This window comes from Vespula vulgaris, chromosome 1, assembly GCF_905475345.1.
Source record: "Vespula vulgaris chromosome 1, iyVesVulg1.1, whole genome shotgun sequence".
Taxonomy (NCBI): Eukaryota; Metazoa; Arthropoda; class Insecta; order Hymenoptera; family Vespidae; genus Vespula; species Vespula vulgaris.
Genome location: NC_066586.1, coordinates 8,751,950 through 8,812,897, shown reverse-complemented (window position 1 = coordinate 8,812,897; position 60,948 = coordinate 8,751,950). Strand labels below are relative to the sequence as shown.

Here is a 60,948-nt window from a genome sequence, read left to right as displayed (position 1 = left end):
TATTATTAATTTGTAACCAGATGCTTTATATAGCTCGATGTCAAATATTTCTTTTTTTATTTCAACTGATGAGAAGGCTTTCAGCGACAATATCAGTTGAGAAGAACTACCAAAAAGGCCTTACTACAGCTTGGTTAGCTGAATGAAGTGATGTTATGAACTGAAAGTGGTGCAAATACTTTTGCAAAGTATTTTGCAAAGACAACGAGTTTTTTAATCAATTTTTGCCTAATTGCCATCATTTTTTCTTATTGGGAAAATTGATTTTGTTGATCTTTTGAATCACTTTGTGCTCTTCCAAATTGTGTGATCATCAGATTAATTGTTAGATCGACAGACTAGTGATATGATGCCTAAAGGATTCATTTCGTGAAATTTGTATAGCTTTATGAAGTTTATGGATTAATTTATTATTTTTGTTTCGGTTTAGATATAACTTTATTAATATAATACTAATAACAAAATAATAACAATTTTAAATCTTTTCTTACAAATATCATGAAACTTGTAATAAAAAAGGATAAGAAAATGAATAACAAGCACATTGTTATTTTCGTACATTTTTTACGGTATTTTATGATTTACGTATATTTTATAGTATTTTATGTTTAGGTAAAAGTCTCTGCTATTTCTGATCTCTTGAATACTTTAAAACATTGTATTTGCACGCCATTATATATCTTGTATAATTCAAAACTGCTTATTTTTCATTATGATGAAGGCATTATTACGTTATACACACGGAAATTCAGTAATATAATATACGATACATTTCTTTTTAATGATAATTCAATTAATTTCAAAAAATATAATTCACAATTTCTTTGGAAACAAACAAAGTTATTCATTTTTTAGATTTTACTTAGTTTTAGATTATCAGTTACGATTAACGCGTGATTTATTTTTATAATATGAAATTAAATTTGAAGAATAACTCCTAAGTTATTATATCGATATCGAAACGAATGAAGTCAAGTATTATCTCAACTATCAATCTCTCCACTAATTTAGGATTAAGTTATCAAGATTCGAATTTGATTATTATTATATTTCAAAATCAAAAGTTCTTCTTTTGATATCGATTTAGACGGGCATGTAGAAACTATTGCTTTCGAGATACAAGTTGATTTTGATCATACACGGAAGTGGTGTCAGCAACTATTCACAATCTAGCATAGATGATATATGATATATCATGTGTATAGCACATGGCAGAAAGGGTTATAGTTCAATGTCTATAGTAGACATGCCAATAGTATGTACATCTGCGATTATTAATTTATTTGTTAAAAAATAAATGTTTTCCAATGTAAAAATTTCCAGAGTAAATGGAAAGATTTAATTTCATTAAAAGAGAGAAATATAAATAGATATTAAATATCTATTATGTGAAATTATTATAATACTTTATAATTGTTTATTACTATAAACAATTTAATTTTGAGGGTATCATTTATCTCTCTCTTTCTCTCTTTCTCTCTCTCTCTCTCTCTCTCTCTCTCTTTCTCTCTCTCTCTCTTTCTCTCTCTCTCTCTCTCTTTCACAGATAAAGTTATTAATTATAAATAATTCATTAATTATAAATAACCATAACAATAAAGAACGATTTATTTTTATTAGATAAGCGTCATTAGATACAGACATTCATTATATACAGACATTAATGACACATTTTTATTTAGTATTGTGGAATAAAATCGAAAAAATAACATAAGATGCAGAAAGAAAAATTTAACTATATGAAGAAAGACCACTTCATCATAATACATTCATGTCTGCAGTATACATACTATTCATATATCACTCGCAATATCGTACGATTGTATATTCCTATAGTATGGAAAAGAAGAAGAAGAGAGAGAGAGGGAGAGAGGGGAGAAAGAGAAAGAGAGAGAGAGAAAGAAAAAGCAAGGGAGAAAGAAAGTAAGAGAGATAGACAAAAAGAAAGAGAGAGAGAGAGAGAGGGAGGGAGGGGAGAAAGAGAAAGAGAGAGAGAGAAAGAAAAAGCAAGGGAGAAAGAAAGTAAGAGAGATAGACAAAAAGAAAGAGAGAGAGAGAAAGAAAAAGTAAGGGAGAAAGAAAGTAAGAGAAATGGACAAAGAGAGAGAGAGAAAGAAGTATTATTGGCAAGAATCTTAAAATACGAGATCGTTGCTTTTGTAGTGATCGAAGAAGCATTATACCCAAGCAGTCAGCTTAGTTGCTATCTAAACGCGAACGGTATTAGTTGCGATTCTTCACGCTTCCCACATTGATTTTCTTTCCGCGGCGATTACTGATCAACGTCATTATCAACAATTCAAAATAAGAAGCCAAATTTAAAATAGGATTTGTTTTTTACAACCGAGTAAGTTTTTAATTTTAAATTTTATTTTTTGTTTATTTTTCTTTTTTAGTTAGTGATCTCGCACGACTAGTAAAATTCATGTAAGTAAAAATACAATAAACACAATTGATCGATAAAGTTTCATGGTATTTACCTACACATAAAATATTTATACAAAAATTATTTTATCGAATTTTTAATTTTTCTCTTTGTATTTTATCTTTTCCTAAAAATCAAATTGTATGTTTTTTATCGATTTATTATCTTAATCATTTTTTTATTTATATAATTCTTTCGCACTATCATATTATATCTATAATGATTTAAAGTCAATATACATGCGTTATAATCTTTTTTACACGAATTTTATTTCTGAATTTAAGCGATCCATTATTCGTGATATTGATAAGATATAAAATAATAATAGATTATTTACTGTCTTAATGTATGGTATCGTATTTGCTATTTTGTCACGTACACGTAATGTTTCATTTTTATTATCTACTGTTGAACCAAAAATGCTGTTAGAACGTGCTATTAGCGTGCTTAATATTACTTATTCTCCTTTTTTAATATTAGTACTCTATCTTTTTGTTAACCTATGGTCTGTCATTATTCGTTCTATATTTCATATATGTCATTGCTATCGGTTATATAAAGAAACAAATGAATGCAAATAAGTATGTTATTTCATATATAATTATTTTTACCTCATGAAGAGAAGAATTATTTTTAATATGTACTTGTAGGAATATTTAACTCAAAGAACTACTTTTACTATAAGAGAAAATTAATCATCTATTAAAAAAAAAAAAAAGATTAGCATTCAATAAATAAGGACATATAAGAAAATATGAAAACTATAATATTCTTGCGGAGATACATAGAAAAGTTATTTTAAATGCTTTTGAATTTTCATCCGTACGATATTTATATTCGTTAATATTTTTATTGCGCCTAAATAAAGAAATAAGTTTTCATAGAAGGAATAATAATTGTATATAATTATATAAATAAACTGGATCTTATTTATTGCTAAAAATTTGAATAATCAAAAATAAGTCAAAACGAATTAGAACACTAAACTGTGAAGAAAATCAATATTGAGAAGAAAAAAAATCTTTTTGCATTTTTTCTTTCTTTCTATTGTTGATAATGTATATTTCGTAAGCTTTCGTATATGTATATACATACGAAGTAAGTGAGTTAACAAGGTATACGTATTTCGGTAATACTGATAGTATTTCGCAACAGTGAAATTGAAAGCCTACTACTCTGTGCACAGTCTTCATCGGAATAATTTTATATAACGTCACCGTTTACTCCACCGATGCTTTCGATGCTAAATCAAATGCTTAAGGATTTATATCTTTTCTTGGACGAAACGAACAAAATCGGAACTTTCACAATTTCATATTCCATATTCTTAAGCAAATACACGATGTAGACATAGTTAAAATCGGAATAGAATGAGAATGAAAAATGTTTATATAACTATTTAATTTAGTCGTAAATCAAGAAAATTGTTTCAATATACTCGAAATAAACGATCCGAACATAACTTCGACAAATCAAAGATCACTCCTTTCCTTTCTTTCTTTTAACTGTTCTTATACATTTTGTAGCTTTCTCCTTTTTTTTTTTTTTTTTTTTTAAATAGTTCTCTTGATTGAATAGTTTCTTCGATCTTGCAAACTAATAATTTTATTACAAATAAAATAATAATTTAAAAGAGATTTAGTTAAAAATTACAATTAATTTAAATTATTTATTAGTTTCATTAATTTTATTCTTCTCTTATATTTTTCACTTATTAGATTGTGAATCGAGAGAAAAATTTAATACAAACTAGGAACTAAATAGAATTTAAGATTCATCAAAATCAATCGCCGGAAACCAGGATTCACCAAAGATTGCAAAAACTAAATTCGCAGCAATTTAAGGATCTAAGCAGTGAGTTGAGAAGAATCTGACGAAAATTACGAACGAAATAGCATCTAAGATTCACTAAGGATCAATTGTATAAGCATCAATCAATGATTGCGATAAATAAATTCGCCCAAACCTAAGATTCACCAAAATCTAAATAATTAATTGTATAATCACAATTGTAAACATTCTTGTTGACAATAGTAAACTGTAGTATTTAGTGCAATAAACTCTAAGTTTAGCGCCTTTGTATTAAAATTTGTCGAAGGATAAAGTACTACTTGCACACGTTACAAAAAAATATATAGTACGCATGAAAACATTAGTCGAAATATACTTTTGATGTACAAACTACATAACAATACAAAGAACATGTTTCTTACATTACGAAATTCATATTTCTTGAATAATTATTTTTTTAGATTACTATTATAGCAGATATGGCTCAAGTGTATACAGGTGCATTGGTCATAGTGGATGTGCTCCTGATGCTCTTGAAAATTCTTTATTGCATCGGTGAAGCTATATATAAATTGTTCGTACCTACGAAAGAGAAAGACGTCACAGGTGAAATTGTTTTGGTAAGTAGCAAAAATTCTTGTATCGATTTATATCGAAAAGATGTTTGTATAAGAAAAATATTTTTATAACAGATTACTGGGACTGGTCATGGAATTGGAAAGGAACTTGCTCTTAAATACGCCTCTTTGGGAGCTACAGTAGTGTGTTGGGATCTGAATCAAGAAATGAATCAAGAGACAGTAGCAGAAATTAAAAAAATGGGTGGAACATCTGCTTATGCTTACAAGTATGCAAATTGTTTCAAATTAAATAAAATTATTTGAAAAATAATCTTTGTATACTCTTATCTTTTTGTATATTATAATCTTGTATAATCTTTGTATATTATTACGATTACAACATCTATTTTCTTTTTTTTCTGCAGGTGCGACGTCACGGATAGAGAAGAAGTATTAAAAGTCGCCGAAAGGGTTAAACAAGAAGTAGGAAATGTTACAATACTAATTAACAATGCCGGTATAATGCCTTGCCATTCATTTTTGGATTATACACCGGAAGAAATTAGAAAAATATTTGACGTCAATGTCTTGGCTCATTTTTGGGTAAATTCTTAATATTTCGATCGATTCGAAATATCAATTGAAATTATACATTTCATTCGTTTTTCAGGTATTGCAAGCCTTTTTACCAAGCATGATTACAAAAAATCATGGTCATATAGTGGCACTTTCCTCGATGGCAGGTATAATTGGACTGACTAACTTGGTACCATATTGTGCATCAAAATTTGCAGTTCGAGGTAACACGAGAGAATCGAATATCTACAAAAATGAGGATTTATTGTGATAATAGATACATTAAATTTTATTTCATATTGTGCAGGTTTTATGGAAGCTCTCAGCGAAGAGCTTCGAGAATACTCTAAAGGAAAGAACTTGAACATAAACTTTACAACTATTTATCCGTACATGGTGGACACTGGTCTCTGTAAGAAACCTAAAATAAAGTAAGAAATTGTAATAAATAATAACTCGAAAAAGATTGACATATAAAAAATAATATCATATAATATTTATATCATATTATAAAATTTATATCTTATTATCTTCACATGCAGATTGGATTGTTGGACTCAGGGCGGTAGGTTATATCAATTTATGGAATAGATTTTATTATTTAAAGTAGACATTAATGAATGAAATTGTTTTCAGGGTACTTAACATTTCTTATGCTTTGCCGATTTTGCAGGTTCTCGAACATCTTGGCGATGCTTCCACCGAAAGAGGTTGCTAATCTAATAGTAAAAGCACAAAGAAAGAACTATTCAAACATATCCATTCCTAGAGTCTTGCTCTCATTAAACACAACGTTTAGGTAAAGAATATTATATATAGCATGTGAAAATGTAAATTCTAACAATTATTTAAATCATATTTATTTTTTATTGCAGAAATTTTCCTGAAAAATCATTACATCATCTAATAGACTTCATTGATAGTGGTGTAGAAGTACCAAATTAATGGAATGTTGATAATTATAATGAATTTTTCCTATGAGAAAATTATTCATTATGTTATTAGATTATATATATTGCGTGCAGTGTTTATTGTACATACAGCTTTTATATAATATATAAATGTATCAATCAAATGATTTTTAAGTCGGCACTATTACGAGAAAAAAATCTACATATTATTAAGTACTAATCTGAAAATTTTATAAAAGCGAGGTCCTAATTATTGTCATATAAGTTAGAAATAAGTATATAAGCTTATAATGTGCCAGGACAAAATAATGTGTACATTATGATTATTTTAATACATGTATTTTCGTGTATATGTACTGTTTGCTATTGTATAAGAAAATATACTGTGCTCTATTCTATTTGCTATAACTAATTATTATGAAACTGTAACAATTATAAAATGTATATTTTGTGTTGAAGTTTGTTGATTAAAAATAAGTCTACAACTTATTCGTGAATATGGATTACATATTATAATAAGATACTTCAAATAAATTAATTAATCTCTACATTTCATATAAAAATGTAAAGATCTGCTGAACATTGCTTGAGAGATACCACTTTCAAAGTTTATCTATAATTGTATTTACAAATGCCATCTGTTTTATCAATGAGAGAAAGTGAGAACTTCCGTCTTAAAAGTGGCTAAAACATTAATTAAAACAAGATAAACACTTATTAAAATAATTAATTTAGATAAAAAACATTAATTTAATATATTTTTAAAAATTTAAATTCTTCTGTTTCACTTTCAATGTTGAACATTCCACTTATGGAGGCTGGCAATATAGTATTACATATATGTGTATACCACAGAAAAGCTATCATTGCTATCACAAACAAACCTACATACTGCAAAATAACAGCAAAAGAAAAACATTGAATTTAATAGATCTTACCATAATTAAAGATCTAAATAGAATCACTTTTTAAATTATCATTTAGTTCTGAGGCGATTATAGTTATAAATTATTTGCAATGTCCAGCTTTAATAGAACACATCACCAGTCTATAACAATATCACAAATCGAGGACAGTTTCAAGCAATAATCAATGAAATACTGAATTACAAAATTCTACTCAAAACTCCAAATCATGTAGAAAACACAATAAATTATCTCATTATACAAATCATTGAGGAAACAGCTTGGACACCTACCAATACAATCGAAAAGAGAAAATCCAATTATTTCTATCCAGACCATATTTTAGAAAAAGTAAAATAAAAAAGAAAATTACAAGCACAGTGGCAAAAACATAAAATAACTTATAATAAATATCAGCTGGATAAAGTCACCAAAGATATTAAATAACATACAGGAACATTGCACTAAAGAAATGAATAAATATCTCTCCTGATGTCAAATGAAAATACACACTTCGTTTGGAAAACATCGGAAAGATGAAACCAATAATGTCAACACTAGCAATAAGAAAACCAAATGGATCCTCAATTAAAACTTAATTGGAAGAAGATACAACATTTGTAAAATATTTCTATCAAATCTTTTACTGACATATTACCACATTGAGATATGCAATAACAGACAAGATCACTCAAAAAATAAACAAAAACAGTAAAATATATAACATTATAAAATACAAACAACAATTTGTCTCAAAAATCAAAACAAACAAAACTTCTAGGTTTGATTTAATCAGTGGAAAAATAAAGAATGTAATATTGATAAAGATATATCAAATGCTATTTAAAGATAATGTAATACTCAGTTATGGAAAAGAAATTGCTGTTTAAATTGTGCCATACAGCTTTATTAATACAGTAATAAATCATTTGCCAAATTTCTGTATATCCCAGCAAGTTAAATGCAGCACAAGTTTGAAGATCTTGTGTTCCATTTCAGAACAGTTTTTATTATTTCATTCAATACTACTATTATTATTATTATTATATACAAAAAATCTCTGCATTAAAACTTTTTTTAGTTTTGTTTTATTTATTCTGCTATCATTGCTTATTGTTAAAGTATTCGATTAATCATCATCAAAAATTAAAAGTCAATAAATTGTACATATTTTTAGAAATAGATCTTTGTTTATTTTTTTAGATAGATAAAACAATAAGCTTACCAGCTTCTTTGAAAGATTGAAAATATTTGTATCAATATGCAATCATTTACCATAGTACATTCCACTATTCTTTACATTCTTTCTTATTTGAGATATTTTTTTCTATTCAATGCTTCCTTTTCTTATGGATAATTACTAAAGATCTCTTCTGATAATCTTCGACAAGAGCAACGATTCTTGTCCTTTGTATACCAAAGAAATATGCTTATAAAATAAAGATTCATGATCTTCATCTTCTGTAGTTTGTACTTACAAATGTAAACAAAATTGCAAAAAAAAAAACTACGAAAAACGAGCTAACATTGTAAAAAAAACTTATTTTATTGTCAATAACGGAATAACTTTAACATACCTCTTTGTAAATTCCTTCTGAATCACTTTCATCAAACAGTACAAAATCATTTTTCATAACAATTTACCAGACTCTCATGATGTTGATAATGTTTTTACAGATTATTTCTTCCATAGCTGCAAATATGAAATATATTTCGTCAGAAAATGTTTCTGTTAAAGAAACCTCCTGCCTGCGGCAAAATGTTAAAATATTTGAAGGCATTTGTTAATTCACCTTTTTTTCGCGAACGTTCAAGCTCGTCGCCTATTTCTAATTGTTCTTTATATTCTACAGATAGAATCAGTAGATTCTCCATCTTAAAAACCGTTAGCACAGATCTTTCGTACAAGTAACAACAAAGTTACTCTATATTTACGTCATTTGCGTTGAAAGACACGAATTATATCTTATAATACATTATGACTTCTTTAATCCTTAGGACCTTTACACACACTTTCTGTAACAACACAGTAATCATAAATATGTAAGATATAAGGAAATCCACAATCGAAGTCGACTATTCCTCCTTATATTTTTCAATGTAAGTTGCAAGACGAACCGTAAAAAAATTCATATGGATGACTATTTACGTCTTATGTCCATATGCTTTCTCTTTATATTTAAAGTCGATATTTGAAATTTTATCAATACAACTCGATGTCAAGGACATTATGTTTTCCATTTTTTAAAATGAACAATCATAACAGATACTACTTGTTTTGCTTATTTGTTTGAAAAAAATGCCGAACAATAATAAAATATATCATATATAGAGATTATAAATGACATTTATTGCTTTGACGATTTTGTAGTAAAAACATACGTTTACTTATAAAAACTAGTTTACATTCTAGATTATGAAATATTAACATATATAATATTGCAAATATATTGTTATCATTGTATACTTTCACTAAAAGATAAATGAATACAAAAACGAAAATGAAGCATTCAATACATAAGAAATATATTTTTGAACAATTTCTTCAACAATGATTGTGATTGGTCGAATATAATAGTTGTACGTGATGGCGCTTACGTATTACGCCTTACCTTACATATTATATCTTACGTCGATACGTATGTAAAGGTTTAACTTGCTAAGACCATAAGCCATCGCAGACAAAATTTTCTAAGAATTTTGCTCGTTAAAATGCAGTTAGAATTTTGCAAGTTAAAATGTAAAACGTGTAATTTATGACATACAATTAGTCTAAAATGTAAAATTCAACCAATAGCAAAAGCGAAAAAATTTCCTCCTATTTATAAAAATTTAATCTAAAAATATTAATGTAATTTACCATATGTAATTTACCAAATAATAAATAAGATTCTCTTTTATAATTTACTAAAAATCTTGTATAGAATTGCGAATTTTACATTGATATAAAATCAACGTAAATTTCAATATATGAATATATGAATTATTTACATTTAACAAAAGGAAATATCTCATGCCATAAAACGAATTATGTTTAATTAGATATTATATTTATATTTCTTTTCTTAATAAAGCTTTATTTTCAAAATTATTAAATATATTACAATATTGATTATGATCATTTATTTTTATAAGATATATACCATAAACATTAACTTTTAACTAAAGCGCGTACTTTGTGATAACTTATAATTGTTTGTTAAGAAGACGTTTATCATAAAAATTTCGTCCTTATGAAATTTGTTGACATTACATTTTAAGTTTTATGGACAAGAGTAAAGGGATTACTCGATTATAATTGGTCGATTTCCTATCCTTATGCTTTACGGAATTTTATAAATATGATCTTAAGCGGCGTTTCATTTGGCGAAATAAAATCGATGATTTAAATTTTGTCCGTGGTAGATTTGAAACTGATATGGAAAAATAAGAAATATATATATATATGTATGTATGTATATATTATTAATATATATATGTTATATAAATAATACATTAATATATATTAACATACAATATTATTAAAAATATATATATATATAAGTTTTGATTCTAACTTGTAAAGTTAAAAGAAGACATATACATTAGTTAATTAGTCGAAAATTGAAATTAAACATAAAAAACAAACTATTAATATATAAAATCGTAATTAAACCTATTTGGACTTATGGCATTCAATTATAGGGTGTAGCAATAAAAAGTCATTACTCCTAACAATAGTTAATGCACCGTGGTGAAGAAATGAAGAGATACGCAAAGATCTACATGCCCACTGTACAAATGGAAATAATATGTCACATACACATGCACGCACGTACATATTATATAATATGATTTTATGAAAGATATAAATCAAAAACATCAAGCCATTCGAATTCGCAGACAAATAGTCTGCTCACTAACAGCATTGATAGAAAACTACGAAAAGAACATTCGCAAATTGCAAATATAAACATGTTCTATAAAACATTTCCTTTAAAATAGCTATTTCAATGGAAATAGGGACTACATTTTAGTCTAAATTAAAACAGAACAATTTATCGAATGTTTCATCCGGACGAATTGCAAGAGATGATACAAGAAAAAAAGCACATATTTATGGTAATGCTTATTTCTAATAATTTTTAATATTCGTATAAGAGAATAAACGAAAATTGACAAGTAAACATAAATTATGTATAAAAATATAAAACTAAGCAGTAAACAAATTGATAATATTGAATATTTTCGTTGCTTTCTGGAATGACTGCGAACAACCAGTCATGTTTAAGCATTCCGAGGTTAAAGAAAATGATTGGATGAGATTGGATATTTTATAAAGCTTGTTTCTTTTATTGTCACATTTGTATGAAAGAAGCTATTTCACGAAATTTTTATGTTTTAAGGTGGCAACACTTATAGCTGATAAATCTTGATTATTTTATTCTATGGTTTTCCGTTAATTCTGCGGTACGGAATCTTTTTTTTTGAAGGTGCGTTTTCCGGTTTTGTTTTCTGTCACGCTACGAACAGTTCGATATTAAAGTAACAATGTGATACTTAACAATATCAAAGATGGCTTTATGAGTATATTTTATATGGTTATATCAAATTATGCTACATTTAATGAAAATTAATTTCTTCTGAAAAATGTAAGTTAATCGTTCTTTTAGACATTCAAATTTATGTTTCTTTCAGTTCAGAATTTCAAGAAATCTTTCTTTAATTATGAACTATTCTTTTAAGATTTTAGTTTTAACAAATTTGTATAACATGTATATAAAAATAATCATAATTTTTAATATTTCTTACAAATATATTTCATTAAGGTATAAGTACATCAGTATGATTTTATGGATTTATGCTTGTGTTACCTGATGTAACTAACAATGGACTTGGCTTTGACTGCAGTAATAATTCATTTCTATAGTCAATATATTAATAATGCAAGCATCATGGAAACGTCAAACATTCACAAGGGATATTTATATTTCTGGAGCACCGTGGAACACAGTGGTAATAAAAAATATAATGTATTTTATAGTTTCTCTTTCTGGTAAAATAAAATTATGAAAGTAAGAAAATAATAGATCTTTTTATCTACAGGGTCTGGAGAATATACCTGATGAATAAAAAGTACAAAACCTATAAGCAAATGCTTATTGAGATTTTAGGATTTTAGACTCGATATATAAAGTAAGATACACCAATATCGCTAATACTATTTAAATGTATTCACAACTGATCACTTATCATCATTTCATACAGTTGCAATATGTACTAATGTACTTTTGAAATGTATCGCTGGTACGAAATATCTTCGAACATTTTGTATCTTTTAGCAAACGTATGATGTGTACCCGGTATTGTTTCCAGAATTCAACTCACCTTATATCAACATGCAATATTGATCAGATATTGTATACATATTCATATATTTATGATTATCAGTATGATAGCATGCATTACCATCTGTTTAATTCATATATATTACCAACATTAAGGTATACAAAATATAATCTTTAAAACGTATTTATCAAATTTACAAAATGACAAAATGATTGAATTCATACTATATAATTCCACATTATGAGTCTTGCTCATCTATAAATAACACATACTTTAATCTTTAGAATATCATCATTAATAAACGATATTAGTGGACTGTATGGAAATATGTAGTAACTTAAATACTCATGTGCAATTTTTTTACTATGTTAGTTACTTTTGTAATACTAATATATTAATAATCTTTACAATATAAAATAATGCTTTTTACTTAAACCCAATACACACGCGTGCAAAAATAGTGCAATTATTTTATTACTTTTTCTTTTGTTACTCTTTCATATATTTTTATTCTAAGCGAGATTGGATCAAATATTGCTTATAAGTTTTTTGTTCTCGCAAAGTAAAGTATATACGATGTTATTTGTGAGATTTAATCGAGCGAGCACTTCATGATAGTAACCAGATATCGTAACGATAGAAGTTTGTCAGCAGCACACGTGTAAGACTATTTTTGAAATTGACGTCATTTGTTGCTATTAAACGAAAAAAGAATGAGCAAAGAAGGAGCGTGTGTTTGCATTTGATCATTTCTCGAGTACTTATAAATTTCTCTTTGAATCTCATATGTATCACGTATAGAATCGAATATAAAATTATCAAATGGGTCACATCGATAATAACTTCATACCATGTTTCGAGTAAAACAGACATAATAATAATAATAGTAATAGTAATAATAATTCTTAAAACAATGCATTACGACATTAATACGAATTAGTTATAGCTAATATACGCGAAATATATTCTTCGCTTATCAAAAGAAATATGTTTCCAAAGATTTCTTTCTATTATTCATTTGTCTTCGAACGAATCTATGTGTATTTACATTAGTGTGTTTCGACATCTTTCGTACTAGTGATTCATAGCCAATGTACCGACTGGGACTAACTGCTTTTATCTGTAAGTATTGTAAATTTTTATTGATAGTTTGATACGATAGTATGAGAATAGAAGAGAAAGAAATGGAAGAACTCGAGCATTTTTGATAGATATTTATCCACGTTCACGATCGCGAATAGGTTATTTAAAAATATTGATCGATTTAATAATCACACGTATAATTTGAAAAATTTATTAACTTATTTCTTGTTATCTTTATTCGATTTTTATACGTGTAGATGAGTTAACAAGGGACTCTACAAATCGCATACGTCAAATTAAAGTTATTAGATCCAACACTTTCATATACGACGAGTTTGCACAAGTCTCGAGTTAATATAGTATCTCGAATAGAACCTCAAAACTTGATATAGGAGTTGAAGTTAATTCTACCGTTGGGAATCGGTTCAAACTGAGTTTCCGGCCATCATTTTCTACTGCGCCATCGCGACCCGACATCGCTAATATCAAATTTGTCCGAATACGTGCCGTATGTGTGTACTGCACGTGTGTGTGTGTTTTTGTCTTATCAAGTTGTACCTATCTTTCCTTATGCGTCACAATCCTGAAAGGATTTATTCGTTGCTTTTGATACGTAGGTAATAACAAAACTAACGTAACGGAATTAATTACGTACTTGTATCGTATAGAAAATAATTTGCAGTTTCTCGGATTGTTTTCTTCCTTTTCTACGTGTAATTTTTGCCTACTATTTCGTTATATTGTTCGCTGCCACGTTCCTCCTCTCCTTCTTCATTTTCTATCAAATAAAGTATGTACTACAGTCGATATATACGAGCAAATGAAAAGTTTTTCTTCTTCTCGATAAAATGATCATCGATGAATCGATGACTTTAACATCTATTTTTGATTATTTTTTATTTCAACGTTCTTCCTTTGTTACGAATTCATTTCGTTTGTTGCTTGCACATATCTACTAACATCTAGAAAGATAGTTTTTTTGATAAGAGAGAGAAAGAAAGAAACAGAAAAAGAGAGAGAACGAGATACAGAGTAGTTTCAAAGGGTAACCGAATATAAAATGATCGAGGTAAAAATTCTCTTTTGCGTATGCGGCGTCTTTTGTTTTCAACATCTCTTATATTTTTGACCCTTAGAACTCTCGGTGATGAATTTAGTCGTGTTTATGCAAATATGCGATGGAACATCTCACGAGTGTGTACCAAATGTATACATACATCCATACATGCATATATACATATCATATATATATATACATACATATATTTCCGACCGTTCTTACACAACACGATTGAATGCAGTCTTCTTTTACATATACACGTATACGTAGTAGATATTTTTTTATTCAAGTTCAATTAACCGCACGTAAATCTTTGCAGAGTTTAAAAATAAAAATTAAATAAAACAGTCGCGTCGAGAACACGCGTATCTACTATGTGACTATGTTTAAAACAATACAAGCGAGATATAAATACATTCGATATACGTACATCGGAATATAATGAAAAATATTACAAAATGTACAGTAATTTTGTAACTTGTTACACAATTACATTAGTAAATCGTATGTGCATTCAGCTTGATACACGTAAGTACATACGTGTATGTACGTATATATGAGAACGATTCTTCGAGTAGAATTTTTGAAATCGTGTAACGCTTAAATTGGAAGTAATAGTTTTGATATGCCTTCTAGTTCCGTTCCAGTTTTTAAGACTTCGTTCTTCTTCTTTTTTTTCCTCGTATCTCTGGCTTGCTTCTGTTTCTTTCAATCTTTTTCATCGAGCATGTACATCGAGCCGGATATATCGCCATTGCCCGACGAAAATTCAAATACAACGCAGGTACGGTGGACCAACGCTTAAAGAAAAAGTTCCAGGTGCCCTCGTCGAGGGAATCTTTTGTTTTCGCGCCATTATGACTCTCAACCCTCGGAAGTATACGATCAGCCCCAAGCAGAGATGCAGATAGCTTACAATGGTGCGAGGAACGGGGCGAAAGGCAGGCCTTTGAACTACGGGTATGAAAAGAGCACTGTGGACTATATTTTCTTATTTTCCTTTTTTTCTCTTGCACTTTTTTCCAACAGAAAACGTTCAACGCCGGTAAAACGTTAATAACAATAGAGGACATATAATCCGGGTAAATCTGGGATAACGAAAGGATTCCGTTTGTTCCCCGACAAATAGTTTTACGAGTAATTTGATTTCAATTTTTCAGTCTGTACACACACACACGCGCACATACTCAATCGATAAATACATACATATATGTATATATATTTGTGTGGTATACTGTTATGCTTTTTTATTTCTCTTCTTTTCATTTCGAACGGATAAATTCAATGTTTGCTTCGAGACCGACGCGAGTATGGAAATTGAATTGATTCGATATTTTATAACGCTATAACGTTAAAGACAAAGCCGACCCAATTTTTTTATTTTCTTCACGCAAATACATCATCGCGTTCTCTTCGCATGTTTGTTAAAACTGTTCTCTTAAACGTCGTCCTCGGTATCGATGGTCGATTCGTGGAATTTCTGCAATATGCGCGGCACTGAACGCGATGGCGATGTAATTAAATAATAATTAAGGCAGCGTGGCGCAGTGAGAATATTTAACCCATTAGGGGAAGAGAGATCCTTTTTTTCGTTGCTTTAATGTACGATCTCTTAGGAAGAGAGAACTATCGATCCATACGTTTGGCCCTCTGCACGTTGTATCTGAGCTCTTTTCCCTTCTCCTTCCTGCGAATCCACAACGTTCTTTACTTTGAAAAATGTGTATCGACCGTGACTGTCATATATATTCCTAACATATTTTGTAATTATTATTTTATTAATCTTACGTGTTTCTATTTCTTACGTTATATTTCTGTTATCTTATGTAAATGATTGATATGATAAAATCAATACGGAAATATTAAGAGTTTTCATTAGAAAATGAAAGTGAATCATTATGCGCTTTGTGCCATTCGATATATGTTTTTAACTAATAAATCGCGAAATGATGTTTTGTTTTTTTTTTACAAATACAAATTTAACATTTTTTAAAACGAATGATAATGTGAAACGTTGAGTGTGTTCTATTTGACGGTCGTTATTTGGGAAAATGGTAGACCTCTCAACAGATGAGAGGACATTTATCCCAAATGAGATAACTTGAGATGTCGCTCGCAATTCGGAAGATCGTTTCAAGTTTCGTTGAGCACCACTGAGAGGAATCTAAGCACGAGAAAGAGCGTTATGCGCTACCCTCGTTTTTTCCCTTCTTCGTCTCTCTATCTCTCTAGCTGTCTCTATCTTTCATTCTTTCTCCCTTTACCTCAAACAACCTCTTCTGTACAGCTGTAATCAGTGCAGCTGACTACGGATGACGGCCAGGTCAGTGAATTCGAATTCTGTGTATTTTTAATCCCCCTGTGTTTTCGGTTTACAATACATTCCGATTTGGCGTTAAACGACTTCGAAAACAATTCCGGCGATCGACTTAGTTTCATGAAAAGTTTATTCTGTTTATCGTTTCGATTCCAAAATTCAGTGTCAGGAGTGTTTGAACTTTTGATGGAATTTATTAACGATACCTAAATATAACGGTGAAATTAATTCATATGTAAAGAGCTTTATAAACATGTTCGATTGTTTTCCAATACAATGGAGTAACAAATAATAAATAAAACTGAATAATGAAAAAAAATGATCGAAAAACTGAGCTCGCTTAAACGAACGGGACGATAATTTTGCGGTAAATTCGGAACGATCGATCCGCGAATTTGAAGTAGAAACCCAAATCCGTCTTCTGCAGACTTTGCCGAACCAAGTCTGCTGCTTCACTATATGTGTACCTGTATTTTCGGCGTTATCTATGTCCTAGTTTTCGCAAGGCATCTAACGCGCTCAACAATGGTACTCGCGCGGTGACGCTTTTAAAGCACGATCTTTTTTTTTCCTTTTTTTCTTTTTCTTTTTTGGAAACAACATCTGCCGTTTGAGAAATGCTGCCTTTTTCGACAAAGCCCATCCTCGTGTAAAGCTTTAACACAGCACGCGTGCACACAATTCGGATGCAAGAAAGCTGCATCATTCTCTGTAAATTTTATAAAACGGTTAAGATCAAGTAATCTCCCTTAATAAAAAAGATATTAATTTATTTATGACAGAACGTCATATATGATTTATTTGATATATTGCATATACCCATATACGTTAGTACTTTCAGCACTTGTTGATTACCAAGAAATATTAATGAATTTATCGAAGTAACGATATTCAATTCGCATCGAATTGATTATGAGCATAACGTGAAGCAGAAGCACCCGGTTGTTATTACATCTGTTTATAAAACGATTATCTCGATTTGAAAATACCGTGGAATTTCCTATGACACATGACCATTCGATAATCATTTTTATTTCGAATTGGCTCTCAAAATGAACAAAAATAAATCGTAATGGAAGAATTTTCTTCCATTAGTTTTGGTAAGAAAGAATTCCCTTTTAAATCTTGCCACATTTATGCAACAAGAAATCTTTCGACCTGGTATGTTTGTACGTGAAGAATAATTTTTCAAGTGATTCCGAATGAGTAAGAGAATCAGTCGAGTTAGCAGGATCTTTTGAGTGTAAGTAAGGAGAGACATGGAAAAAGAGTCGCGACGTACGATGGAGCGTGCGAGTAATCGACTCGTTGCTTCTGCTTGCTGGGCTCCTCTGCTCTGTACTCTGCTAGGTGGTCTTCGGCATTCGGCTTCAGCAAGCCGACCGACCGCAGTCGAGCGCGCGACGTAGTCGAGTGCGGTACACATTGCCGTAGGCAGCTTTTGCTATTCCCATTGCTACCGCACACTGTGTATTTCTTGTGTGTGTATGTGTGTGTTCGTTCGTGACCGTGTTTTCTTCCCTCTCTTTCTATTCCATTCCATTGTATATTATTTCTCTCTCTTTCACTCATTCACGAAACCGTTCGTTTCCAACGAACTTTACCACCCCGTCGGTGGATAGCGTGACCAGCGTGTTTCCTGTACGGTCAGGACTTCAACGATTCTCGATCTTTCAAAGAAGACCGAGAGAAAGGAAGAAAGAAAAAAAATAAAATAAAAGCAGACCTTCGAGTCCCATCGAAAGTCGAGAAGCAGAAGGAAAAGAAGAAGAGGGGAGAGAAACGAACCGTGCAGGGAAGGACATTCGAGCGGGAAAAAAGAGTTCCTCTTCTTCGTGGAAAAGTTACGAGGAAAAGAAATAGAGAGAGAGAGAGAGAGAGAGAGAGAGAGAGATGCGTAGATCAAAGGAAGAGTGAGCGAGAGAGAAGAACGCGTGCGCACCTACATATCTCGCAAGGTGTATTACGTCTTCGTCTCATTATCAACATCTTTATCGGCCGTGAGTGTCGCGCATTCTTCCATCTTTCTTTCTCTCTTTTCCTCTCTCTACTTTCTTTTTGAAGCAGAGGGATCTCTTCTCAAGTTGCTGCGAGCGTTTCTGAGAAGAAACGATGAGCAACGGCGTCGCGACGCTCTCGTTGCGCCGCAGGAGGAACTGGACGACGACGCGTTCGAACTAACGGTTTCCATCGTTCTATTGTAATAACGCTTCTCTACTGTTTCCTTTTCTCCGATTCTCTTTCTTGCTCTCTTTTGAAACGTGTTCTGGTGTATTTCCTTCATAACCAAGAACGCCTTCGAGGGATTTAACGATGAACGAGATAGGTAAGACAGCATTCTTGTTCTCGAATCATTCTTGATTCTTTTGCAATCTGGAAATAGAGTGAGTCGAAAGTGACGCAATTCTTCCGTGAAAGGATGTGATTCGTAATTTACTTCGCGATTTAACATTCGCGATTGGTATCTCAGACAACTTCGCAGGAAAGATTCATTTTTCAATGGAGAAAGATAGAGAGGGAGGGAGGGAGAGATAGAGAGAGAAAGAAAGAGCTTTAAATCTCGTGCGATCGAGAGATAAGCCGATAATGTGTTGTAGGAAAGTATAAACAATCTCTTGTTCCTTTTTGTTTTTTTTTTTCCTTTGTAGTTAATTCGTTTACGAAAGACTCGACGTACCGCAGGCAACGACATAACAATTGAGATTTATAGAGAGTAGTTACGGTTACGTTTCCTTTTGTTTGATTCTTTATTACTTTCGTTGTTGCTGACGCATGTGTCAGGATTGCTAGCCGATACTTCCTCGTGCTCCTCTTACGAAAGTCGTTTCTGTGTTGGAGCTTGATCGCAAGATTCGTATTCCAGCATGTTTCTATGGTTAAAAATAATTTTTATATCATTTTTCCAATGATATCTTTTTTCTCCTACTATAGTACAAATCTACTACAGTATTTGTTTATCGTGTATATACGTATATAGTAAGAAAATACGCGAACAAAGGAGAGAAACTGTGTTTTGAGGATTTTCTAGCGCGTTTCTCGAGAACGAACCTTATCTTTGGTTGGTGATTACATTGTCTTGTCAGTTCCCAAAGGCTTAAGGTTATCGCATAAGAGACAAGTAAGGAGATACGTAAAATGATAGATTCGAAAATGGGAAATGAAGTGGTTCGTCGTCGGTCTTTCAAGAGTAGTTGAATTTCTCTCTCTCTCTCTCTCTTGTAGAAAGGCAAAACCGGTTTTTTCGAATGTCTGTCCAGAGAAGAGACGGACTTTTCGAGTTCCTGTCGAAGAAGTTTCTTCGAAGCGAAGTTTCACACTATGGTGGTAGCTCCTCGCAGTTCGTAATTAACAACGGAACTAACTGCCGTCGTCGTGTCGTCGTAGTCTGAGCAACTTCGTTTCTAAGGATTTCACAAAAAAGTCTGCTGGTTTCGCTCGAAGAAACTCGTCGTCCGTAGAGATAAATTCTTTTTCCGCTGTCAGACCGTTAATCCTGAAGTTGAATGACTTACCTCGACGCGTTTTATCGTTTTGTGAGTTCTCAGTTGCTACCTTTATCAAGGACGAATAAATGTGTATTCTCCTATACAAGCTTTTGTAATATAGTTCTATAGTGCGTGTTTGTGCGTGTGTGTGTGTGTTTGTTTGTACAATGTGACAAGAAGACAAGTTCTGAAATAAATTGTTCTATCTTATTTCCTTCGCGAATTTACGACGACCTTTCGTATTTTCTTTTCTTCAAGGATGAGAATTCGATCGGAATATAGTTTTTAAATACTCGAAAAATCTTACTTTCTCGAACGTCTACCTTCTTTCTAAGAAGACTAAGAACACAATAGTTTCATTTCAAAACATCGTGGTTCGTTCCAACGTGTCATTCTCTTTGCCATTTAAGCGAAACTCAAGGCAAACGATTCTCGAACGTATACGGGTGCTTGCTGTTTTACTTGTTCGAAAGACAAATAAATAAAAACTGCGAATGAAAAGAACTATGAGGGAGATGGGGAGGGGGAGAGAATAGAAGATAAAGAATCCGTTCGAAGCGTATAAACATGGCTATAGTACAAGAATCGCATTGTTATATATGTATGTATATATATATATATATAGATAGATGCGATCTTATCAATTGTATTTATAGGACACTGAAAGAGAATGATATATACTTACGTACATTATAATGTCTGTACTCTTGGAGACAAATCGTTATGTCATAATGAACGATGTTGAAGTACATTCTTCTTTCGTTTCTTTATACTTTTCGTTTATCGGAGATGAAGGACAAAATTAAAAAAAAAAAGAAAAAAAAGGGAAAAGAAAGAATTATACGAATCTTTCTTCGAACGTATTTCCTCTCTTCTGTTGTGAAACGTTAAGTGTCGATCAGACTCTCTCGAGTATTGAAAGTTTTCTTTAAATAAACGCCGGTCGAGTGGCGAACGGGCTCATGCTTTTATTCACTGCTTTCGCGCATCGCGAAGGGAAGAAGAAAAAAAGCGGGTGAATTGATTATTCGAATAACACGAAGGATGACGAACGATCGAGGATATTCGTAAAAACTTGATACACATATGTTGCTTTTTATGTCTTTCTCTATTTGCCTCTCTCTCTTTCACTCATCATTCACGTTTCTGGCCACTTTCGAGGTTTATACGTCGATACAGTTTACGATAATTCCTCCTTCGATGAAAGATGAAACGTTCTACGAATAAACGTATCGTCGATATCGTTCAGAGGAAGAAAGTGTCGATTTTTAGTTTTTCTTTTCTTCTTTATCGAAAGTCACGAGAAGTTCGATTGCAAAACGTAAAAACCGAGCATTCTTGGCATCAAACTTTAAACTAATTCTTTCGTTGGCTCGTAGATGAAAAGGTAACGAACTCAGCGACTCCTTCATGGATCCTCTCATTCTTTTTGCTGACGATAAAACTTCGAAAGGAGATGGTATAAAAGTTCGTGGAAAAGTAAGGATAAATGATATATTTTTCTAGGATTTGATCTTTTACAGACAGAAAAATCACAACGCTCGATTGATTCGATGCAGGTAATCGAAGTGAGGAGCGAGTTAGAGAACGAGCAATAGAGAAGCATGCATAAATATTTACCAGGCGATGCTTTTCCTCTTTGTATCCGTGCAATAACGCGATACCGATTGTCCGTACAAAGCACAGATGTTTCGTCGATACGTTACTTGGAAAGGTCGAACTCGCACCTGCTTTGTGTGTCCGATGTGCGATAATCTATCGCCACTAGGGGCAACTGTGAAACACGAAATGCGGAAGAAAAATAAAAAGAAAATCGATCGTTACATTCGAGGAACACGTTATTCGTTCGTAAAAGATTTATGTTACTCAGGGTAAGTCATATAACTTGTTTTTGATCGGTACAGTAAAGGAAAAATAAAGAATCAATGTTAAACAATTTGAAAAATCATTCCTTGGTATAAATATAAAATCAATGACTCCGACTTTAAACGTATTGTCACAGATATCGATACAGGTTGCTTCTCTTATCGAAAGATATAGATAAAATGTCTTGTAACAGGTTATATGACTCATTCGATATAAATACAAAGATATTTTCTCGCCTCTGACGTTTAAATCGAAGTAGTTTCGAGGTTTGACGTTTCCTAACTTCTTCATAGTTTTGACCGAATCTCAAAAGATTCCAATTAAGATAAATTCTTGGATTACGTAAGAAACATCGTTAATCGGATGGCGTTATTCGTAATTACGTATCACGTACATCGTTTTACATACATTTATTTGCGTCAGAGAATACGGGCCGATCGATACCGAGAAAGAGCTTGTGCGTCCCTTTTATTACTTACGACCTCCGCACACGGTGAATGCAGTTTTGTTCGACGGCCCCTCTCGAAGGGCTGAACAAGAGCGAACGAGTGATCGTGCAGCAAGAGAGAGAGAGAAAGAAGAGTTATGCGGGATAGAAGGGTCGAAAACGTTCTCTGAAAATTCCGGTGGCACGAAACGAACTTTTTTCTTCGTCGCTACCTTGAATGTCGATAAAAATTCATGTTTCAAAGAAAACGATTATAGTTAAGCGCAATGATAAAGTCTCTGATGATTTCGTTGAGATTTACTTTACATATATACATACACACATACGTATGTGATTATGAAAATAATTTAAATAAGATATTTTGTACTTAGAGATAATTAAAAAGAAATGGAATAAAATTGAATTTCTCCATATTTTTCATTGCTATTTCTTCTTATTCTATATGTGTTAGTATCATCATCCAGATTATCGCTTTTAATTCGATATAAACAGTTTGAAAAACTTATGATGAGTATTATAATGATACGAAATGAAATTCGAGTAAGAGATATTAGTCCTTTCAGACACTACTATTATTGTGTAAGAAAATGGTTTGAAATATTCAAAAGTATCGAACAAAGTATGTAATTAAAAGTGGGAAAGGTGAAAGTATGTATGCTTTCGAAGGGAGATGTTTCAAACGATGAAATCGCGTAAAGCAGACATTTGTTGCTTTGATCAAAAGCAGACGTTTCAATCAGAGTGCAAAATCGATTACCTATACGACAGAGTAGAACAAAAGTATGGCACGTTGCGTATTCTTGCTTCTCGATTGGCCGCTAACTTTCACGCGCCCGCTTGCTTATAAAGGGTACGTTCCTGATTGCCTCTTTTGCCTGCTTTCTCGCTTTTCGCTTTTTATAACATTTCAATTTGCCAATGATTCAAAACGCGATGTTTCGCAGAGAGAAAAAATTCACATTTTTTATTTTCTGTTTGTCTCTCTCTCTCTCTCTCTCTCTTATTTTAATCTTTCCCTGTAATTAATCTCGAACGACCTAAATATCTTGAAGGTAATTTCTTTGAACAAAATATTTTTAAGGTAGATTCACGTAGATTCTTCTATTTTTTAATTTTTTTCCTTTGCTAAAAAGCGAATGCAGAGAGAAAAAAATTCTTATAAGAAGAAGAAAAAAGCGGAGTTTAACTTTCAATATTAAAGTAACGTCGAGGAAACAGTACGCTCTTTTATTCGCATCTCTTTACGAGATGGTCGAAGGCTGTTAGATTGCTTGAGAACCACTGTTGCGTGCACCTTGTCTAAGGCTTCGTTCTCACTGTATTTAGCTGCAAAAAGCATCATCGCTAGATGGTAGAACATAGTTGAGAAATAAAATCTCTGAGATGAATCGTTGTGTCGAATTACTTCAAAGGAATTGATTCGTTCTTGCAAAAATTGAAGAAAAAGAAGAATAGGATGAAAGATATCAATTTATAAGTAACAAAAGGATCATTTCTTTACCCAATAATCCGTTACAAGGGATCTGAAATGAACTTTAACGTGTTTGAATGTTGCGAAAGTAAAAGTTTAGCGTACACAGAACACTGCAACTATTTTACTCCATTCTCTTCGGATTCATTGTAAAACAAAACAGTAGAATAGTATACGTGAATGTGAATTTCACGAGCGTTGAAAAGTAATTAAATCGCGAATCGGTATTGTTCGTGTCGTCACGAGTCCTCCAACAAGTGTGACGCTTCAATGGCAATCGTGACCCTGATGACGAAGTACTTGGCACTCGTACTTTCACTAAAATCATCGAAACGCAACTCAATGGAATCACGAAACATCCATGATTTTCAAAGATTATTATTTTCCCTTTGTGAAAGAAATAGATCGACGTATGTCGAACCGCGTATGGATATTTATGAGAAACATTAAAAAAAGAAAAAGGGAAAAGAAAAATTTTCTTTTCTTATTGTCGGCGAGAGTTTATTGTGGTCTACATTTTATTCCGATCGTGTATATCGAACGACGAATATTCGATAGGTCTCTCTACTGCACTAAGCGAGAAAAATCCTTTGATCTTGATTAGAGTTAGAAAAAAAGAAAGATAGAATTCGACCTCGATTTTCGGAGAGATAAAGGTTGTATATTCTGAAACGACGTGCAGTGTATAATATATATATATATACATATATATTATATATATACACACACATATGCACATACACATTTTTGCTATCGTGATATGGGTTTGGGTGTTGCTTTATCTTGCATGGATCTTTCGGAGATGAAAATTTTTTCTCACGTAGTGTTGGCTCGTGGTATGCACGTGAAGCTCGGCCTCGACTTGGCTGCTGTAACAGCGAAATACGACGACGATTACGATGACGACGTCTACTGCGGACTTGCTGCATCGTACTCGCTTGCTCGTTCGCGCGTGCTTGTCGCGTCGGTGCATTATTTTTAAATGCGAAATATGCTTCGGGGACACGGACAAACAGTAACGACATCACTGGCAGAGGCGAACACCTGTTAACCCGACGTCAAAATGTGTTACTAATTAGCGTTTATTAATAAGCTTGACGCGTGAAAAGAAGGGCGGAACTTTCGGTTAGATACTTTTTCTTCCATCTTCTTTTTTCCAGAGAACTCGCAACCTGTTTTTCAACGAAGTTTTAAAAAGTCGACATTAATGGGGTTGGCGAGTAAAACAAATTTTTCTTTCTTCTTTCTTTTTTTTCTTTTTTTTGTTTCTTTTTTTTTTTTTTTTTTTTTTTTTTTTTTTTAAAGAAAATATACCCAGGTAAATGGAATACGTGTATTCGGTCGAGCAGTGATGCGTAAAACCACCAGCAGCACTACTAACACTACTATCCATATTTTTATCTCTTGCATATACACGCAGAATAGAGTGCAGAGAGAATCGTTCGTGCGAATTCGTCGCTCGTCGTTCGGTTTGTAGTTCCTCCTCTTTCTCCTCCTCCTTTATGATCCCGCCTACAAAGTTTCGCTCCGCTTTTCGGTCATAAACTTTTTCTAGTTCGCTTTGGTGAATTTCGAATGCTTTCTTGTTCGTTTTCGTGTTCGTGTCTTTTCGTGACTGTAATTTTTTGTATACTTTACCTAAATTTAGGCCATGCTCACGTGAGCCAATCTCGTCCTTCGAAGTTAATCCCTTCTTCTTGACCCAATATTCTCTGCGTCCTCGTAGGATTGGATCGATTGAATTAGACCAAGGATCAAGATCGTTGGGAGATTTAACGTTTGCGATTTCAACGTTCTTTCTATACGTTCTTTCTCGAAATGAATATAAAAATACGAAGTGAAACGAGAGGCGAATGTAATAATTGCACGGATTAACATGTACGATCGATAGACACGTAGCTAACGCTGAGTCATGCCGAGATATCGGAGCTTCGAGAAGATACTATCTAAAAGATTATTTGCATCATTTTCGAACAATCTCTTCCAATGAACCTTCCTTGAATGCATTTCGATCCTCGTGATCCTCCTGAAATATTTTCGATTATATACTTGGCGTATTAAATTGATTCGACTCTTGAAAAGTGACTTATCGTTGTAAGTGTTTATTTGTAAAACGATATCTCGGACAGTCCTTCCAAAGTAATATTTTATCATTCTTTTCAAACTTATTTTCTATTTCCTACTTTCGATTTAACGAAACGAATCTTTTTAAATTTCAATGCATTTTCGCGTAATTTTATCGATCTGAATAAGTCAAAGTTAGAGCGCAATTTCGGCTGCAAATGATATTTTCGATCTTTCTCATGATATTTCTGTAAAAGCTATAATTGTAACTTAAAAATATGTTTGGTGGTTGAAGGTTTTACGCAGCGGCACGCGTTACCATAAACGTCACGTAGACTAACTCGCTGGTTTCGCCGTGTCGGCACGTAAAAGTCATTCCTGTCGGTCTCTCTCTCTCTCTCTCCTTCTTTCTTTTTAACATGAAAAAGAGAGATAGATAGTACTAGAGATATCGAACGAGTTTCTGGTATCTATCTTGTGCACCTAATTTCGTTAGTTCGCTTTCGATCCGACGATCGATAACTTACATTACAATTATTCGTGCGTTTAGGTTTGCAATACATATACTCCTGTTTGCCTGTTTGTAGAATCTTTCTCGCTTGAATATATATCCTCGAGGCATTTGGTTTACTCTCAAGCCACGTCCTTTATTTCGTGAATTCGCGTCTACCAAGTTACAAGATGAAACCATTTTTCTTGTTCGATGTCCCGAAATCTAGTTTTAAATTGCGTTCGCCATTTAAGTGAATACGAACGATCCGATATTTCGAGACACGTTTGTTCAGTGAAGAGATATTAAAACGAGGATCCATTAGCTCGTAGAAATTAGTCATTCTATTCTAGAACGTGGAAATCTCGGAGAACCTCGTACCCCCGTTCCTTTTAGATTTAAATGGCCTCGACGAGCTATCTTGACATATTGGAGTAATGTATGTAAAAGTGAATATTCGTTTGATTGAAATTCGATGGTGATATATGATTTTTGAATGGAATATTTCGAAACGATCATTTAAAAATTGCAAATCGAAATGATCAAGCGATTGAGAATTCATCAAACGCGCGCACGCGGGTGTATGTGTGTATAGTACATATTTTCATCATAGATGTGAGTCATTAGATATTCACGTTCGCGAAGTAGATAATCTACAAAGTTAATAAAACTATTCGCTAGAGCTGAAGCTTTATAACGATATTATTGTACGTATACTCTCTCTCTTTCTCTTTCTCTCTCTCTGCTTCGTGTCAAGGAACGAATTGTTTACGCTACCGGAGCGAGTTTTCACAAGGAGAGGACGACGGCAACGGAAACGCGAATAGTTGGGCAACAATGTTTGGTTCTCGTCGAACTGACAGGCTTACTCTATAAATCGGCCGTTAAAATAATATTTAGTCGTTTCCACATTATTTCTGTCCGTCTTTTCTCTCTCTCTCTCTCTCTCTGTCTCTTTCTCTCTCTGCATTTCTCTCTCTCTATCTCTTACTTTCTCTCTTTCTCTATCTATCTATCTATCTATCTATCTATCTATCTATCTATCTATCTATCTATCTATCTATCTATCTATCTATCTATCTATCTATCGTCTGTGAGGGCATGAGAAGAACCAAGAGCCATGTCCGTTTCTTCTTCGATCTTTCATCTTCGATACGAGACCGACACTGTAATTGAAATTTCTCGAATTCTCCTATTTCGTTCGCGTGTAATAAGCGAGACAAGAGGCATCTGCGGTTTGTTTGGAATGTAACACATTTAAAAATTTTTCTTCTTTATAGAAAATTTTATAATATTGAAGGACGTTAATAAGATCGTTTGTCTTTAAGATCGATTTTTATTTTGAGCTTTTTGATATTTTAATTATTTTTAATTCGAATTTGTGTACAAAGATTGATCTGACCTTTTCAAGCTCTCTTTCTCTTTCTCTGTGTCTATTTTCTTTTCTTTTACCGTTACGTTCACTATAATATATACGTATATATCTATATGTTTATATATTACTTCGATCATTCGATCTTTGTGAATGTGATAGCTAATTATTATGCAACCATAAGAAAAATCAATGTCATCGTAACATTATACTCTATTGCTATCCACGTACGAGCCGTATATATGTTGATCGATGCATTACTTCCTATTCGTTGAAAGCAGAATGCACGTTCGAACGATTATCTCCACGTTAATAAAAGTAATATAATAAAATGCACGCTTGGTTACGCTCGAACGCATTCCTTTTATCATTCTTTTGTTTTACGTCTAAATACGTAAATCGTTCACTTTGATCGTTTTACTTTTTAAAAATTGTTTGCTAGTTTATTTAAAATACTCGTAAGATATAATAAATCCTTTTTTTTCCTAATCATTCTTTTAAAATCGTTTTTTTATCGCGTTTCACACTTTTCGTATTTAAGCAAATATTTTTACTCGTTTTTCTTAATATTATGTATGGTTATTTCTTGTGTTTGTTAAATCCTAAGTAACGAGAGTTTACTTTCGATCGTCTGAAAGTTCTAAAGATAAAACCTCGGAAGGATGAGTAGATGTACGCGAGAAACTATGATATATATCAACGTTTATTATCCAATAGGTTACCGGAGCGCTTATGCGGTCGTCAATAATCGATTACCTGGATTATTCGTGAATAGACATTTAAATCGAATACAGTATCATATTACAACGATAGCGATAAACAATGATACGAGAGTTTTGAAATATCCTTTTATAAAACATTTCCATTTATAACATAAACCGATAGTGAAAATCAAAAAACAAATATGAAGAGAAAACGATATGCCATCGAATGATTTTTATTTTGAGCTTTTATAATCTTTTTTTGTTGAGTTATTCGCTTTTTATGATTCTGGATCCTTTTCGTATTTTGCGTCCAACAAACTGACCTTTCTTTTCCCTTGCCCTATTCTCTATTCCTTTCTCTCTCTCTCTCTCTCTCTTACTTTTTCTCTCTCTCACTCACTTACTCACTCACTCACTCACTCTTTTTCCCTTTTCTATCACACTCTTTCTCATCACTTACTCTACTGCTTCCACTTCCGTGAAATCGCTCGAAGACTCTACTCGTGACACTTTTCTATTTTTTCATCCGCGTCTTTCAGCCTTTCGACAGTAGTTTATCAGGTCGCTTGACAAACTCTTTTCCAACTTGTCACCGTGTTGGCAATACTTTCCCATCTCAGCGTGTCGCCCAGACGCTTTTTCCGTTATTCAATGTGGGTCGACTTTCGTCCAACCAATGGTCGTTTACTTCTCTCTCTCTCTCTCTCTCTCTCTCTCTCTCTCTCTCTCTCTCTCTCTCTCCCTCTCTCTCTTTCTCGAATTTTATCGATGAATAAAAGGTATTTGTCCAATTTCGTCTACGCCGTCGTCGTCGTCGTCGTCGTCGTTGCTGTTGTTGTTGCTCGATGCTTACTCTATAAATGGTTCTTTTATTTCCTTACATTCGCTTCCTTTTTCATTCGCACCAAATTCGAAGTCAATCCATGCTTCTGCATATTTTATTCAATACTTATTTTATTATGAAAATACCTTGATAAAAGTAGCTTTTCGATCGATAATATCGTGTCGCTCGAAGGAATGCCAAAAAATTAACAAAGCATATTTTTTTTCGTTTTTTTCTTTTTCTTTTTTAAGCATTTGACAATGACTAATATTCCCGATAAATTTTTTTTAACTTTTGTTCTGCCATTATACATTTTACATTTAATTAGATTTTTGACAAGGTATTTGTATCGAACTTCATCCGAAGTCCAAGTTTTTGAAAATGTTAGGGATCTGATGAGAAGATGACGAAACTATGTAAGAATCGATAAAAAGCCGCTTAACGCGCTTTCAATGAGACTGAAATGTGTTCCGTTGATATCGACTTTTCTTATTTCACTTTCATCGAAACGATGATCACCATTTCCCTTGCTTCGTCATGCACTATCGGTATTATCGTAGGAACATCATTTCTGTAACGATACTTTTTCTTATCATCCTGCAACGTGATAACGAGGTAAACGAGGGATTTTTTTTCAATTTCGAGGAGGAATAACGAGCTAGAAAACCGTTCGATTTCTTCTTGGGATAACGAGTCCACGAATCTCAATTCGCTTGTGGAATTATTTTCTTAGTCAGATAGGATCGGGACGAAAGACAAAATAATAATGGTATTCCATCTTGAATACGAAACGAGTTCATGGATATCGGATCCATTGTTCTCGTTTTACTCAGCGAAATTTGATCGAAACATGTCTTGTTTTTTGCTTGTTATTAATATATATATATATTACAGTATATATTTCGAGTAGCCTCGAAACGTTTCTTTTTAATTGCCAAGTAATAGTCGAACTATTGATCTATGCCTTCTCACTCGTTTTATGAAATACAGAGACCTGTGAAAATTTTTTATGGGATTGCCTTGGATTTTTGGAGACAAGTATACGCGAAACTTCAACACTTTTATCCGGAGGCTTTTCTCGAAGCTCTCATGAAGCTTTTTATCTTCGTTGTAGTCTTTCATTCAGTCGGATTTACCCCCGGATGTTGAAGTATTGGAGTGATTTTTGCGGGTCTACGTTCGTTTTTTCTTCTCCAACCCATTATTTTATATCCAAGTCGAGGAGGAGGTACAGGAAAAATTGAAAGTTTTAGATGACTAAAGTGGATCCCTTGAAATCGATACTCGTATGGAATTGCGGTTAAAGTTTCTAATTGAGTCGAATCGTTTTTCGATTGGTTTTTTACTTAACTTTTCTTTTTGTTTTTGTTTTTTTTTTTTATTACAAGTTCTTCTCGTTTAGCAGAGCTCGTATTTCATTTCATAAAAAGTCGGCATTTTACATAAGTCGAACGACAATAACAGAAAAATCGAGACAAATGCGGAAATAAATCTACTTAATCAATTCCAAAATGACTTTGTAGCTCTTGTGAAAAGAGCTTTTTTTAACCGACTAAGTTTCATACGTGTTCGCATGCGTTTACCTTTGGATTCGTTATCTTTGCATCTGCCGAAAATCTTTTTTCTCCGTTTCTAAAAGTTTTGCGGTTGCTTTTTCCATTTCTCTCGGTATGCAACTTCAAGCAGAGCTTCTTCTCTGGTCTCGAACGGCGGTAAAGCAACACCAACACAACTATCAACATCGCTATCAGCCCTGCCTTGCCTAGCTCTCTTTTCTCTTTCTTGTTCGCTAACATTTTCTTTAAGTACGACCGTACTACCCTTATAAAGTAGAGAAAAGTCTTACACACTTTAAACTTTCAATACGCGTTTCTTCCTACACTTAGATTACCTAAGATTAGTCGGCTTGGAAAATAGCCCGGCTTAAAATCTCTCCCTCCTTGCGTGTTCTATCTTTCTTCCCTTTTGTTCCATCTTTTCTTCTCCTTTGTACAGTATATTCTCATCGTTGCTTCTGTCGTTAATTAGAGTGCGCAATACTTACTCGTTATAAGAAAAATGACTAGGCATTTCTCGGATCTTTATCATCTTTTACACTTTTAATAAATATTTCATCCTCGCGAATTGATACAAATTCTAATAATTATACGAATCTTAATAATTACTTAATAATACGTTAAATTCTTAATGCTCACTGCTTCGTTTGTTTTATTCATTTTCGATATTATATCAGCTGCATTCCAAAGATACGTGAAAAGTACATTAGGAGACAAACAATTTACTTAAACGTCGATAATTTTCACGAGCGAAATTCTCTCTATCTTACAGATATGACATTCTTCGTTCTCATTATTCTTGTGGTCGGTCTAACCATGACCACTGCGTCCGACGTATTGATTCTTGGATCCACATCTATGGGATACGCGAACCAACAGGAGTCTAAGGTTCATTGTCGATACAGCAAGGCCTATTCGATGCTACAGGTTAAATGCTCCGATCCAAAGCTGGAGGAAATTCCTCGCGATTTGAATTCGAATATACAGGTGAGATATTTTAAAACGTAAATATTGTATGATAAGGCAACGCTATAATTTTCTTAAGATAGGGTAGAGATTTTAAGATAGTGATATGATTTTAGAAAGATTCGATCAATGTTGTATGTTATCGTGATCTGCATTGATCGTTAAATTCTTATATTTTCTCATTAAGTGCAGATAAGAATCGTGGTAATGTTACGATACTTGTAACTGTTATTGTCTTCGTCTTTTTATCTATCGTTGAAGTACTATATCCGATTCGTGCAATCAACTAGGATTAATCACGAACTAATTAAGAGAAATAATCTTTTTCCTTTTTCTCTTTTACTTAACAGGTTCTTGACGCGTCCTTCAGCAGAATCCGAGATCTCCACAACGACAGTTTTTCGTCGTACACGAAGCTGCTCTATATTTATCTCGGCGACAATTTTATTCAAAACATCGAGGAGTCCGCGTTTGCTCAACAATATTATCTTGAAGTCCTTGACCTGACGAAGAACGGTTGCGACAATCTCCCGAAGAATCTGTTTCAGCTTCCGTACCTACGTAGGGTCTATCTAGCCGTGAATAAATTTGGCGACTCTGTCTTTCAGACCGAAGTTACTTCGCCTCTCAATTTTCTTCAACTTCATCGTAACAAACTGACAAAGCTGCCAGAAATGGGATACTTACCAACGCTTCAGAACCTTAACGTTTCCGAAAATATGATCAGTAGAATTACAACGAAAGAGCTGGCTCGTTTCTGTTACTTAGAGGTTCTCGACGCCTCGAAGAATCCACTCAATCTCGAAGAGGACAACTGCGAATGCGTCATCATGCGGAGATGGTTGAAATTACGCAAGATTATCTTCAAACCAGAGTACAATTGTACTCCTGCGGCATTCGAACGTTGTGGAAACGTCACTTTTAGCAACGAGACCTTAACGATCTACGATGAATGCACGAATATCCTGAGGATACAAATGCAAACTAAAAAGGCACGCAATATATGGATCATCGTGGTTTGCTGCGTTGCCTGCTTCATCGTTATCGTCTTTCTCGTACTACTTTGCTTCCACAGACGTAACAAAAGGAAGAAGCAAAAACTGAAAAAGGAACAGCAACGTATAGCTGCCAATAATGCGAATACGCAGCTGTTGAATAGTAATCTAAAATAGGCGAGAGCAAAGTAAAGTTTTTTATCTGTTTTTTATTTCTTTTCTTCTTTATCGGAGATGAAAAAGTGAAAAATGTCTTTTCGGTTACCGCACGAACTTACTTTTTTTTTGTTTGCTTTCTCTTCGTTCGATCGAAAGATTTCATCGTTATCGAGGATATTGAACTTTCGAGAAAAGCTGAAGAAGGAGGATAAGGGGCAGAAGAGATTTCGATACCTCGAGGAGTATTTGCCCCATCGTGTTTGCTCCTCTAGGGGATACTCCGAAGAGGATTTACGTTCTGAACGTTCAAGTATAAGTCTCCAGTAGACTCGAACGTATCTTTCGGGACTGTGATCTCGTATTTGTATGAAAGTTTATGTAGTTTTGTGTATGTACTTAAGCCTGAACCGCGGCATTCGTTGTTTCATTTCTTTGCGCGTGACTGCCTCGACGTTGTATGGATCTTCGATTTTTATGTGTTTTTTGATATTGTCTCTTTTATATACATATATCGTATGTTATGAAAGTATATTGTTTTGTTATTATATATATAGATATATACATATATATATACATATGTATATATATATACACACACACATATATATATACACAACACAGACGCACACACAAGCATATGCATATATGTATACAATGTTCGAAGAAATGCTTTTACGTCGTAAACGAATTGTACTTAAGATTTGTCTACCAACTTATATAACGAGTACTTTAAATATTTTATAGCAAGTAAAATTTTCTTTTTTATTTTGAAAATTCTCTCGATAATGGCACGAAGCTTACATTATATTGCATTTTCTTGTCGGATCGATTTTTCTGTTTTTTTTTTCACGAAAACTTACGTAAACATATATGCTTTTGATAGACAATAGATTTCATTAATTTACGCGTGAATGTTTTTTCTTTCTTTCTCATTTTTGTTCAGCGTAAACGTATACGAGAGTAACAGCGAAAGGACTGTGGAAAAATTTTTCCTCTTTGCGAGTAAGTTTACTCTATTTTTCTATAAAACGATGTATCGTTTTATGAATATTCGATATTTAAATATAAATCACATCAGTTCATATATACGTATCGTGCGATGTTCTACGCTATTCGATATAATAAATAGATAACTTTATCTTATTGATCATATCGCCCTACTAATAATTCGAAACGAATTTCTACGCTTTCCTTAAGATAATTTTATTGTAATAATATAAATCAACTCGGAACAAAATTAATGGCGAAAAAAGTTGACATAATCGATAAAAAGTATACGTAAAACGTCAATAATTATCGCTAAGGGACCTAATTAATTATCTTTTTTTGTATTAAGTCATCGGATATATTCCGGTGCATTTAGTAGGGCACGTATAGCCAGATATTTACATACGTATTTGTTGTACAGCATAAGAACGTAAAGAACTGTGTGTGTGTGATACTACAGTTTGTACATATCATTTTAATTTCTAGTTTAGTTATTAACGGAAAAAAATAATTTATATATGCGCGTTCCAATTAATAATATAACTACGTCCGTGTTGTATGTACGTTTTGAGGAGAATTTAGAGTTTTTTGCGATTATTATTCAATTGATTGTGAGTAACCTTGCCAATGCGTGGGCTGTGCATTTTATGCAGGTTACCTGAACGAAAAAGATACGATATTAAAATTGGTAGAAAAATATGGATATACGTCTTACTTTCGCTTTTTCTTTTCCTACATTTTCTTATCTAAAAAATTTCCTACATTATCTTATCTCATTCCTTTTATGTCTAATATGTGTGTATACGTTTCAACTACTTTTCAATCATATTGCTTATTTGAAGGAGACATATTTTATGAAACAATTGGAGAATATCAAACATATTATTGTTAGATAATCAAACTTAAAAGTAATAACGTAAAACAGAATTTTGAAGATAGTATATATTGAAACAAAATATAAAATTGATACAGATATTATTTATTACGAGTTACAATTTCTCCGGAAAAAATTTTATTATTTTAACGTACGCTTCAAATGCGGTTTATACTAATAGAAATTTGTCATATGATATCGTACAAATCGGGAGAATAAATTCTCGCAAAAATTGCTGACGTAGGCAATATTGGAAATAATCATTTTTTTTACGGGATTGCTTGGAGATTCGAGGAGTCGAGCTGTGACATATAATTGATAAATTTTAGAAGACATTTTTAAAGCCGATTTCAGGATGTTCACGGTTCCTTGACTTTTGAACTAGCTCAACTTCTTTGACATTTCAAGCTCGATTGCTCGCAAAAGAGAATTTCAAGAGCTTCGCGTATGCAGCAGTTTCAAGCATTTTTCTTCGGCTTTCTTTCTTTTCTCTTTTTCTTTCTCGAGAAATCGTCAAAGTGAATAGGATATGTTAAGTTCGATTTTACGAACGTGTTATTATAAATTAAAACGATTTTTTTTCGAATAAATGACGAAACTGCTCAATGAAAGCATTGAAAATTTGATTCGAAAATTATGACACTTGTTAAAACGTGTTTGTTATACAAATCTAAATTTTAATTTTGTTCCATTTCCATAGAATATGCGCGCACATTCTCGAAAGACAAATAACCCCATTCTCTCGTAATAAGAAAATAAAGGGAATATAAATTACGTGCAGAATAATTCGCTAGTTTCCGACGACGATGTTACACAATGATACTTGGCGTTATATAATATTCGAAATTTTCCCGCCCTAGCTATCTTCAGTAAGACGAGACAACGGTGAGACGTCTCGAGTCCAAACTATGTCGTTTCAAGCAGGTAAGCGAAATCAGTGTATAAAGATGTGATTATTTCTTGTGTGATCGTCCATTGGACGATTGAAAGAAAATGAGTTTTATCTGATTGCAAAGTCGAATGAAGAAACATCGGATTGAAATGTTAATAACGAAATAAATAAGATGTAGTTGTACTATAAGGAACGTTCTATTTGTCCTTCAATCGTATACAGGATGTGTCGTTTCAATCGATCCACTTGAAATTGAATCATTTCTCTTCGAAGATCCTATATGATTATAAAAGACCTCAAAGGAAAATTGGTAACTATAGTCCTTGGAAAGAGCAATTAAGAACAAATATTCGTATGAGTGTGTGCGTATACATACATACATACATACATACATACATACATACATACATACATACATACATACATACATACATACATACATACATACATACATACATACATACATACATACATACATACATACATACATACATACATACATACATACATACATACATACATACATACATACATACATACATACATACATACATACATACATACATACATACATACATACATACATACATACATACATACATACATACATACATACATATATACATACATATATATATACGTTATATATATATATATATATATATATATATATATATATATATATATATATATAACAACTTCAAAGAAATACGTAGTTCGAATAAAATCGGACACGCTGTACGATCTTCTAATGACTAGGCTCATTTTTTAACTCGATATCTAATGATCCCCATTGTTTCATCACGGAATTATTCCTATGTCATTTTCCAGCATTTCCTTTACCGCAATCCAATTTTCAATGATTATCTTTCACTTGAATTTTCCAAGAGATTCTTTCTGTATTTATCAAGGAAGCGATTCTCGATGATCGATTTGGAAAAAGAAAAGCTTGTATGCTCGAGATCTCGCGTTTTTCGCTTTCGAATGCTTGGTCGAGACGAAGATGCGAAAAATAGATTACGTAGTTGAGGATTGAGCAAGGGCTCTCTACGGCGTAACAGTGATTCGATCCGTGCTGAAAATCGAGCGTTGAGAGAGGGAAAGAAAGAGAGAGTGAATGAGTGAGTGAGTGAGAGAGAGAGAGAGAGAGAGAGAGAGGGAGGGAGAGGGAGAGAGAGAGAGAGAACTCCCATTCTTTGTGGGGCAAAAATACGTCGTTAATAGAGGCTTGCGTCCAGTCAGTCGATTTCACGCGAAAGATACAGAAAAATCTTTCAACGGTTCCTCACATTACCCTTTAATGCGCCACTTCGGAGCGTTGATGGTGGACACATCTGCTTCTGAAAATAGCAATTGCACCGGCATCATCACTATAGTTATATACAAAACCGGATGAAAGATGTTGAAAAAATTGATGGAGCTTTTCGAATAATCCATTGCGTAATATTTTAAACTTCTTATTTCGTTATTTAATTAAACGAAAACATATCTCCTTTGTAAGAAAAAAGCGAATTAGTCTTTGATAAGTTAGCTTTTTTTGTCGTTTATATATAAAAATAAAGATTATATTAATACTGTTATGGTCGCATATATTACGTATTGTATTTATATAACAGTATTATACTCGAATATTAAAATGTGTTAATTCATTTTTACATTTGAATATCATATATGAATATAATAGTATTTAAAAAAGGAAGGTATTAATAAAAGTTATTTATATGTAATATGTAATTGTAAGACTTGTAGTATAATTATACTATATTAAGTATAATCAGACTAATCAAACATTAATTTTCAGGTATTAACAAACAATTAATTTTGCGTCGAATGAAATGAAATAAAATTTAGAAACTACAAAAAATAGGTAGATGATTAGTGTGATATAAAGATTATATCGTTTTATTGAGTATTAAAGAAAAATTTTAAATCATTCTTACGTATCATCGTATAGAAAACTAATAGATAAAATTTTGTTTATCCTCTTAAAGGGAGCTCCAAATGAATCTACAAAAAATACGACGCGCGAGAGAATAAATTAATTAAATTAATTAGATGCGGCTGCAAAGGCACGTCGTTGTGTCGCACGAAGAAAGTATGTACCTACGTATTTCTTTTTAGATGATAGTACGCGTCCTACAGTATTTGCTTCGCGTAAACGCATCTTACCGAAGAACCGAGGAGACATTTTCTTCTAATGAAATGCTATCGCACGTGTGTTTTTAGATGAAAGATGAGTACTCCTTCGTTCGTGACCTCTCATGTAAATGGAATAACATCGTAACGGAGAGTGCCTCTTTCGTAAAGTATTTGTTTAGAATATCTAACGAGTTCATGATAAATGATGATATTTTTCGCTCGCGCGAACGTATTTTTAATAAGATTGAGGTAAAAAATAGTTCAAACATCTTTAAAATTTTACGACTTTAATAAACGATTTCTTTTCTTATCAACAAATTATCTGACTTTTATTTATCTATTTTCTTACAAATAATTTTCAAAAAGTAAAATAATTTTAGGTATAGAACTTATCAGTAGGCCACGTATGTTAAACGCGGTTTAATATTGCGGTTTCGTAAATTCGATGCCATACATCCTTCAGGATTCTATCGCGAGTCAAATTTCTCCGGTAAATGCTTATTTAACGTTTGCTTTCTATGCGAGGTGTAGAAGAGAGAAATAAGAACCATTAACGGCCGACGGACTTACAGCGAAGCGATACAATCTGATTTAAATTTGATGCTCTTCTTACCTATGATTACCTAACGGCGGATAATTCATTTCGTAACGGAGCATAACGGTCACGCAATGCTTCTCTCTCTCTTTCTCTTTTTCTTTTTCGTTCTTTCTTTTATTCGTAAGAGTGAGCCTCACAGCGGGTTGCGAGCCTGAATTCTTTCTCTTTCGGCACACAAACACACCGGCTGCTCTAATTACACAGCTCGATGCTGATTAGCAGCCGGAGCCAACGCTTCTTCCTTTTCGCCACCCTGTTTCTCTCTCTCTCTCTCTCTCTTTCTCTTTCTTGCTATTTCGAGAAAAATCAGTGCACGAGAATTTCCAAGTGAAGCATCAAAAAATAGTAAGAATCAAAATGCGAAGGTATACGGTCCCACGGCCTTCATAACGTTCCCATTGACTCTACACCCATGTAAAAGTAAAGTTTGCGTAAAATAAAATGAAGAGCACAGAAAGAGGGGCGTAATTATTTGAATAACGTCTTAATCCACACGGGATTTTTAGATTTACGCAAGCGTTGATTAAATTCGAAGGTAGACCAAGTTACAATTAGTAACACAGAATAATAGCTCTTTTGGTTCTCGCTCGTTAGCTAGCTAGGTATATATTTCATGATGGTAACTTTTGTGGGCGCTTTTGTAAGTAATCTCGTTAGTCTTTATCTTCCTTTCCAATCCTGTTGACACGTGCGATTAATAATAGATCAATATTTTTATTTCGTTCATATATCATTTTTATTTCCGCGAGTATCTCTCTCATCATTCCATCTTTTATATTCGAATCTCTTAACAAGTGAAATTGTATTCTTAAGGTAGAATTCTTCTTCATAAATCAGATAGGTGGAAGGAGTTTTTTCATGATGTCCTCTCGTCGAACAAGAAAATGCGTTCACCAAGAGTAAATTGAATTAAAATGGCTTAGATCGAAAGGAAAGGATTCAACGTAGGTATTCAAGAACTTTATCTTCCGTTTGGAGGTCGTAGCAGAAAGTAAAAGAAAAAGAAAATAGAAAAGTGATAGATAATATAATTCGCCGTATCTGTCACTGAGAAACTCGAGGCACGTCCTAAGAGATCCCGAGAAATCTAGGCTATCAAAGATAACACTTTGCGATAACCCATCTTGCGTAACGAGATCAAAGGATATCGTCGCTCAATCAAGATGTGACGTCATTTGGAGCGATATATTTGGCTGATGAAAATCTAGTTTTTTTTAGATCCTGGCTGTGTAACTAATTATTTGACGATCATCATCTCTCGAAATTGAAATTGTTCAAGTTTGAATTATTGAATGATAAAAAAAAATAAGAGAAAAATTCATCGTAAATAAAATTTGACTGTTTGATCATCATAGGAGGAAATTGAATGAATTCTTTCTAAAACTAATTCGTAAACAGAAATGAAAAAAATTTGTTTCTGATAAAATACGATGTCCAAATTTTTTAATAATGAAAGAAATTAGTAAATGAAGGATTGCCTCTGTTGTCTTAATAAAGACTCGATTACCTAATTATCATTCTTAAATGAAAGAAAATTAAATGAATTCTTTGGAGAATGTTATGTTACAAAATTGAAGGAAAATATTCGAGTTTGAATTTTAGAATAATTAAATAAAAAGGAGAAGCAAAGAGGGATGTTGGTCCTGTCGTCATAATGAAGGCTCGACTGCTTAATTAGCGTTCCCTCGAAAAAGGCGGTCGATATGCGTTAGCTCACGTTATCCCACGGCGTCACACGGCTACCGCGCGTTCGCAATGAAGCAATCAGCTTTCTCCGTGCGAGTGAGAGAAGATCCCTACGTCTTCTTCTCATAGCTGTCGTCGTCGTCGTCATCGGACTGTTGCTACTGCTCTCTTCGTTCTTACGTGAGGGGACCAAAAATCGCACGTACACGGGGGCCGTGAAACAATGGTGAAATAAAGCGCGGGCTTTCCATCTTTCCTATGTGAACTGGAGTACCTACACGTATGCACATAAACATATGCCCGCGCATACAATCCCTCGAAAAAGTTTCATGTATATTTGATTGATGATTTTTAATGGTAATTGCCTGTAAAATTATATTTTTAAAGATGATTAATTATCCCGAAAATGATCGATAACTACGGAATATTAATTTTCTAAACGATTATTAAACTAATTTATCATGTGTTTGATAATAGATCGTAACAATTATAATTGTTATTTATTTGAATAAATAAACAAGGAAGCTCTAATAATCAGAAAATTTTTAAGGATAAATTTGGTGTTAAGAATTTTGTAAAGAATTTCGTTTTTTTTTTTATAATAAATTCTTATAATTTAATAAAATTAATTACTATATATCTCGCTGTTAATTCTATTAATAATTATCCTTTACCTATTATATTTAATAATTAGAAAACAAAAAATGAGATTTTTTTTATAGAACATACATACATATATTTAACCCAGGACACGCGACATACATTTCGGAATTGCGACGAAGTGGTCCGAGGATTCGCCTTCTTCGTCCTCTTCGTCATCCTCCTACTCCTTTTTCTTCACCGTTCTCCTCCTAGAGGCTCGAACGATGAATCCGCGAGCACGAGCGACCGGCCGACGCAGGAAATGGAATCTTCGTGGAAGTAGGAGCGCTGGCTATATAAGAGAGCTGTAACATCCTGCAAAACGTCAACGTTTGTCTCTCCGCGAGAAGAGTCGTGTCACGAGAAAAGGAAAGAGAAAGAGAAAGAGAGACAGAGAGAAATCGTTCTTGGTTTCGCGATTTTTTGATTTTCGCAGTTTTTTGTTTTTGTTTTTTTTTTTTCGTCATCATTGTCATCGCCGTCACCGTCGTCGTCAACGTTGTATGCATCTCCCGCGGATCATCTAGTCGCATTCATCTTCTCTTCTTTCTTCCTTTTGCTCCTTCACGACATGGATGCCTCAGTACGTCATCAGGTAAATGAAAAGTATAGTGAAATACATGAGATAAACGGCGGGTGTGCAGCAGCGAGTTTCTTTATTTCCACTTTTCTTTGCATTTTACAATATTTCTTTTTTCTTTTTTTCTTTCTCGTCTCCTTTTCCTCCTTTTCTTTTTCCATCATCTCTCGCTTTCCCACTATTGCGAACGTAAGTACGTGAAAAGCCAGTGAATAGTCGGGAGACGAGGGAAAAGCAATGTGTGATCTTTTTTCTTTTTTTCTTTCTTTTTTTTTTGGTGCGGCTTTTTCTCTTTTCTCTCATTCTTTTTATCCCTCCCCCTCTTTTTCGCCTCGTACGTAGTACCTATATATTATCCCGTGCGACGGGATATTATGCAGGTACTACGATCGACGAAAACGAGAAATTCAACCGCGAATACTTTTGCTACATACGTCATTTTTTTCCACTCGGAAAACGGAAGCTTTTGTAAAAAGAACTTTTCTTTATATTTTACGATCTTAACGCAACTACGAAGAGATTTTCAAAAATATTTTCGTCAAAAGATTTCAAGAGTTTTCATCCCTTCGTGTACTGTTATCGATTGAATTCCTATTTGTATGAAAAAAAAATTTGCGGTTTAAGTGACCCATCGCAAACATGTCTATAATGATTAAAGTTAACGTTATGTACTTGATGCATTTACCGTACGTATTGTTCGTGCATTGTCGTGAGAGAATGCATCTCGGTGAAAAGTGTCGCAAGTCGGTTCAATTTCACACTTTGATAGATGCAGGATTGCTAGTTTCCTTTTGCATAATAACAACAATATATATAATGTTAAACTTACGTCACCGAACCCTTTATTCCTTAACGAATGAGTAATCTTTAGGAGAGGAACGACTTGTTGGTACATCTTACTTTTTCGATAATAACGATCATTCGATACTACTTTTGAAATCGATATTGTGAATAATGGAGAATAAAGATAGGGAGATGATCTTTCCAAGTGGGTTCACTGTTATAAGTTTTTTTCGATAAGCTCTCAGATAGTCGATTTCTACTCGTAATTCGTTTTCCACTCAAAAGAAAAATTTTCATTTCGACAGATATACCTCCTCCTGATAGTCAGCATTGGACTGGCGTATTGCGAGCCACCATTGAGTAATCAGTACGGTTACCCTGGAGAAGGTAACAACGGAAATTTCGTCGGTGGCAACAACGGAAATTTCGGTGGTGGCAACAGCAATTATAGACCCCACGATGGCGGTCACTCTTACGATGACGGACACAATGACAATCAGGATTACGTCGATAATTACGTGAGTAATGAGGGTCTACGAGCAAATTAGCTCCTTTCGATCCTTTGCTACAGTCAGTAAATCGCACGAGTGCGCTTGACAGTCGATGACGCTTTCGTAAAATTTCTGATGAGCTTCGAAGTTTCACTAAACTTGTAAAGATCAAAGAGATTTCGTTACTCGTATGACGTCAGTTCAAAATATATCATATACTCTGCTGTACCCTGTTATTCTTTTGATTCCATGTTTGAGAAATATGTTATTTTAACTTGTATTTTTTGTATCGCTTTAAATTACGTCATATGCATATGTATTTTTATTTAACTTCATTTTATTATTTTTAAGATTGCAGAGAAAATTTTTTTGATTAAATTTTTATTAGATATCAAGAACCTTAATTAGTTTTTTCATTATTAATTAAATTATTATTATTTCCTTCAAATAGAACTCGTTAAGTTTGTTCGTTAATTTTCTGTAAGTATTTATATGTAATCAAGTCTTGCGCCTAAAGGCAGGCAACACTCTATATTATGTCGATAATGTCACTTGTGTACGCCATCTATCAAGTAGTAACTTTTTTATCCTTTGTGGTAATATATATAAACATATAGATACGAATAAGTTACTTATCATACGAGTTAAAAGAAAATTACCTGTTGATAGATGGTACTCAACGCAAGCACTATTATCGACGAAGTGCGGAATATTTTCTATATCTTTTTTATGCGCGTTAATATGTATTTAATTCGATGTACAAGATTTTAATTAATATAGGAGAAATTTGTCTATTATACTTTTTGTTCGACGTTTATATCAAATATATACAGGATTTCCTGTAGTTATATACCTAAAATATATACCTAAAAACATGAAAAAATATTATTATACAAGGAATATTCTCCTTTTGTTTAACAATAAAATACATATGTCGTTTGAATGTTTCCTTATATTATTCTTGGAATTATAATGAAAAAGAAAGATAATTTTCGTCTGAATTTTTTTTTTTATAGCCAAAATCGTACGAGTTCGGTTATGCGATAAAAGACGCTGCTACAGGTAACGACTTTGGTCGTCGTGAGACGAGTGACGGTGAAACAGTTCGTGGAGAATACAGAGTACAGCTTCCTGATGGTAGAACGCAGATTGTGACGTATACCGCCGACTGGAGAACTGGCTTTCACGCAGATGTGAGATATGAAGGCACTGCGACTTATCCCGATCAGTATAATACACAGAACAATGGTTATAACAATAACAATAATAATAACAATCAAGGCTACGACTTTCAAGGGAACAGCATAAATAATGGATATAACGGAGGTAATTTTCTTTTCTTTTTGTCCTGATTATTGTCGGATTGTTCGTTCAATCCAAAGCTATTACAGAAAGTAAAAATACCGAGCATTGATGACGAATCTTTTTTTTCAGGTAATAATGCTGGCTACAATAATAATAATAATAATAATTATAAACACGGAGGTAGCAATTACAATCAGAAAACACGGAGGTAGCAATTACAATCAGAATAGCTATCAATTTGGCTCGAATGCACTGGACAATAATTATAACTTTGGTGACGTTACGCGGAACACTTATAAACCACCAGTTTATGGTCCACCAGTTGGATAAATATAAACAAAAGACCATTATAACTGTATAAAATTTTTACCTTTTTTTTTTAATAAATAAATGTTTCCTTAATTCTCGAGGGAATTCAATTTCATTTATATCTTATATTTCCCGTTTTGTCGAATATAATCGAGAATAATCAACTTTCCATCTTTTAATGCGATGTATATTCTTCATTAGTTCGGTGAAAAAGCCATGATTGCTTTTTTTATTAATTATTTCATTTTTTAATAATTAGTAATCGGACAACACTTAAATTTAAAATAATACTAGTAATACTAATTGTGGTATAATATTTCTTCAAAATCCAATAATTTCGACAATTATTGTAGAGAGTTGACAACGGTCGCATAAGATAATGCAGTTTGTATTAACTTGAAAGTAGAAAAATAATGATAACATTAATATATCTAATTAAACATAGAAAAGTTCATTAATTTCTTACCGAGGCAAAAAACTTGATAGACATGATGGAGAATTTGCCGAGCGATATATAAGAAGGTTTTACACTTCTCATCATAATAAATCCGATTAGAATTTGTGATCTTTTAGAAAGCAGGTACCATGGTACGCTGAATCTATAAATAGAACACGAGTGTTTCTGACGTCAAACCTTTAATAAATATACTTTTTTATATATAATTAATCAAATATAAATATATAAAAGAAGATTACGCTTTGTCGAATACAAAAACACTTTGATCTATTACTTTCTGGCCCAAGTAACAATTCCCATATACAAAAAATAAGTTGCATAAAACATTTATCAAACTATGAATAGTTTCCATCTGATTCTTTGTCTCAAATGCATCATCCTGTAATATCTAAACATATATTTAGTTGATCTATACTATAATGAAAACATATTTAAAAATGATTTATAAAATTATTGCTTACTCGAACGAATCCTAGGGTTACAAGAATAGGTGCACATATCAACATTATAAGATATGTGGTTTCAAACAAAGCATTAAAATCAGCATCAAACCTTTATAAATATGATTGCAAATAGATAAATTAATCGATAAATTATATACATATACATATAAATTTACACACACACACACACACACACACACACACACACACACACACACACAATATGTGTGCGTGCATAAATTACTAACTTTAAAGCTTCTTTGTGGTACTTTATACTATGAACAATTTTCGCATAAATTTTAGCTTCTTTATTGGGATCGTCAGATTTTATTAATTTACTATCTAATGCATTTTCCAACATGTTTCTGAAAAAATAAATCGTACAGATTCAATATTTCAAGGAAGAGTATTTATTGTTTTTCTTACCCAACGACAGAAAACATTCCACACATATATTGTATAAAGATAGCAATAAGAGCGTAGTTAGCTATTCCACAAAAACTCATGTCTAATACCACCATGAAAGATAGCATCGACAAGTGATAAAAATATTTTTGTTGATCTATAAAATCTACCACTGGATAAGGTAACTCACGATATCTAGTTTCATTCAATGGATTAATGATATCGAGAAAAACAGGGAAGATCGATATAAGCGAGATCCCAATAATAGACGTAAGGTAAATTACTAGAAAAATTTGTATTTGTATATTAAACATTGGGTAAATAAAAAATGAACGATCATTGAAAGAAATAAGTTTACTTATTATGATTATCGTATATACCCTTCCTTCTTCTGCGAATTTTTTCATAATTTCAAATTCCTTCGTACCTTCTTTATTGTACCAATCACGCTGAATACGCTCCAAAAGATTATTTATCTGTAAGATTACTTGAAAAGACACAAGAAATAGAAAAAAATGACACTAAATTTTTGTTTACGATAAAAAATGTAAATTAGACGATAAAAAAATATTGTACTGCTTATACTATAATTCACTAAAGTAGATATATAACAAGGCAGTAAAATAACTAATAAGACAAATACTTTCGACAGGTTGTAGTAATTGTTGTAATATATCACGATGTGGCAAAAGTACGTTAGGAAGTTTGAAAGAATTATGGCGATTAATTTGATGTCGGAGAAATATATGCCCCCAAAAATAAGGTTTATTAACTAAAACGAAGCATAACTCATTAACTAAAATTGAATCGCTTACATTTCAAGAGATTTTTTTTTTTATCGATTACGCACCTGTGATATTCCTATGCTGAAAAAATTGGCGTTTGTGATAAAAGTTCCGATAAACCTCCATTTCGGCTTAGCATAAGACCAGAGACCGATCAAAAACAAAGCGATTCGATTCGTATTGAAATAACGGCTCTCGAAAAAATTCATTTCTTTCTTATCGATTCAGACTTGTTTTTTTTTCTTCACTGAAATAACTGAACGATAATGTTTGCTTTTTTATTTTCTCTCCCTCGAATTCTGCCCTCGTCCGATTCATTAATAATAATAAGCATAATGTTTCTTTTATACTCTCTGTTCTTTTTTTATGCGTTACTATGAAAAAATGAAAGACAGGAAAGAAACATCTGTCGACAATTATTATTGCTCCACGCGTTTCCTTAACCTATAATAAAGAACATTTTACATAAGTATCAATTTATATCCCTTCTTTTCTACCCCTTCTTTCGACTTGCGCTCTTGAGTCGTAGTTCAACTAAGCGACGTATCTAGCTTCAGTCGTTTATGTGACGTCTTTCGTTACGTATCGAATTTGTAAGATCCTTGAATAAAAAGTGATATGAAAAAAAGTAGAGAGTAATATCGGACAGTTCAACGGAGATCAACGGAGATCTTCGAAGAATTTAATGCTGAAGAGACTCACATTATACCCTACATTAGTAAGAGTGATACAAATGTCTTAATTCAATTTTCTTATTCAATTACAATCAACGTTTTTATTTTATAGATTCTACAATTAATACTGAAATTTTTTCTTCATACTTCCTTTTTTTCGGTATTTACATATAATTTAAATCTATTAATACTAACAAATAATGAGTTCTTACATTTCTGAAACTCTCGCAGTAGAATTATCGTATGGAGTTCACAACTGTTGCGTAGGATAGTGCACTTTGTATTAACTAAAATGTATCAAATAAATATGCTAATACTTCTTATAAAAATAATCGAGAGATCATGAGTTTCTTACCGAAGCAAAGAATTTAACTGACAAGACAGAAAACTTGCCAAGAGATAAATAAGAGGTTCTCATACTCCTCATTATGATAAATTTAAATAAGATTTGTGATCTAAGAGATAACATGTACCATGGCGTACTGTATCTGTAAAATAAAAATATTTAAATTCGTTCAATAAAAACATAAACAATTTTTTCTCTTTTTATCTATTTTTTATATTGACATGCATCAAAGTGTAAATATTTAAATGTAAATTACGCTTTATCGACTAGAAGAACACTATGATCTATTATTTTTTGACCCAAATAGCAATTCCAGTATATTACTATCAGGTTACATATAATGTTTATAGTAATTACAATAGATCCTGCTAGATTTTCAATTGTAAACGCATCATCTTGTAATATCTATATGAATTTCATAAAATAAATTCATTTAGTTGATCAATTTGATTTTAGTTCAAATAAGAAATCCATTGTTAATACATTTTATTTTATTTTTATTATTTGATAAAATGCTTGTAAATGTTACTCACTTGAATAAATCCACAACCCATGAGAAAAGGTCCAAGTATCAACATAAAAAAGTAAGTAGTTTCATATAAAGAATTCAAATCAGCGCTAAATCTTTGGCAATAAATTTATGAAAATAAATTACAATTAATTCTGATAAAATTCATGTAAACGAATATTATACTAACTTCAAAGCTTCTTTATGGTATTTTATACTTTGGACAATTTTTGGATAAGATTCATCCTCCAACTTAGAATTATCGAATTTTTTATCATCAAACAGATTTTCCAACATATTCCTAAAAAAAAAAAAAAATAAAATAAAATAAAATAAAAGAAAATAAAATAGATAAAAATAGATAATAATATCGTGATATCTTAAATATTGAAATGTGTAAAATATTTAATGTTTTTTTTCATTTTACCCAACGACCATATACATTCCACATGCGTGTTGTACGAACGAAAGACAAAATGCGTAATGCGATATGCCAGCTAAGAGTAATAACGAAACACTGATATAAGTTATTATTAATAAGAAATAATAGTATTTTTGCGTGTCTATCAAAAATTTCACTGGAAATGGAAATAAGCGTGGCCTGGTTTCATTTAATGGATAAAAAATATCAAGAATAAAAGGCGTAGCTGGTATAAAAACGTTTGCAGATAATGATGCGTAATTAATAACTAAAAGAATATTATGTAATTAATAATAAATAATTTTGTTAATAAGAATTATTAATAAGAAATTGTGATACTTACTTATCATGAGAATCATGTAGATCTTGCTCTCCTCCGCGTATTGCTTCATAATTTTGAATTCTTTTGTACCTCCTCTCTCACACCAATCACGATTAATACGTGTTAGAAGCTTCCTTATCTATAAAATTATTTGAAAAAAAAAGGAAAAAAATGCTATCAATATATCCTAAAAATAATTAAATATGACGGAAATTAATTATTCAATTTGATCATACTTTCGACAATTTAAAGAAGTTGTTGTAATATGATAGAGCGTAATAAAGATATATTAGGAAGTACCAGAGAATCGCGGAAATTAATTTGATGTTATAATGTTCAACGGAAATGCAAATAACATTTAATATCTGAAAATATATTTAATATCTCTATATGTTATATATTTTTAATTAATATCTATAACATTGTCTTTTACCAGCGATATCGGTATGTTAATCAAAATGAAATTTATAAGAAGTGTTCCAATCAATTTCCATTTTGTCTTGGTGTAAGGCCACAAACCAGTCAAACTTAAACAAATTCGATGTGGACTAAAACAATGAGTCTCCAGAAAATTCATTTCTCCGTATCAAAAATCAAAATAACAAACTGATAGAAAAACTCTTCACAGCTTTGCAAATAATGTCTTCTAAATGTCTCTGTTATTAAATTACCCTCTTACAATATTTTCGTTTTCTTGTCTTTCTGTTATATGATTAATATTTAAACCATGCATGGTACCGACGTATGTTAGAATCTTTTTTATTTCCTTCAAGCTAAAGGGATGAAGAATATAGAAAGATATATGTAATCGGCGGGGCGAGAAACATAACACGCGTCGGTATCATTATAACTTTGCGTGTATATGTAGGTGTATGTTTCTCACATAACCCATAATCAAGATAATTTTCTTCTCCCTCTTTTTCAACCAGGATATACATTCGATGTTATAGTTTCTACGTCCAACATTACGAGTGAGTTAAGCTTTTTTAGTTGGATATATGCCCTCTTTAATAGCTGGTCACTATCGATTCTTATTATTGCTTTTGTATGAATCTACAGTATTTCATACTTATGTAATGTTTAGTCAGTGAACTTTTTTAAAGTGGAAAAAGAAAAAGAGATTATACAGTTGATCGTATATTATGGATTGGTTGAATATTTTCTGTGTTAGAAACAATAGAAAAAAAATATGTTGAAATGTAACATGTTTCATTATTTCATGTGTCAAATATTTTAAGAGTATGAAATAAAATATCCGACTTTTAATTAAACCGAAAATTTAATGATTTTTAGATTTTTTTTATGGAACACCTTGCATTTTTTAATTAAATAGGTATTTTAATCAATTATCAGTAAAAAATTATTAAACAAATATAATTCTAATGTTAATGATTAACGAGATATCAACGTGTGAAATATACTGTGTAGACAGAAACATTAATACTAAACATAGTGAATACATAATTTAATAATCTTTATATGGTTAAATAAAAGGCCCTGTTAGATTGTCATCTAAATCAATTAAACTAATTATTTCGTTAATTATTAACTTTAAGTTTATACTTCTTTAATAATTTCTTAAAGATAATTGAATAAAATGATTAAATAATTAAAAAAATATAGGATGTTTCGAAAAAAAAAAACTAAAAATCATTAAATTCTCGATTTAATCAAAAGTTGGATGTTTTATTTCCTACTTTTAAACAATGAAATTATGAAATTTCTTTTCTAACAAATTTTTTTTTTCTATTCCTCGTAACAAACGAGATATTCAATTTGCTCTTAATTTATAGGTATGTATACTTTAATTTATAGGTAGGCATATTTTATAATAAGTTATACGATTAATACGAATAATACAATTAAAAATTTAACTGCGGAATTATATAAAACAGAAAGATAATATTTTTCACATTTATCTAATTTACTTTTATTTATTTCATGTTTTTATGTTTTGTTCTTATTTCTTTCTTTGCATTATCTCTATATAATCTATAGCATTAATCTCTTAAATACCGATGATCATTTAGAATTTTCGATTAGAAAAACAAACTCGAATATCATGTTTTCACAAAAATTATTGCAGAGAATACATAACCATGGCGTAAGACAAAGTCGTTTGAATGACCTTAAACACAAAGTATGCATATAGATTTAATGTAAAAATAAAAATGGTATAATGCGAGTAATTAATTGCTTACCGATATGGAAAATTTGATAGATAAGATAAAAAAATTCGCAAGCACAAAATAACAAGGTTTCAGACTTCTCATCATCATGAAGCATAATAACATTTGTGATTTTTTAGAAAGCATATACCATGGCATATCAAACCTGTGAATTATCGATTGTTGCATAGTAAAATAGATTTTCATTGTAGTTGATCTTATCAAGTCTTAAAATTAATTGAAGATAAAAAGAAAAAAGTTTACGTTTTATCGAATATAAGAACGCTGTGATCTATTATTTTCTGGCCTAAATGACATTTCATGTAGAGTATACCACAGTTGACAATGATATTTAAAATCGAAGAAATGGTTTCTCTTATATTTTCATACTCAAATGCGGAATTTTTTAATAGCTATAAAAAACAAAAACTATAGTAAATACAATTTGTCAAGTTTAATTGAATAATTAAAACAAAGGTATAATTATTCACCCGTAAAAACGTAATTATTATAATAAATGAACCAAGTACTACCAGAATTGAAAGACCCTGTTCGAAGGAGGAATTAAAGATGGAGTCGAATCTTGAAGAATACAAATTTCTTAATGAAAAGAGAACATAGGAAGTTATTAAACGTTTTGTTTCATACTAACTCTAAAGTCTTTTTGTGATATTTTATACTACGAATTATTTTTGCATAGGCTATGTCCTCTGTATTACGATCATATACATATTCCTTTGTGACATCCACTACGTCATCCAACATATTTCTGAAAATAAACGGACGATGAAATTATTAAATCAGGTATTTAATCAATCATAAATTGTTAAAATGTTTTTACCTAACTACGCAAAACATTCCGCAAATGTGATAAACAAGTACTGCGAACAATGTGTAATTGCCTACTACAACTATGCACGATAAAGAAGATGTGAAAAAAATGATAAAGAATGCCAGACAGTAGTATTTCTCTGTATCTATAAACAATTCTACCGAGAATGGTAAAGTGTGAAATCGAGTTTGATTTAGAGGAAAATATATATCTAGAATATATGGTATAGCTGATACGGACATCACCAAAAAAATTAACCCATAAGTCAACACTAAAAAAGAAAAATTATTAAGTTAGTTATATATAAGTTTAAATTAAATTACCTATTCTTAGACTTACTTATTATCATCAATGAGTACATTCTACCATCCTTTGCGTATTTCTTCATGATTTCAAATTCCTTCATATTTTCCTTTTCGAGCCAATCTTGTTTAATAAGCTCTAATAATTGACTTATCTATAACATCACTCGCGAATTATCAATTAGAATTATTTTTCTTATTTTTTGTAACCATTTGAATTTTTTAATACCATTTGAATTATTCAACATTCGTACCTTTGGCATATTGAATAAGCTATTGTAATACATCAATACACAGGTTAAATATAAAACAAAATTGGAAATAACTTCCATGAGTAATTGAAAGTCGTCTACCGTAATGATAGATGTTATCTGAAGATAAGATCTTATCAAAGTTTTATATTTTCGGACAAAGTGATCTAAATTGTATCATTTACCTGTACTATCAAAATAACCAAAAAAGTACCGTTTACGACTAGCTTTCGAAAGAATCTCTTTTTTGGAGCGGAATAAGGCCAAAGTCCGATCAGTGATAAACAAATTCGATTGAGTTTGCAGTAACGTTTCTCAAAGTAATCTAGTTCCCTTACTTGACAATCGTGAGCCATGTGAAATGTTTTTTTCATTTATTTTTTGTTATATTTTATGGTTTTATGTTTCTTCCTGTTGGCTATTATACCATCGAATAATAATTTCCCTTCTACCTTCGTGGAGACAAACCCTTTCTTTTTCTAGCCAGTGAATAATAAACGACTTCTTTGAACATACAAGCGTGTAATGAAAAAAGGGGAGAGAAATGTGACAGTGAGAAGTGTCAATCATAATGATTTTGCCACGCGTACTCCTACTTTACATTTACGTTTATTAATCAATAATTATAGAAAAATAGTCTGCAAGCACGATTTGCCCCTCTCTTCGGCATGACTTGCGCTCTTCGTGCTCGTTCGAACGAAGATAACGCAGAATACAGTCAGTCTTTTTTAGTTGTTGCAATGAAACTTAGTACTTCAGGTAAAAAAGAATATGATATAAGAAAAAAAAGTAAAAAAAAAATATATATATATATATAAAGAAAATATTGTATAAATATCTATATCAAAGTTAATCATATATGATAGTATTAAATGTTTGTAATAATTTTAAGGGATATAATTTTTTTTTCCTTTTTTCTCTTTTACTTTTACCTTTTCGGTAATTTACTTTTCGCTAATTATTTTAAAATTTCACGAGAAAGATTGAATGTTCTTATCGATTGTGATGTTCTTTTTACTACTTATCTACGTAAGTATAATTGAATTATTTAATTTCTTGCTTGAAGTGAAAAACGATTTTGAAATTAATTGAGATTATCTCTAAATTTTATATCGATAATTAAATGTATTTTTTGAGTATCGCTCATGAAATCAAGCAACATTTCGAGCTTCGATTCGAGAAAATATTGCTTGCCTGCTTTATTTATTCTCTTATAGTAGTCAAACGTATTACAAGCATTTTTATAATCTCTATGGTAGGCAATATGTATTACAGCATATATATCACCCAGAAAAGAGAGAAGAAAATATAAGTTCTACACAAGGAAGTAGAAAAGTTCACACGTGTTGATGGTAATGATTTTAATACTGTGTAACTCGTATTTTTTCGGTTTACAATGGGGAAGACGGAGATGTTCAAGAAACATTTTTTCGCTTTCTTGGAAATATAACGTTCAGTATCATTGATTGTTTTAACGTTTGTTTTCCCTTTTTATCATTATATGTTATTATATGCAATTAGTTTTATATGCTATTTTTTATTTTCTTTTCTTTTTTGTTTGAACATTAATAACTTCAATTTTCACATTGTAATAACAATATATATTGAATTACAAAGTTATAGACATACAAGTAAGATAAATTGATTAATGTAAAGAACAAAATACCATCGCGTAGGATACTGCGGTTTGTAGCATCTTAAAAAGAAAATATATACGTATATTTTATTGAAACTAGATGTTACGGAATGATATAATTTTCGTTTCATATCTTACCGATGCGAAAAATTGAATAGATATACAAAAAGGCTTGCCACATGATAAATAACATGGTTTTGTGCTTCTAGCCATCATGAACCAGAGTAATATCTGTGATTTTTTAGTAAGCAAGTACCAAGGCGTATTGAATCTGAAAAAACAATGATAAAATATTTGCTCTTTAAATATTTCGTATTCTTTCCTATAATAATAACTCTTTTTATAAAATTAATAAATTTTTAAAACATTTAATAAATTCTTTAATTTTTTTAAAATTTAATAAAAGTTAATATATAAAAAAGAATTACATTTTATTCAATAGATAAGTGCTGTGATCGATTAATTTCTGACCAAAATAGCACTTTAAATATATTATGATCGTACTACTGATAAAAATGATGATGGATACCAAAGATTCTATTGGATTTTCCAGTTTGAATGTATTTTTTTGTATCAGCTACGAACCATTAAAAAAAAATAATTTGTAAATAAAAATGCGTTGTTGATATTTCGTCTAAATCATTACTCAACAACTTATTATACAACAAAGTTGAATATCACAGAAATTATAGAAACATTCTTTACCTGTATAACAGAAGTGGCCATAAGAAAGAGCCCTATTATAACTAATCCCAAGTAAACGTGTTCGTATAATGCACGTAGTTTCATTTCAAATCTTAAAATGTGTAAATACAGTACGTTACATGTCAACCCTTCAATATGAAAAACTTGATACGCTATTTAAATTTTATACTAACTCTAATGCCTGTTTATGATATTTTATACAACGGACTATTTTCGCGTAAGTTTCAACTTCGGAACAATGTTTATCATTAAAGACATTGTCGACCATGTTACTAGAAAATATAAATAAACAATTAAATAACAAATAAGAATACGATTGAAATAACGATAATAAAATTCAATTTGGTTTTCTTATTTTCATTAATCACAAGTTACTTGAAGGATAATGAACGATAATTGAGCTTACCCGACAACGTAGAACATTCCACAAAGATGTTGTATGAAGACCAAAAACAGAGTACAGTTGCTTATCAAGGTTAGACCTAATATTAGTAGCATAACGAATATTATCATTAACAATGGACAAAAGTGTTTCTGTTCATCGACATAAAATTCCATTAAAATTGGAAGAGTCCGTGGACGAGTCTCATTCAAAGGATTGATGAAATCGAGAGCAAGAGGTAGAGTAGATGCAATCATTATTATATAAACCGGTACATAAAATATTGCTAGAATAAACTTTGTATCGTAAAATCTTTATATTTTAATCTGTAATACACCATCAACAATTTTTTGTTTTATAGTTACCCAACATTATTATCGAGTAGGTTTTCGAATCCTGTGCAAATTTTTTCATTACTTCAAATTCTTTTGTCCCTTCTTGCTCGTGCCAATCGTCTTTGATGATCTCCAAGAGTCTATACATCTAAAAACGAAAATTACGAATTAGAGACAAAATAATTTTGTTTAATAATAAAAGAGACAAAGCATTTGAAAAATGTCGATTTTTTTGTGTTGCATGTACCTGTGATGAGTTGATAGAATTATTCAAGTGCATAAAAATACCAGCGAAACAGATAAGAAAATACGGCAAAATTTCGAAAATTATATCTATTTTATAGTTAGTCATAATGATCTTCAGCGTCTGAAAAAAAAGTCAATTCATGCTTTTTTATCTTCGATGGATAAGTAAACATCATTGTTACTAAACTTTATGCTTTTGATATTGTTACATTTTTATTACCTGCAATAATAAAATAGAAAAACAGTTAAGTATAACGATAAACCTTCTAATTAATCTGGTTTTTCGTTCGGTAGAAGGCCAAAGTCCAATTGGAGAAAGACTGATCTGAATAAAATCGTAATGATCATTTTCGAAAAAGAATTCCTTCCTTACTGAGAAGTCCATTCCTTACGATGAACGTTCGAATCTGATGTGCGAAATCAAGAATCGAAACTGAGAAATTGTCACCAGCTTTGTCTCTTCGTTAAGTATTTCCTTTCTTTTCACTTTCAATTTCATTTTCTTTCAATGTAGCTTCTCCCTTATTTTCAGTAATGAATAATAAAGGAAGTGACAATAGAACACTAATTATTTAACATTTTTTTTCTTTTTTTGTTGAAAGAAAAAACTTCAAGAGGGAAGTTGAAAAATAATAAAAAGAAGAAAGGCATATTACGTTGACGATAATAACTCGATTAAATGCAGTTATATGAACACTTTTGTAAAATAGTCGTACGAGTGTCCCTTCTTCTACGGAATATAATTAAGGGAATTCTTTATTAGTATAAAGCATTCCCCTCTCTTCAGTAAGACTTGCGCACTTTGATAATACTCGAACTATGTATTTTTCTTCAGTCAGACATATATCGTCTTTCGTTACTTACCATTATCGATTCCTTGCGCGGCTTTCAATTTATTTCGTGAACTTAAAAAAATAGTGACGGTGAGGAAGAAATAACAAAAAAAAAAAAAGAAAGAAGAGAAGAAGAGTCAACTTGTGACGAACGAGAAATACAAAAATAAAGAAATTCGGGTAAATCAGGGATAAAGAATTATTTCTAACGTTATTGTATTTGGATCTCTTTCATAATCTACTTATTAAGTTTAGCACGTCTTCAGATGCTTATATTTATTGCAATTATAATGTTACGATGTGACAAGATCTCGAAAATCGCGGATGTATTCTCATAGAGAGTATAATACCATGGCGTACGAGATTGACGTTTGTACCATCTAAAAACAAGAATAATAAATTAATAATAATCGAATGTGATAAGAATATACAATCTAGTTATAGATTTTACCGAGGCAAAAAGTTCCAACGAAGATATGAATGTTCCACCAATCGATACGTAAGACGGTTTCAAGCTTCTCGTTATTATTAATAAGATTATCTTTTGCATTTTTGTAGAAGATAAATACCATCTCGAATTGCATCTTAAAATTTGGAATAAAAAATATATATCTTTTTATTCAGTAAACTATCATTCGTTTAAATCTGTAACTCAATACTTACATTTTTGTGTACACGTCGGAACTACTATCTATCACTTTTTGTCCAAAATAACAGTTTATAAATGCCCAGGCTACGTTTCCGATTATATGCATCATACAAATTAGAATTTCCTTGAAATTTTCCATCGTTAACTTTATCTTTAATATCTACGAAAAAGATAATATCTACAAAAATTTTATCAACGATACTTTTATATTACGTGGTCCAGTGATTCAAACAGCTTTGAATATAAAATATGAATCTTGCTCTATTGATAATTATCATTAGAAAACAACAATAATATTCCACATAATATAAACATTTTTTTCATTGCTTAGTTTTTAAGATTAGTATTAATAAGTTATATTTATTTTTAAGTTATTTATAATTTTTTCTACGTGATCACAAAAATTGTCATACTTCGTCGATTATATACATCTATTTGAAAAAGTATGTATCGTTTTGTCTATTAGGAAAATAAAGTCTTTTTAAAAATACTTTTATGATAATTTAAAAATATTTCTTATCGATAGATGTGTATATACGCATGTGGTGTTTACTTGCAACATTATGGACGAAGTATGATGTCGTTATTATTCAAGCGTGATATTTGCGTATTTAAACGCAAAATATAACGATTAAAAGAGATATTTTAAAACTAATTATAAATATCTCTTTTAATCGTATCATCATAAAAAAGAACATAAAAGTTTTCTGTTTTTCATATTTAAACAATATAAGTATTTCTCATAACGATTATAGTTTTATAAATAATAAAAGTAATATCACTCACTCGGAGAATGTCTATACCGATTAAAACTCCAAGAAAGAAAATCTCGATCAAATAACAATTCTGGCAAACTGAATTTATATTAGCGATGAATCTTCGAACAGATTGAATATAAATTTTATATTCAGAAATATATGCGTTAGAATCTTAAGTTTTTTAAAAATTTAAAAAAACTTATTTTCTTATATCGGTACTAACTTGATTGTTCTTTTGTGAAACCACACACCACGTATTATTCTCTTATAAATTAGCTTATTCTCTCTATTTGTATAAATTTCTTTTTTATCTTCGACTGAATTTTCCCAAATGTATCTAAATATTGATAAAAATTCAATCATTAAGAAGGAATTAGATCTTCTAAACATAAAATAAATATTATACATGTTACTGAAGTCTTACCCGACAAGTTCAAATAATCCGCTACAGTGTTGCAAAATCATCAGAACAAAACTGTATAGTCCTAACGATACACATCCCATAATATTTAGCAGAAAGCATATTAAACAAAAAGTTACATAAAAATACTTGGTAGTATCAAAAAAGACTTCCACTGGAAACGGTATCTCGTAGATACGTGATTCATTTAATGGCACAATAACATTTAATAAAACTGGTGATAGAGTTAAAAATGAGATGGCATTGAGAAATCCGAACAATATGACTGAAAATAGAATTAATGAAAGAGAAAAGAAATAAAATAAAATAAGAAGAATAATTAAAAAATAGATATAGTTGAATATTAATACTCAATCACTTTTCTATAGAAAATTTTATTCTTATTATATTTTTAATCGAAATTATATTTTTATATAATATTCTATCTTACACAGCAAAAAAATAGTACACATACGAGTTTCCTTGGCATACTTTTGAAAGATCTTACGTTCTTGCTCCGTCTCCAATTTCATCCAATCGAATTTGATCTGTTCTAATAACTCCTTCAACTATGAATTTTCAAAGGATTTCAAATTTTTTGTGATGACATTGATTGACATTGATGTATAAACAATTTATTCTAATCTACTAAAAATTATGTTAATACATCCAGGGAAACAAAAGACGATGGATGACATACCCCTTTTTCGTTGATGTAGGCAGTAATAAAAGTAAGCACGATGCAAAAACAGAGAAGAAAATTAGATAGAATCTCAATGAATAAGTTCACGTTGCAATTCGATGTTAACAATTTGGCCAACTATGAAAAATTATATTAATTTTCGTATCATACAAAATTTTTTTAAGTACAAATTAAATCAATGTTGGAGCTTATTATTATTATTATTATTATTATTATTATTATTATTATTATTATTATTATTATTATCTACAATATGTTATAACTTCTATAACCGTTGATAATTAGAAAAAACTTATTTAAAGATCTACCTGAACGAAAAGAATAATCATTAAAATAACGCTCACAAAGGATATACGAATTCTTCGAGTTCTTACGTCTTGAAAAGGCCATAGTCCGATTACCGAAAGAAAAAATCGATTGTACTTGTAGTAATATGTCTCTTCGAAAACGTCCATTTCTTAGCGAGGTTGAAACGAGTCTGTCATGAGACAAGAAGTCAAAGTTCGATCGATCTCACACCATTCCACTTTTCTTTTTCTCTTTCGTATTTATTTCGATTATACTGATATAATTAAACGTAACTACTATTATTTTCATGATGAGACAATTAAGAAAAGAAATTATGGGATATTTTTTTTGCTTCCTCCTCTTTTTTTTTTACACAGAAACATATCAATAATAAAATAAAAGGGTCGGTAATAAATGCTTCTCATCGATCGGAACTTTACACATCTAACTTTTCTTGATGCCTATAATTAATTCGTAATAGTAGTTGGTTATTTTGCTCTTCCACTCTTTTACTCTCTCTCTCTCTCTCTCTCTCCCTCTCTCTCTCTTTCTCTCTGCATGAAAAAATTGTTTGACATGCGCACTCACTTTATTGTTTCTTCTTTGCTTTGAGGCATTCTTACAGTGCATGTCGAATATCTATTCAAAGTGAGTTCTAACTTTAAAACTGGAGGTATTAGTATATATTTATGTATCCATATATTCGTGAAAAAGAATAAAAAAGAATTATTTAGAATTTTAGATGAATGTAAAATTATTGAGTTCAAAGATTAACCATTAATTTGAGTTAATCATTAATCTGGTATTTATTATAGGTAAGTAAATAAATGAAATAATAGTGATTAGATTAATAATATTTAAATATTTTGAAAAATATTTTGTTCTTTTATCGTTTTCGATCAGCCGAAATTATTAAAAAAGGATAATATTAATATATAAATATAATGCGTAAGTATAATATAATGTGTAAGTACAATACAAGATGTGTGTATTTAAATTTTTATAAAATGAAATTTCACATTTTATCGATATCGAGAAATGATCACTGTCATAACTATTAATTTTTCTGATTCGTGGATTATTAAATACCATACCATGAAGAAAGTATAGATTTTTCATGATTATATTGGTAACTATCATTTGATAAATATAATAATAAGAGAAAGATCGAAATTTATTTTTTTTTACTCGATAATGTAGGATCTATTGATCAATATGACAAATAATGAACGAACTGAATAAAATATTGTTGGTTAAAAAAGAAATATAGTTTTCCAGTATAATTGTACACCATTTATTGCATTGAGTAACATACCGTTGCATAGGACATGGAAGTTTTTAATACCTTTAAAATAAAAATATGTTATTTCCAATAAATTAATCGAAACAAAAAGAAAAACATTTCTTCTTACCAAAACAAAAAATTCGTACGATGAGATAAATGTTCTACCTACTTCC

At 31.4% G+C, this 60,948-nt stretch overlaps 5 protein-coding genes and 3 long non-coding RNA genes across 14 annotated transcripts; 4 read left to right on the top strand and 4 right to left on the bottom strand.

Annotated features, from left to right (window-relative positions):
• Positions 1–4,694: 4,694 nt before the first annotated feature.
• On the top strand, positions 4,695–6,661 carry LOC127061695 (short-chain dehydrogenase/reductase family 16C member 6-like). Of its 2 annotated transcripts, XR_007781113.1 has the most exons (8): positions 4,695–4,836; positions 4,909–5,063; positions 5,202–5,379; positions 5,447–5,576; positions 5,660–5,783; positions 5,895–5,917; positions 6,026–6,151; positions 6,228–6,661. XR_007781113.1 is itself a non-coding variant. In XM_050989371.1 (7 exons), exons 1-7 carry the CDS (start codon positions 4,696–4,698, stop codon positions 6,295–6,297), a joined length of 924 nt encoding a protein of 307 aa, XP_050845328.1. In that variant the 5' UTR covers position 4,695; the 3' UTR covers positions 6,298–6,661. The 2 variants fall into 2 exon arrangements, 1 of the variants encoding a protein (XP_050845328.1); XM_050989371.1 differs by lacking the exon at positions 5,895–5,917.
• On the bottom strand, positions 5,596–9,697 carry LOC127062440 (uncharacterized). 3 transcript variants are annotated; one of them, XR_007781202.1, is made up of 5 exons: positions 9,287–9,543; positions 8,962–9,184; positions 8,746–8,861; positions 5,999–6,071; positions 5,596–5,773 (listed from the first exon to the last, which is right to left on the bottom strand). It is a non-coding gene; the product is annotated as an uncharacterized LOC127062440 (long non-coding RNA). The 3 variants fall into 3 exon arrangements; XR_007781224.1 differs by lacking the exon at positions 9,287–9,543 and adding an exon at positions 9,551–9,697 and having other exon boundaries at positions 5,596–6,071; XR_007781173.1 differs by having other exon boundaries at positions 5,596–6,071.
• Positions 9,698–11,594: 1,897 nt separating this feature from the next.
• LOC127064897 (uncharacterized) lies at positions 11,595–12,910 on the top strand. Its single transcript, XR_007781871.1, has 3 exons — positions 11,595–11,799; positions 11,977–12,163; positions 12,254–12,910. It is a non-coding gene; the product is annotated as an uncharacterized LOC127064897 (long non-coding RNA).
• Positions 12,911–18,320: 5,410 nt separating this feature from the next.
• Positions 18,321–35,045, top strand: LOC127071783 (toll-like receptor 4). 4 transcript variants are annotated; one of them, XM_051011443.1, is made up of 4 exons: positions 18,321–18,956; positions 19,024–19,282; positions 32,008–32,222; positions 32,552–35,045. In XM_051011443.1, exons 2-4 carry the CDS (start codon positions 19,270–19,272, stop codon positions 33,371–33,373), a joined length of 1,050 nt encoding a protein of 349 aa, XP_050867400.1. In that variant the 5' UTR covers positions 18,321–18,956; positions 19,024–19,269; the 3' UTR covers positions 33,374–35,045. The 4 variants fall into 4 exon arrangements, with proteins under 4 accessions (XP_050867400.1, XP_050867392.1, XP_050867420.1 ...); XM_051011435.1 differs by having other exon boundaries at positions 18,321–19,282; XM_051011463.1 differs by lacking the exons at positions 18,321–18,956; positions 19,024–19,282 and adding an exon at positions 19,595–20,489.
• On the bottom strand, positions 24,866–26,640 carry LOC127071798 (uncharacterized). The gene is made up of 2 exons (XR_007785228.1): positions 25,361–26,640; positions 24,866–25,270 (listed from the first exon to the last, which is right to left on the bottom strand). It is a non-coding gene; the product is annotated as an uncharacterized LOC127071798 (long non-coding RNA).
• A 6,478-nt stretch (positions 35,046–41,523) lies between the features above and the next one.
• On the top strand, positions 41,524–44,741 carry LOC127069341 (pro-resilin-like). Its single transcript, XM_051006224.1, has 5 exons — positions 41,524–41,768; positions 42,842–43,054; positions 44,044–44,353; positions 44,462–44,497; positions 44,535–44,741. Exons 1-5 carry the CDS (start codon positions 41,745–41,747, stop codon positions 44,660–44,662), a joined length of 711 nt encoding a protein of 236 aa, XP_050862181.1. The 5' UTR covers positions 41,524–41,744; the 3' UTR covers positions 44,663–44,741.
• A 163-nt stretch (positions 44,742–44,904) lies between these two features.
• Positions 44,905–49,579, bottom strand: LOC127067563 (uncharacterized). The gene is made up of 17 exons (XM_051002638.1): positions 49,436–49,579; positions 49,239–49,367; positions 49,024–49,141; positions 48,687–48,948; positions 48,450–48,560; positions 48,285–48,375; positions 48,008–48,156; positions 47,799–47,893; positions 47,618–47,692; positions 46,590–46,718; positions 46,305–46,433; positions 45,968–46,229; positions 45,790–45,906; positions 45,560–45,650; positions 45,338–45,486; positions 45,108–45,240; positions 44,905–45,036 (listed from the first exon to the last, which is right to left on the bottom strand). Exons 1-17 carry the CDS (start codon positions 49,577–49,579, stop codon positions 44,986–44,988), a joined length of 2,235 nt encoding a protein of 744 aa, XP_050858595.1. The 3' UTR covers positions 44,905–44,985.
• A 1,393-nt stretch (positions 49,580–50,972) lies between these two features.
• Positions 50,973–52,727, bottom strand: LOC127070876 (uncharacterized). The gene is made up of 8 exons (XM_051009423.1): positions 52,559–52,727; positions 52,342–52,459; positions 52,012–52,273; positions 51,823–51,939; positions 51,704–51,752; positions 51,435–51,583; positions 51,204–51,336; positions 50,973–51,130 (listed from the first exon to the last, which is right to left on the bottom strand). Exons 1-8 carry the CDS (start codon positions 52,634–52,636, stop codon positions 51,080–51,082), a joined length of 957 nt encoding a protein of 318 aa, XP_050865380.1. The 5' UTR covers positions 52,637–52,727; the 3' UTR covers positions 50,973–51,079.
• Positions 52,728–60,948: the final 8,221 nt, after the last annotated feature.

Excerpts from the sequence above, each read along its gene's own strand:
- LOC127070876 (XM_051009423.1), bottom strand. The coding sequence starts at position 52,636 with ATGGAAGTTATTTCCAATTTTGTTTTATATTTAACCTGTGTATTGATG. Across the intron at positions 52,460-52,558 it reads GCTTATTCAATATGCCAAAG|ATAAGTCAATTATTAGAGCT; the intron begins GTACGAATGTTG and ends GTGATGTTATAG. Across the intron at positions 51,337-51,434 it reads GTTCTTATATTCGATAAAAC|GTTTGATATGCCATGGTATA; the intron begins GTAAACTTTTTT and ends GATAATTCACAG.
- LOC127069341 (XM_051006224.1), top strand. The coding sequence starts at position 41,745 with ATGGATGCCTCAGTACGTCATCAG. Across the intron at positions 43,055-44,043 it reads AGGATTACGTCGATAATTAC|CCAAAATCGTACGAGTTCGG; the intron begins GTGAGTAATGAG and ends TTTTTTTTATAG. Across the intron at positions 44,354-44,461 it reads AAATAATGGATATAACGGAG|GTAATAATGCTGGCTACAAT; the intron begins GTAATTTTCTTT and ends CTTTTTTTTCAG.
- LOC127071783 (XM_051011443.1), top strand. Across the intron at positions 32,223-32,551 it reads ATTTGAATTCGAATATACAG|GTTCTTGACGCGTCCTTCAG; the intron begins GTGAGATATTTT and ends TTTACTTAACAG.
- LOC127067563 (XM_051002638.1), bottom strand. The coding sequence starts at position 49,579 with ATGAATTTTCTGGAGACTCATTGTTTTAGTCCACATCGAATTTGTTTA. Across the intron at positions 49,142-49,238 it reads ACTTCTTTAAATTGTCGAAA|ATAAGGAAGCTTCTAACACG; the intron begins GTATGATCAAAT and ends ATAATTTTATAG. Across the intron at positions 47,894-48,007 it reads GTTCTTCTAGTCGATAAAGC|ATACAGTACGCCATGGTACA; the intron begins GTAATTTACATT and ends TTTATTTTACAG.
- LOC127061695 (XM_050989371.1), top strand. The coding sequence starts at position 4,696 with ATGGCTCAAGTGTATACAGGTGCATTGGTCATAGTGGATGTGCTCCTG. Across the intron at positions 5,784-6,025 it reads TGTAAGAAACCTAAAATAAA|GTTCTCGAACATCTTGGCGA; the intron begins GTAAGAAATTGT and ends CCGATTTTGCAG. Across the intron at positions 6,152-6,227 it reads TCATTAAACACAACGTTTAG|AAATTTTCCTGAAAAATCAT; the intron begins GTAAAGAATATT and ends TTTTTATTGCAG.